General features: G+C 42.7%; 3 protein-coding genes across 7 annotated transcripts in view; 1 reads left to right on the top strand and 2 right to left on the bottom strand.

Moving 5' to 3' along the window:
- Positions 1 to 21,129: 21,129 nt before the first annotated feature.
- Positions 21,130 to 31,661, bottom strand: il17rel (interleukin 17 receptor E-like). Its single transcript, XM_068716757.1, has 18 exons — positions 31,359 to 31,661; positions 29,869 to 29,896; positions 29,047 to 29,196; positions 27,646 to 27,752; positions 27,065 to 27,179; positions 26,670 to 26,714; positions 26,134 to 26,273; positions 25,698 to 25,769; positions 25,537 to 25,591; positions 25,255 to 25,418; positions 24,575 to 24,619; positions 23,969 to 24,026; positions 23,706 to 23,851; positions 23,142 to 23,201; positions 22,999 to 23,056; positions 22,295 to 22,426; positions 21,649 to 21,705; positions 21,130 to 21,567 (listed from the first exon to the last, which is right to left on the bottom strand). The coding sequence occupies exons 1-18, from the start codon at positions 31,470 to 31,472 to the stop codon at positions 21,446 to 21,448; spliced, it is 1,668 nt and encodes a 555-aa protein (XP_068572858.1). The 5' UTR covers positions 31,473 to 31,661; the 3' UTR covers positions 21,130 to 21,445.
- A 4,983-nt stretch (positions 31,662 to 36,644) lies between these two features.
- On the top strand, positions 36,645 to 63,755 carry LOC137877155 (protein phosphatase 1H-like). Its single transcript, XM_068716877.1, has 10 exons — positions 36,645 to 37,187; positions 47,098 to 47,287; positions 48,666 to 49,037; positions 50,636 to 50,748; positions 51,128 to 51,212; positions 52,396 to 52,514; positions 54,782 to 54,845; positions 55,887 to 55,994; positions 59,541 to 59,692; positions 60,533 to 63,755. Exons 1-10 carry the CDS (start codon positions 36,952 to 36,954, stop codon positions 60,678 to 60,680), a joined length of 1,587 nt encoding a protein of 528 aa, XP_068572978.1. The 5' UTR covers positions 36,645 to 36,951; the 3' UTR covers positions 60,681 to 63,755.
- A 5,885-nt stretch (positions 63,756 to 69,640) lies between these two features.
- LOC137877152 (ubiquitin carboxyl-terminal hydrolase 15-like) overlaps positions 69,641 to 72,089 on the bottom strand; it is a 17,496-nt gene continuing 15,047 nt past the window's right edge. For all 5 annotated transcript variants that reach the window (XM_068716871.1, XM_068716872.1, XM_068716873.1 and 2 more), the window contains 3 exons: positions 71,716 to 71,819; positions 71,306 to 71,394; positions 69,641 to 70,298 (listed from right to left, as the gene is read on the bottom strand). In XM_068716871.1, the coding sequence (XP_068572972.1) occupies positions 69,918 to 70,298; positions 71,306 to 71,394; positions 71,716 to 71,819 (574 nt within the window). In that variant the 3' untranslated portion in view covers positions 69,641 to 69,917. The remainder of the gene's footprint in view (positions 70,299 to 71,305; positions 71,395 to 71,715; positions 71,820 to 72,089) is intronic.

Below are 72,089 nucleotides of genomic sequence, written 5' to 3'. Positions count from 1 at the left end.
ATGCATTTTGATGGAAACTGTGTGTGTCCCCATTTTAACATGCATGTGTGTGTGTGTGTGTGTGTGTGTGTGTGTGTGGGGCACCTCATGTGGAGGTTTGCCTCCCCTCCGGCTGCCTGGCAGCTCCGTGTGCTGAAACAGAGTTGGTGCCGGTGCCAAGTTCCACACTCCACCACACTCGCCTCACATGGCTCCCAGTAGCTCTCCTACCTCCAGTTTTGGTTATTTAAAAAGTATTTTCCTAAATTGTACTTGGCACATTGTGTGCGGAGAGAGGTCAACAGAGACTCTGCAAGCAGCTCTAACGGCAGTTTTAAAGACACACAGATATTAAAGGAGAAATTACTTTTTGACAACACAGTTACATTTTAATGATCCCCCTTATAATCTTGTTTTGGTAATTTATGGCACTGAAATAGGACCTACTGCTGTAGTTGGCATTAAAGTTGCTGAATGTAAGAAACATTTTAACATTAATAAATCTCTGCTGCAATAAAGGAATAGTTAGACATTTTTGGTAAATCATTTTTGTTCCCTTTTCTTAACGAGCTTCAGATGATAATGTAAATACTCATATCAGCACAATCAATGCAATGCTTCAGCCATGAGCATCGTAGCTTACCTTAGCATAAAGACATAAAAGTTGGGGAAATAGTTGTATTTTCTTGTATTTCTCTTGAAAGCAGGAAGCTTACGAGACCATGCAAAAATCACGGGATCACATAATACACAAAAATCAAAATTTCAGTCAGGCTTCAAGTAATGCGTTTGACTGCGGGGAAGATGTTTTCACTCTTCTCCCGAATGGCTTAGGCTCATCCTATCACCTGATACAGTACGTATGTATGTAAAATGCCTGCCTGTTTCTGAACAGTTTCCAAAGTTTCCTTCTCGGATGGTTCTATGTAACAAACCATCTGGCGGGTCAGGTTATTTGCTCTCTGAAATAGTGAGGAAGTCACCGCTCCTGGCCAAGAAGCAGTCTAGCTCATAAACCCCCGCAAAAACCACAAAATCTTTTTAACACTTCCTTTTTTTTGTAAGGATTAAACAAACACGACCTATCGTGTGAATTTGTGAGCCTTAATAAAGGTAGCGGTAGATGGATTTTGTTACGTTAGACTCTGTTTCCCACGTTTACAGTGCATATGCTAAACTTAGATAACCAGCTGCTGGCTGTCGCCTCAAATTTCAACAGATCGTCTCATCTAACTCTCAGCAAGAAAGCCAATGAGCGCATTACCCAAAACATCAAACTACTCCTTTAAAGATTGAGATAGATAGTTGTAAATGTTGCAACAACACAGGCGGTCTGAACTGTACTGTAATAACTGTGACTTGTATTTTACGGAGAACTGCAGGAGAAAAGAAAAGGGAACACACACGCTGAGTGTAAGACTATACACTCTCACCAGCCCCTCAAATGTTATTTTACACTTAGAAATGAAAATATGCTGTGATGATCATGCAAAGCTTTGGAGAATGCATGTGTGTGTGCTGGCTCTCATCCTACTGTGTGGTAAATATTTCTTCAGGAGGATCATACCAGCCTGTTCCCAGAACAGCCGCCCTGCCTTCAGCCAGAACTATTTGTTATCAATTCCACTCTTATGATCTTCTCATCTTCGTCCATTTGGCTCCCTGCTTACAGTCAGCAGCTGATGTCCCAGTGTGTCTGTCTGCGTCTGTCTGTGTGTGTTTGTGTGCGTGTGTGTGTGTGTGTGTGTGTGTGTGTGTGTGTGTGTGTTTGTGAATGAGCAAGAGAGAGTGTGTATGCCGAGCAGCATGTGACAGAAACTCCACACATGAGAAGAATCAGGTGACGCTAAGGTCAGATCAAAACAATAACAGACGTGAGTGCACGTGTGCGCGCCCCCCCCCCCCCCCCCCCCCCGCGCTCTTAAACACAACTCCTCGCCGCTCTCCTCTCGCAAACACACTCCTTCACACGCAGCTGTCAAAAGTCGGCCTCTTGCACGGTTCGCTGCCTTTGTTTTCTCAGAGAACAACCTCTTTCACCCTGATCACGTGCCAAAAACATTTTGAAGCCTCTATCCCAAATTATTCTGCGACATCAATTTTGAGAGTATCCATCATTATTTGAAGAGTTTGGGGAAAGTATTGTTGGCTTTCATAACCCGTTATTAGTTAAAAGGGAGATTATTTTACTTAAGTGCCCGTCACTAATAGGAAATACCTTAAATTTAATCCCAACCACATCTTGAGTGTTGTGAAGAAGGTCATAATGAACTTTAGATTAACCTCTTGTTCATTGATCATTAATTGACTTTCATGTCAAAACACATGCCACTTAAAATTTAGTTAGTATTTAGTGATTAACTAGGATTTCTTTCTTTTTTCAGATGTGCATTTACTCCGACTTATTTTATGCGTCAGATATTTAAAGCAGCATTACATGTATTTGTCGTTTTTCTGGACACCCGACAAATGTAAGTCAAATGTTCACTCACTCTGCTCGGCTATTTTCTTTGTTAACTCCTGAGGGAAATATCAGACTGATCTGATAATAGCAAAGTTTCAGACCGTCAAACCAAAACAATACGCTGACATCAAATGACGCGAAAACGCTCTGCGAGCTTCAGAGTCACATGATAATCCTCTCTGGGCTCTATCATTACAAGTGACCCCTTTCCCATTGGTCATGTGACACATCCTTTATATCTAAATACTGATTAAAACATTTTGTAAACAAACTCTTAGCTCCAAATTAGCACATAAGTGCCAGTCACATACAACGGTGAGTTCATCTGTCATATTTTCACAAAAGCTATCTCCTAATCGAGTGACTCTTACGTGGCTCTTTGTCCAAAAGCTTCAGTTTATCTGCCTTCCTAACCCCTGGTTGATTTGAAGAAATCACCCACTCCTAATAGGATTATGAGCCCAACCGCAGATCAGTCCTGAGAGGGTCGGATTGGCTTCGGCTTATCCCCAAACTAAGACAACGGCTACAGATGGCTCCTTTTGTTGCATTAGAGAAAGGTAGAAACACTGAACATATATACACTCATATTGTGTTCATCTCCTAGTTATTAAGAGCTTGTGTGTATTGGTCGACTTGGCCATTCATAAACGCAAACACAATGAAAACACAAAGAGTTGATGCCTAATGAAGTATCAACTTCATCTTCATCACTTTAGCTAATTTGTAGCGCCAAATGTTTCGGAGACAATAGCAGACAATAGCTGTTGGTTCATGCTACATAATATGCATATGTTCCTTTGTTCTTCACATTTGCATCAGTTGTTTTATAACAGGACACCTCATTTTATATGTGGAGAGTAGGAATATGTACATAACAAATACACATATTATGTAGGCAGCTCATAGTTACTGCATGATCTTCCATAAGTGTTGACAAAACAATCTTATCACAAGGTCAATTTACTTTTATTTCACTTTATTTCTCACCTTGCGGTGAGATTGTTTTGTCAACTATTGTTTCTAAAGTCAAGAGTGAATTTGAACTTGTACCTTGATAATCCCAGGAAACCATTTGTTCAAGAGAAAATAGATCTGTATATTGTTTAATTTCCTTTCAAAACAACCTATATCAGCATTTCCTGATCTGGCAGGTATCCCTATCAGCAGTGAATCAGTGTTATGTTACATCTATGGTTAAGGCTTCAGTTGGTAGCTTTAATTAACATAACTTTTTGTCATATTTGCTCAAAATGTCACTATACTGACAGTAGTAAATGAGACGGATGATTTATGAAATAAATCAGGTTCCTCTGCTTCCTTTCATTGCTCCTGATGGCATTGCAAGATTCCACCGCGCTCCAAGAAAAACAAACAATCATAGTCGAGGAGTCTCTACGGCTCTGGCAATAACAAATTGTAGCTGTGTCTCTGGCCGCAGGTTGGACGATGGGGAATCGGCGATGCAGTCAGCTGTGTTATCTATTGGCCAGTTAAGAGTAGGGAGTGAGGAATGAATGGCAATATGAAAAGGGCAACAAATAGTGTTTTTGAGTCACTGCAACCACAAAAGGGTCTTGAGCATGGAGACATAACTGGCCACCCAAAATATTATGCAGTGTGCTGCAGCAGAGTGCAAGATTAGCCTTGGACGGACGCTGAGATGCACATACACTCACTCGCTCACTCACAGATGCACGCACACATCCGAACGATCGCATGATCCTCACAGAGATAATACAACAGCTTTCTGAACAGGCACCTTTATGGTTAAGATTTGGTTGGATTTGACATGTTTAGGGAGGATGGTGTGTTGGTTTGAAATAACTTTTATGATTAAAGTTGCGGAACAACTGGACATAATCAAAAAGACACCAACATTTACTGTCGGTAGGAGACGGTGTGATATTTTGTTGACCTCTCTCTTACCTTCTTTGAACTTTGAGGCTCTGTAACAACGTCACAGTATTTCCTCCTTTGCTCCCGGACATACATTCATATGGCTGCCTGTGAGCATTGTCTCCTGTCATTTTGGGCATTTGCTGAAACAACTAATGTGGTTGTGTTGTCTCTTGTTGCTGAAGCCACAACATTTTTGCCCTTTTGGTCACCATGGGTTTGTAGTCTGCACTTGATTATCAGCCCCTCTGTGGCTGTGAAGGACATGGTGTTCTCTCTTTTATTATTCCATTGATGATTTTAATCAAAGATTCCTCTGCAGGGCTGCTTTTAATTCACAAGAGAATGTGTGTGTGTGTGTGTGTGTGTGTGTGTGTGTGTGTGTGTGTGTGTGTGTGTGTGTGTGTGTGTGTGTGTGTGTCATCCGACAGAAGACACTCGACTTCATTAAAAGTTGAGAAATCATAAGGTAATGAAACAAGACTTGCATCAATAACCACATAACTCCCATTGTGAGATGCATCCAAATTGCCTCTTTGTCTTCCCCTGCAAAGCTCAAACATACCTCTGCAGCACAACTCTTATTTCAAAGATTCACACACACTGAACTTCTATCTGAGGACAACTTCCCCTGCAGCTGATTTCCATACAAATCCAGACTCGCTTTAGCCTCACGGGAGGGAAAAAAAGGTTTAATTTCACCCTCCTTAGTAAGAATACCCATCCATATTCCTCTTATCTCACCCTCTGGGCACTGTGGAGAACATTCACATGCAGACTCCGTCTTGATCAAATCTCCTCAAATCCAGTTGACATGATGCAAGGTGAGCTGGAAAACAGTTGTAGCCTCAGTGACCTACAGAAACCTTTTAATAACTTCATTACTGGACTTTCCCTTGTATCCATTTAAATCCACTTAGAATGGAACTTGAGGCGGTTGTAAATGACTGGGTCTCTCTGTATGAGTTAAAAGAGAGACGGCTTTTGGAGCTGGAGGAGTGTAATGGGGGTCATCGGGGAGGTTGGCTGAATAAAGGAAGAAATCATTTGCATTTCTCCTCAAGTGACCCCAGGATAAGAAGTTGAAAAACACAGCAGAAAGAGTGGAAGAATTGACATGTTGACTACTATAGTCAAAATGAAAGATTATCAATTGATCTGCTCTGCTTGATTAAAATAAACAATACAAGGTTACTGCTAGGTAAAGCTTTTATTTTCCTCTCTAAATGTCATATTACATGAAGTGGGTTATTATGATGTTTTACTAAAGTTTAAATTTCATTTTCAGAAAAAAAAGATCTTTTCAAAAAGGCCATAGAATAGAAGTAGTTTTTTCTAATTGAACATCAATTTGGCTAAATTAATTTTCTCATCTAGATCCTACTGCTAATCTGCTACTGCTGTCTATAGCTTCCAGGCTTTATTCTAATCTTCACTCTTATAATGCAAGTGCTGACACTTAGCACTGCTCCCTCAACAACACCAACATCTGTCTGCTGTGTGCATTTTGTATTGTATTCTATGAATGAAACTAGAACACAGACAGAGAGAGGTTCTCCCAAAAACCATGATCTAATATAAATACTAAATATGGTTTGTCTCTCTGTACTTTGTTATAGCTCTGGTCTAGAGATGAAACGATGCGGAAATTTCATATCACAATTAGTGACCAAAATGATCACGTTTATTAGTATTGTTACGATGAGCAGAAAATGTGATGTACATAGTTAGATTATTATTATATTGTTATTATTAATATGCCCTCTCTCTCTCACACACACACACACACACACACACACACACACACACACACACAGTAATTTGAGTAATTGCAATGAGCCCAACTACTGACAGAAATACAGAAGAGTCTTGTACAATAGTCAATCTATTTTGTTGCATGTAGAAAAAAAAAAAGGTTTGAGATTGCCACAAAAAGACTCTGTTTCTTTAAGATATCCATGGATGTTCATACATGTATACATCCATGGTATATTTTCCCCCTAACTTATGTAATGTTTCCTCAGCCTCAGCCAAATATATACACTAGGCTTCACAGCTCTAAGCCTGTTACCCTGGGAATAATGTGAGAAAGTACGCAAATGTTTACTTGCCAGGAGGAAAAAAATCCATAATATATTTTAAGTTTCTGGCCATGTATATAGTGCTGTGTATTTGTGTTTATATGTGTATGTGTGCAACAGAGTGTAATACACCCCAAATACCTTGGCTGTATAAATGTGGGGGCAGCGCCACTTGGATTTGTATGGTAATGCTTTTGGCCCCAAGCCAAAGTGGACCCTGGAGTTGAGTTATTCCACAGCAGCACACACACACACACACACACACACACACACACACAGTGTTTACAGTGGCGTATTTGGACTGAGCTACTAATTGAAACATATTTCTTTTTCCATCCAAAGGAGTAAAGGGCATCCCTATTTTCCCACAGTGAAGGTGTGGTATGTGTACGTGTGTGTGTGTGTGTGTGTGTGTGTGTGTGTGTGTGTGTGTGTGTGTGTGTAGAAGGGGGTGGGGGGGGGGCTTGTGAATAGGCCCATAGAGTTTCTAACCACAGGCTGGCCATTACACCTAGTTACAGTCACCGCTGGATCGACAAGGAGACAGACAGTCTGCAACACTGACAGAACTCCACTGTGTGTGTGCATGCGTGTGTGTGTGTGTGTGTGTGTGTGTGTGTGTGTGCGTGTGCGTGTGTGTGTGTGTGTGTGTGTGTGCGTGTGCGTGTGTGTGTGTGTGTGTGTGTGTGTGTGTGTGTTATATCAGGTTGGGGTTCCCCTGAGTTGCCCCCTTCAGCACCACATGTTTAATAGAAAAGTTAAACTCTCCCGAACAGGGAACAAGACGCAGAAAGAGGGAAAGGCGAGCTTGTCTCTTTCAACAGAAAGAGTCCTCTGTAACCCGGAGCTCAGGAACTCGAGCCTGTCTCCCCGTCTGTTTGTCTGTCTCTCCGTCTGAGGCGCTGTCAGTGATGAAAGAGGTATTCAAATGATTTACAAAAAAGAAAAAGTAGCAACACGCCAATACAGTGTATAGAAAATATTCTTGTACAGGGCAGGCATTACAAATTTTAATTAAATTTGAGTAGAAAAATTATTTACAGAGTTGCCACTTTCAGGTGTTTCAACCAGGTACGGTCATAAACACATCTAAAGGTAAAAAGTGTTTATATGAAGAGCCTGTGTTGATAGCTTCCTCCTGGCTGCATCTCACTTCCCACCCAATCACTGTGGATTTGTTGCCTCCAATAAAACCTAAAATGTTAAGTCTGTGCATTGATCAGATTAGCATCTCACACTTTTGGACTATTGGTTTCTCCTAGAAGGCATCCATGCATTTGGTTGTGCACATGAAAAGTGCAAAGTATAGTTCCATGACAAAGAGAGCTTCGGAACAAAACTAAATTCCACTGTAAACGATTTTTATTGAAGCAAAAAGTATAATGTCTCACTTTCTGTCTCCGTCTCGATATTACTATTCTCTCTCCTGGTTTTTACAGCTCTCTCTCTCTCTCTCTCTCTCTCTCTCTCTCTCTCTCTCTCTCTCTCTCTCTCTCTCTATTTATACACAGTGTTACTGTTCCCTCTCTTGGCTCTTAAGAGTCTCCCGCTCTTGGACGCAGCCTTAAATGGAAAGTCTATACGTGCTGCCTGTTTGTGAAGGCCACAGAACTCTGTTCAACAGCTGAGCATTTATAATGGTTTGTTTATGTTCGAAAGGGCTTTCCACAGTAACCCACTGTCATGTGTGGAGCCTGGTTTGAACGGTAGGCAACAGTAGCAGACGAGTGGGCACACACGCACACACACACACACACAAGACACACACTGCTGTGCTTGAGAGCCTCGGCGATATGGATTTAATTAGTCTTATTATTCTAATCATAGGCTGTAAATGACAGGCCGTGCCACTGGGAGGGGAGGAGAGAGAAGGGAGGGTGGCAAAGAGGGGAAGAAATGAAGAGGAAAAATTGAGGGAGGGATGGCAAGACTGTTTCTGCGACTGATTGCTAAGATAGTAGGGTTATTATTTGGTTGTTGTAAATTCTATTCTAGAGTTATCCCATCAGCAAAAAAAGCTCAAACTTCATGAATTGGCTCACTGGTTGAAGCTCTCTATCTGGGCTCCTGTCACTGTTATTGGAAAGTGTGTGTTTCTGTTTGCATGCATGTTTAGCGCCACTTTATGCTCCGGCCCCACTTGTATGCGTTCCAAACTGCATTTACATGACGTGCGATTATCTGTATTAAAAAATGGGGATTTTTGATTGGCAGGTGTCGAGCGTCTTTGCACCTGTCTCTGGCATCACTAATGAAGTGTGTGTGTGCGCATGTTGGCCCCCCGGGGCGGGCTGCTTGATGGAGTGGTCCTCCATGACACACACACACACACACAATTGGGTGGAGGTGGATGGTGTGTGTGTGTGTGTGTGTGTGTGTGTGTGCGTGTTGGGTGGGTGGGTGGTGGGCTATATGAGGGACCTCCTCCATGCTCGTTAATTGCCCATACTCCATAACCTGCTGAGCTGCCATGGGGGAAGAGGAGGGTGAGGAGAGAAAGAGTATAGGGGGAGGGGCGACAGCAATGTCTGCCATCTGCTCTGACTTCTGACCCCCACCCCCACCCCCAACCACGGGTGCTCCACCCTCCTCTCCTCACTGCACATCCACCTCTCCCGGCTTTTTTAAGGTCCTCGGAGGATTGCTTCCTATATTCCACAGTATAAAGAAACCCTTGTGCGTGCGTGTGTGTGCATGCGGGCCACCGTCAATGAACAAGTGACCCGCCACTGCATTACCCCAACACACTTTACAACCACAAATGATGCACATGTGCCTGTATGGTTATCAGAAACACGCACACAATGCACTCATCAGTACAGACAAAGATACACCTAAAACACTCACATGCTCCTTACACAGCTTGTCTGTGTGTCTGTGCAGTTGCGGTGGTGACTCACGTACACAGAAGCACACATGCAAACACATGCTCGTCCTTTGAATCAGGGTATTCAGTGAATTAAAGACTGGAAAAATCACCGCCACCACGAAAATACACAGTGGGAGGAGAGAGAGGGGGAATGAGAAAGAGGGTAGGTGGAAAGAAAGAGAAACTGGTGGGGGAAGAGAAAGAAAGCAGGAAGGATAAAGGGAGGGTGAGACACAGAGACACAGAGAGACAGGATGCTCAGTAAGAGTGGTAACAAGCGTCTGGCTCTTTGTGTCTTGATGTATTGTTCCAGTAGCAGAAGGAGACAACCTGTCATGATTCGTGATTGACAACTGAATTGTGGATAAGCCTTAAAATAGGCTGCCCAGCTGTGTGAGGGTGCATATAAGTGTGTGAGTGTGTGTGTGTGTGTGTGTGTGTGTGTGTGTGTGTGTGTGTGTGTGCCCATGTATGTTCCATTACAGAGCAGAAATGCATCTATTATTGACATGTAGTTGTCACTGTGGTTTGGTTTGAAAATGCTGAATTATGTATTATGTATAGAATAGAAGAGAACAGAATTCATACGATCCATGATAGACCTTTAATATGGAGGGATGAGTCACGGCCACAGGATTATCCTAAAAGGATTCAATTTATTTGATGGTTAAATCTCTTATAGCTGTAGTCACTATTAAAATAAGTGACATACCATTACGCAGTGTTTACTTATGATGTCCCTGAAAGGGACATGACAAGCCATGGGCAATGCATTAATTTATTGTGGTTTCATCAAGGTAGGGTTTTTAGCCAGGCTAGCCACTGTTGGTCGGCCAACACTGTGGTATATTGACTGAAATAACTGTTGGATGGATTGCTTTGAAATTTGGTACAGAGATCTATGCTCCACTCAGGATGAATTGGAATAATTTTGATGATCCCTAAACATTTCATTTATTGCTATTATCAGGTCAAAATCTTAATTTGTCCAATGTTTCAATTTATGCCCAAATACCTGCAGAAATGATGACTCAGGTGTACTACGTGTTTAGTGATAATTAGCAAATGTTAGCATGCTAGCACGCTAAACTAAGATGATGAACATACCTTATAATGTACTAAAAATCAGCATTTCATTATTGTTGTGAGCAAGTTACAATGCTAGCTCTACATCATGGCAGAACAACATACATACAATGTGGGGGGGGGTTCAATGAGTTAATCGAGAGCAGCACAATGAAAAAGTAGAAAGGAAGCAAAAACGTGAGGCACAGCTGCTGTATAACATGTTCAGCTTTCCTGAAAATGCCACCTCAGCATCTCTTAGCTGAAGATGCTCGTGTGACCTCAGCTTCCAAAATGGCAATTACCAACAGTCCGTCAGTGCTCTGGCATTAATGGTCTAGCTCCGTGCCCCCCTGGGTATTGTAGTATAATTACAGGGCATTCACCCTCAGGGCCACTCTGATGTCCACGCCGAGAGCTTCCCCAGTAGACTAGAGGGTCACAGAAAATGATTCAAATGCAGGCAGAAATATCACAGGACTCACACATGCATACATCACAATGAATTGTACGAGATGTGCATCCCCTGGAGACGTACGCCTCGGAAAGGTCTGAGGGCCGATGGGGCCGAATCAGGCCCCTAAGGTGACAATAATAATAAAGGTTGAAGGGGGTAGCGGGGTGTGTGAGGTTGGGGGATCCAACCATATTTATTACAGCAGAATTTAATTCCCACAGGGCCCCTATATGTGAGGGGACACAGGCTGGGATATAGGCCAACCATATGGATATGCTGTGATGATGAAAGACATTGCTGTTGAGGTACACAATGTGCATCCCTCAAGCTAAACAATGCTGCGGTTGTGGCTCTCCCTTTTTTTTCATCATTTACTACATAAAAGGCCAACGAGTTCATCTGCCATTCCACCACTGCTGCAATAACTGTAGCATGCGGTGGCTGCCATGGCGCGCTGCCAGTACAGTATTGTATATCACTATACTAAGGGCTGGAATGTCAGCCGCAGCCCAAGCTGAGTCACTGGCTCGGTTTAATCTATAGGAGATCATCTGAAGGGAAATAAATGTTAAGTGAACCTTAAAGGATGGTTTCATGTTTTTTCAAGTGAGTCTATAAACAATAGTGACATGCTGATATGTGGATTGAAAGAGTTATTGCTTGATGCAATCATTGCTCCCGTCTGTACTTGCTGTGAAGAGATCTCTACCCAAGCCATTTCAAAATTGCACTTCTTAGTAGTTAACAGAGATATTGTTAGAATTGCATCATTCTGAATCTAAAGTGTTCAAGAGAACGCAAACAGATTTTTTAGATGATGCCAATATGAATCTTTAAGTGTTTAAAATGTCACATCAGCCAATATTTGTTAGCATCATACACATATGATAAACATCCATTATTTCATGAAGCCTTACATTTAAATACAGAACAGGTTTTACAGTTGAAAAAAAATGTCAGTGCTCTTTCATGGACAACTAAAACACTGTTACATCTTTTTACTTATCAGTCGACTTGTACGCAGATTTGGCAATAAATGGCAGCAAGGCATATGTACCAGTTTTAAAAAAATGAAATGTTATGAGAGATGCATGAAAAAAAAAATCCCATATGGAGGTTTCAGTGCATCTTTGGCATCGCCTTGGATTTTAAGAGTAGCAGTATATCAGTGTGATCCTCAATAGTTAATATGCCAGCCTCACTTAGATGGCCAGTATCTGAGCCATATGTGAATACCAGCACTGAATTCCTCCATGTGGTGTGTGATGTATAGTAGGTGGTGAGTGTGTTACAACAGCATGACACAATGTGTGTGTGTGTGTGTGTGTGTGTGTGTGTGTGTGTGTGTGTGTGTGTGTGTGTGTGTGTGTGTGTGTGTGTGTGTGTGTGTGTGTCTTTTTCCACCTAACTTCCCTTCTCCCAGTTGGTTTCTTTTCCACAGTGAACTCTTCTGTCCCACTCTGTTTTTTTCTTTGCTTTTTAATGTAACTTTTTCTTTCCCTGCCTTTGTCTCTCTTTTTCTCCCCTCTGTAATTAACTAGTATCCCTTCCTCTCCCTTTTTTGTACTTGTCTTTGTCAATTAACACACACACACACACACACACACACACACACACACACACATACACAAACACACTCATCTTTCTTTGATGGGATCCTGTATCTTGTATAGAATATGACTGTGGTCTGGTGCAGTGGCCCTGTTCTTATAAAAGCCATTGTGCATGGGGGGTTGGCAGATCCCTCTGAAGCCTTGCCAGCTCCTGTGCCAAACGCGCACGCACACACACACACACACACACACACACACACACACACACACACACACACACACACATCACTGATTATCAAGCAAAGCCCGACAAGTGGGGAGCTTATAGAACTGCAGGAAAAGGCCTGGCACTCATCCACCCACGGGCCCCTTACCCCCACCCCCACCCGCTCTGCTTAGCACACAGTGGGGGGTCATCACACACACACACACACACACACACACACACACACACACACTCCATCCTCCTCCTGCAGAAAAAACTGCCACTGTATTGTGTTTCCATGTTATTGTTCTTTGTCTTTGCTCTCACAGTGAAGACAGGAGCGTTGAGATTCGGCTGAGCTTTCACTCTGACAAAGACATCTCACCCGGATCAAAGTGTTTGAGGGCTGACACACAAAAAGACATACTCGAGTCATGTTGAATCACATACTTGTCTCTTTTGTTTCATTTCATAATCAAAACACAAAGAGATATAATAATATGATGACACAGAGGATGCAGATTAAAGGGTCAGTTCACCTAAATTAAAAAAACATATATATATATATATATATATATATATATATATATATATATATATATATATATATATATATATATATATATATATATATATATATATATATATATGTATTGTTAGTGTCTCTGGTTTACTGCCAGTTATTAGATTTAAAACACAGTATATGTCTTTGATACTTCATTAGTGGTGCTTGCAGTTTTTCTTTTTTTTTTAATGGCATTCTAGACAATTCTATATCAACATCTCTAGACTAGAGTTACCACTCTCATGTCTGAATGATAAATATGAAGCTACAACCAGCAGCTGGTTAGCTTAGCTTATCATAAAGACACAAACGCATTATATTTTATATATATATATATATATATATATATATATATATATATATATATATATATACATATACATATATATATATATATATATATATATATATATATATAGATAGATAGATAGATAGATAGATAGATAGATAGATAGATAGATAGATAGATAGATATGTTTAATCTATACAAAAACTGAGGTGTGAAAACATTAAACTGGTCACCTGGCAGTGTGAACTCTGCCTCAAGTCGTAGTGCTAAGCTAATTGACTATTAGCAATTGAGAGTTTTTTTCACAAACTGTCGAACTGTTCCTTTAAAGGTGTTTGTAATGAGTGCTAAACAAGAACAGGACGACATAATGTCTTGGCATTGGTCAGCCATATTTTTCCCCTGCATTTTGCCCTCTCTTTCTACAACAATGTTTGTGCTGAGTGAGCTCATTGTGTCCCCTCTGCTGCCTTTGCCATTGTTTTGTTGTCTTTATGGTACTGTACTGGTACTCTTGCCCACCTGCCCCTGTCACACACACACACACACACACACACACACACACACACACACACACACACACACACACACACAAACTGGAGCATGGAATCACCACAGCTGGCCAACCACTACATGGCTTGACCTCAACTACTGAAATGTCAAGGGTCACAGGTTGCCTTCCAACAGGGGTACTCACATGGCTTTAACGTGGCAACAAACACAACCTAGAGGAGGGGGTGGGAGTCGGCAGCAGGCCTGGCGTGTGCCGGGGTCGCGACAGGTCAGTGGTCAACGTAGCTGACAATGACCAGTGACTCCACTGCTGTCACTGGCTCAGGGCTATTTTTGCAGCCTTTAATAGCTGCACTATAGTGACCTGGCATTCATGATGCGATCCGCGCTGATTTGAAGCACAAGTCCTGTTGAATATAAGCGAGGCAACTGCCAATTAAAAGGCAGGAAGTCAATTCAAAGGTTTGCTTTGATTAGGGGATAGATATTCACTCGCTTTGAATTGAGACATTTACAGAGAGTCGAGGGACGGAAAGAATCGCCACCACTGCCGCAAAATGTTTATTTCCAGTGTAAACACTGAGCAAAGTGAGAGAGTGAGGGATGAAAAAGAGTTGCTAGTGTGAGAAAGAAAGGGAGGGATTTGGAGACCAGCGGAGGGGCGACAGAGAGATAGAAGCCCATGGAAAAGGCCTTGTTTGCCAGCTGGGAGAGGCATGAGATCATTGCCCCGTGCTACTCTGCGCCATTATCCCCCCTAAAGCCTGCACTCCTCCTCTCCGCCTCCCATTACACACACACACACACACACACCCCCAACACACACTTACTGTACACACTCATCTGACTGTTCTGTTTATTGATGACTCAAACTTGCCGTTTCTTTCCGGATACACAGTCAACACTGGAGCTCTGGCACCTCAGGGCCTAATGGACTGATCTCGACTGTTTACAGCTGTGCCCTTTCTAGAATGACTCACAAAGGAACAAAGAGGCCTCTGTGTGCGAAAAGAGCTTTTCCTATTCTCATCAACAGGACCTACCGACGCGCACCGTACCTTTCTTCGAAAGCCCTACTGTCTCTCCTCCTTCGACAAGCTTGTCGTCTTATCTACGGGCTACATGTCTGCTCGTCCTCTGTCTGACAACCCCTGTCTTTCATCCTTTTCATCTACAGGAGGTTCTTTACCTTGTCATCTGTCACCACTTGGACCTACAGCACCTCTTACCTTCCTGCTCCTCTGTATATTTATTCATCCTTTCATTTTTTCCGCACACAGTCTCCCACCCACCTGTACACAAATGTTTATGAATGCACAGCATGTATTTGTGTGAAGACATACTTTCCATCATTTTAAAAGCCAAAGTGACAGCAATTTACCCTCATCTTTCCATCCCCTCATCCATTTTCTTCTTTTCTTTTCTTTCCACCTTAAACCTTTCACCTTTGTCCCAGTTTTGCGACTCTCCTCTTACGTGTGTGTGTTTCCGGATGTATGTCTTTCCATACATACCTGTGGGCGTGAGTGCCTCTGTATGTGAATACTTGCCTATTTGACATCAACTTTCCACTCTCTACGGCTCTACAGGCCTGTATTTGTTTGTTGAGCGCAAAGCCCCCGCGTGAGCGCTGCGTCGGCGCTCACCGATTAGCCTGCCCGGGAACAACACCCCATCGGAATGTCTGGAATTATACACAACAAGGATTAGCTCATCCCTGTCTGTTGTCTCTGGCCTCGGAGTTTGCCATTCTTTCACCGTATGGGCTTAGAGACGGAGATGGACAGGCAGCTAGAGACAAAGACAGAAGCATGGTAGTGTTTTACCTGAAGGCCTAAATCATCATCCTATGTGCCAATGATAGCCTATTTATTTGTACTCACCTCATTTCTTGTTTTGAAGGAAATTCCACCAAAAACAGCTACTGGCACTGTACCTGGCATCTTTATCCTTGTGGATAACCAGCCATGCTTAGACAGCATGACATCATGTTCAGATAATTCCATCAAATCACAATAGAGTTTAATAATTATCTGCAATGCAGTTTCAACATATAGGCTGATCGTTTTGAATATGACTGTGAAATTCTCACTTTCGTCTGCATATTGTTGGAATAAATTCAAGATTTTCTATTTATATGCATGTAAAACCTCCAGGTGAACGTTTTCAATCCCCAAGAGGTTATCCAAAGGTATTCTGGGAATATAGTAAGGCACTAATTGAAGTAAAACAAGACCAAAAAAGAGAAAGTAATATGGGTACTTCAGATGAAGATTAACTACAGAATTTCATCACAAGAAACTACATTATTTTAAACAGCACTGACTGATGATATGTCACAGATTAGATTTGTATCTTCAGCATTAATGTTTGGCTGCATTTAACCCTCTTAATTGATCTGAGGTTTAATGCCTTGCTCAGGTGGACTTTAGGTGTATATATTCAGTAGCAGCTCTACTTCTCAGACAATACTTCATTGTGGCTGTTGTGTTTATTCAAACTTTGTCATTAGTCATTAATCATTGGCGTGACTTTTTACTTTTCACTGCTTTGCACCATGAACAGATACAATCCATGCCTTGTGTGTGTCTATTTCAAGTCAAGTGTTGGTGAACACCTCCATCTTGTGGCCACTGTAGAACGACATGTAGGGACTAATGGCCTTATAGGTCAGTGAAAAGTATGTGGCAATAAAATCAATTAGTCAGACCTCCAACACAACTCACAGGAAGCACATGAAGATTAGATAATAACTACATCATATTTTATCTTTGTTTTTCACAGTATAAAAAGTCCAAACTCTAGCAATTGTCAAGGGTTGAGTTTCCAGAGCACTGCAACATTTTTTGCTTGGCACAGTCATAAAATGAGTTATCGATCAGTTTGAGACACATCCATGGCCTGTGCTTCGTGTCAGAAAAAAATCAACTGTAACTGGAATTTGCAACTCTTTTATCTAGCCAGAAGGCAGCACAGGGCCCCGATACAAGATATAGAAGGTGGGCCGGCCTTTCAAAATCAGACCTAACATAACAAAATGTAATACTGACGGAAACAAGAGTGACGGAGCACTTTGGCACAGATAAATGGTGACGGCTCATCACGACACAGATGAAACTTGACACTTATTGGTGATGGCACACCATGACATATGAAACATCATCTTGGCAGCGTACCCGCACATTGACAACATTATTCATGTTTGCACATAAGCCTTTAAAATAATTACATCCCGTTGCAGAGCTCCAGGCTCGAGCACCTCCGGTACTGGGACCTATCTACATCACCAGGATGTCACGGTGGAAAATGAATGTGCTTTTATCGTGCTTCCTTATCAATACATGACGTTTACATGCCACTGTATTACATTGAGTAGTGTATTGTTTTACTTCACATATCTTGTATATATAAAGTAGCCTGCTGAGGGTAAATTGAATACATAATATGTCCATTCAATGATGGAATAACAGAGTACTGTACTTCAGATTCATTTTTATACACTTTTTATGCAACTTTCTAATACTACTACAATACATTTTAGAGCTAACTATTGTACTTTTCACCCCACTACATTTATTTTAAGCCTAAAGTTACCAGTTACCTTTGACATATGAATATACATGATATGCTTATATGATATGATGCAGTATTTGTAGTATAATCTCAATTGGCTCTACATTGATGATAGAAAAGGTTCAGGAGGAGGAGGTGGGCCTGAGCCTGGAGCTCTACAGCTAGACCCTTCTCCTTTCAATACAAAACACTAGTATGTAGGTTGATTATTAGTCAAATTAATAATAAATAACTTCTACTCACATCATAGGTGAACTCTCTGGGCTTTTTGCTGTGCCAAGTCGTCTATGGTACCCTTTAGATCCAGCTTGCAGGCACTGGCATTCTCAATCGATAGTGTGGCAAATCCAGATAAATGGGTCGGTCCCATTGAGCTCCTCAGCTAAGATTTAATGAATAAGCTTCAGTTTGGAAAAGGGTCGTTTAGCAAAAGACCCAGTCACTGGAATTGCTAAGAAGAGCAGTAATGACTTCCCCAAGTTGGCAGCGATGCAGTTTTTGTCTACGAACAACATCTTGGTTAGACACAATATGATGTTTGACATTTGTCAACCTTCTTCTTCCTTCTTCTGTGGCTCTGGCACCTTGTTCTCACCATCTCCACTTTTACCCAAACCATAATCTTTTCCTGAACCTAACCTCGGAGGTTTGTTGCATAAAGCATTTAGATGAATTAGGGTTGTGGTTAGCATTAGCCTTTTGTACTTCTGCATAGTTTTTATTATCTTTGGTTATCTTGATAGCAAATAATGTTAGGGAATCTGTTCTATAGGTAAATCATACAACATGTTCAGTCATTCATTTAAAAAAGCTTTCCTCTGGGAAAAACTGGCCTGAAGATGGCACTGTTTACCATGTATTTAAGTACACTGTAGATATGGTGTAAATTAAATCATTATTATTACAGTTAAGATAACTGTATTCTTAGATATTGTGTAGTTGTTTTTAAGGGGGTGGGGGGCATTATGAAGTTTGATTTAGGATTATTATCAAATATAAACATTTGTTCTGTAAAAGTTGTATCATTTTGATCAAACATGGACTTGTGCAACAAGTTCTCAAAATCATCTTAACATTTGTTTTTACTTATGTGGTAATAATGTTGTTTACCATTTTCATATTGATTATAAAGGGACATGTTCCTGATATATAGATACAAACATTATCTTGTAGACCTAGTATGACTGCCTGCACTGTGCTGTTGATTCCGGTGATGTAGCACCGGACTAAGTGAGATCATCGTTGGAAGTCAACCAAGTGATTTTGTGTTATTTCTATACCTGATGTTGCAAGCAGATCAGTTTACAGCTTCAGTCGGGTCTTTGTTTCCAAGCCCTAGACTGAAAGGGAAGCTGAAGGAAAACCTTACCTTACTCTTCTATGATAACTTGATGAAGTCAATTGTTCTGCTTTTATCAGTTAAGAGTTTCATACAAAATTGCATGCAGGTGGGGTAGCATCAGAGCAAAACCACCCACTGGTCCCTCAGGCCGGCTGCCAAGAACACACAATCATGTGCCTTTTGGGTTCCATCCCTGCAACAATGCTTTTGGAATGTGTTTTTCATCATTTTAAGTAGACTTAAAACATTAAAATGTGTCCACTTTTAAGCCAATTAAAATAAATGATTCAGTGTTTATTCACCAGTTCATTCCTGGCAATGTGGAGAGGACAGCATTTACAATTAACATTTAGAGAAGATAAATAATTGAATAAATACATGTGCAAACATATGGAGATCTTTTCTTTGGTATCTACTTATAGATGTAAACAGCGAGGTTTTCATCTGCATGTAATATCAGACATAAGTGGGGCAATTGTGTGAACTCCCCAAATGAGCAAGCAGTAATTATTTTTGGAACATTTACCAACACTTGGTTCAGGTCCAGGATCCTTTGAACATCATCTGATATGTGCTCTGGATTTTCTACCTTAGTCATCATGAATTGTAATGATTACGACAATCAGCTTACCGTCAAATTGCATTATTTCCTCAACATGACTAAGTTATGATAAATGATGACACATTGGTATATTAGCTCACGTATATTTTCCCTAAACAAACGTGGACATGTTTTATGATTCATGCAAGAAGATTAGATTTCTCTCTACTATGAGGAAGGATTTCTCGTGAATCCAGGTTTTGTGAAAAGGCATGATGAACATATTCTTCTGCGTAATGTTTTCAGCCCTGTGGTAAAGGATAATAATAGAGACCACTTTTCAATTTCCTACCTTCTGTCACGTGATCAGTTATAGATATATTCATCTCTTGTTTTAGTGACTCACCTTGTTTTACATGCTTGCTTACTTGGCATTTAAAACCAATCTAACAAGGAAATGTTTGCCAGCACACCCGAACGAAAAGACTGACCCATTTAGAGTTTTGCAGTGACAAGTTCCTTGTGTGTGAAATTCTGATCACAGGGTGGATTGTGCACTTGTACTTGAGTAAGTGTCTGCACATAGAGGCCTCTGTTCTCTTACTGGTACAGTGTCCTGTCCTGTTCTGAGCAAACTTCATCTGCCTATGTAAACCAAGCGCAAATACTTCCTGTACACAAAAAGATGAAGTGATCGAGCCATCAAGTCATTCCCAGGCAACCAGGGAAATCAAGCTAAAGCCATAGACTGGAATCAATAGAAAGAAATGTGCCATGACTTGAAAAAAAATTTCTTATCAATACTCCTAATAGAAGGTGCAACTGGAGCCCAACATTGGGCCTGATATTAGGACATGCCTGCTCTTTCATAGCTTAATCCTCGTGGTTGCTTTTTTAGCTCTGTTTTTGGTCTCTACCAACCCCTGAGAGAAATATCTGCCTCTTTAGCTGCTAAATGCTCCACTATGTTCACCACAGTGTGTCTGTTGTTTGGAGCTGCACAGGCTGTGTGCAGGTGATTTATTAGACCTTTTAGGCTGACAGAAGCTGCTGCTGGAAACAAGGTTGATGAGAGCGGTGAGAGTGAACCAAAAGAGTATAATTGCAGATTGTAAAACAAGAAACACGTGTTGAATAACGGTAAAACACTGCAGAATTGAGCAATATATCGGATCCTCAGTATAAGTGACTCCTTTCACTTTACCCTCACTCATGTGATGCAATATAACAATATGAATGACAGCAGCTTTAATATTTTTGTTACAACATTTTCTGTTAATATAATGCTTTATGAGCATAGATTAATTAAAATGTTTTTTTCTTATGATTAAAAAGGTTCATGGGGGCTAATTTACTTCATTATGTTAGCCGAATTATGTGAGTGTAAAGATGCAAATGAAGAGTGGCACTTAGAAGGAAACTCAGCAAAACAGCAGTGCTGGCTCGTCTTAACAAGCGTCCAAACAAAGTGCATGGTGTGGGAGCCTGGATAAAATAAGACAAACACGTTTCAATACAGCTCAACACAGTAGCAAATACCAGTTTGGTGAAGTGTTAAGTGTCAGAGGTGGGGATTAAACTCGCTGCTCCTGTTTGCGGTACCAAACAGGAGCAAATTGTCAAATTATGTAATGCTGTGACTGTTTGCTTCTGATACAACGACAATAAGACGTGTGGACATTATGGCCACAAGTTCATTATGAGAAAAATAGATTGAGCAGGTTTTCTTTCATATTTTGCTTTTTTTATTGAAAATATTAATTTAAATAATGACAAGAACAGACCATTTAGCTGCAAACTGAATGAATATTTTAACTTAAAAGAAATATGTACATTAACTTTCACCCAAACAGATAACACCTAACAACAGCCATTAACTATAACAAGCATACTAACCAGCAAAAAAACAGTAACATACATAACATTTGAAATATCTCTCCCAACATTGTACGCTGCATTCAACAGAGAACAGATTTGGTCTGTGTAACAACTTTACAGATTTTTGCTGCACATTACAAGTAATGCCTTTGACCGGAGCGCCGTTCTTTGGTCAGTCAGAGATTAAGTTGGCTTTCTCAGTGTTCCCACATTGTGGTGAATCGGTAATGAGGAACCCTCCATGGAGAGCAGGTTGTGTTTGCAATACAGGGACTACACAGTCAGAAACAGGATCTGTCAAAACACAGGCTTAGGTTCAGCTTTCAGGTTGAAAATGTACATGTTTTCTAGTCATCATTATTGTGATAACCTCACCTGTTGTCTTTTCAGAGAAGCAGCCTCTATTTATTTTTTGTTTCCTCCTCTGATAGACTAAAAAAAGAATACAGGATTAATCAGACGAGGAGGATGAGGAAATGTAACACAATGACAAATTCAGTGGCTTTATTCAAATGAGTTGTGCATGTTGCACTACCTGATACAGGGCACCCATGGTACTTGCAATTGTTTTTAGGTTACTATAAACTAATATATGTATATACATATATTAGTTTATAGTAACCTAAAAACAATTGCAACAATGTATATATATATACGTATATATATATATATATATATATATATATACGTATATATATACGTATATATATATATATATATATATGTATATATATATATATATATATATATATATATACGTATATATATACGTATGAATATATATATATATACAGTATATATATGGTACAGCACCACAAGTTCAAAGAAAAAGTACATCTATGCTTGTTTTAGTATGACATGTACTGTGAAATATTATTATCACCTTGTTTTTTGACATGATGTCTGACTTTAAAACTGTTTTTTATTTATATTAGAACACTATGAATAAGTGGTTAGTTCCCTTAAGCAGTCTGCAGCACTGAAGCCTTGAACAAGAGTGATGGAGTGATTTTCTACCTACCGGTTAACAGTACGTGGAGCGCCAAAGTGAAAATGATGATGCCAGAGAGGCAGACGGCAGCAGGTAAAATGACGCAAGTCAAGTCCCAAGAGGCTCGGCTGGAGACGACAGGTCTGTGGGGCCCGGTTTGATCTGTGATAAGATAATTCACAGTGTAAAGACTATTAGACTCATGGCACTCGGTTGATAGGATTTCTCTGTCAAAACAATTATCTGTTCCTCAGACATTTCAAAGATGATTCAACCAGCATGCATTGTTCTCTCGTCAGTTTCTCAATGTTTTAAGTTGTCAACTATGCGTAAAGAAATTGGAGCTGAAATGCATCAAAGATGGTCTTCTTCACTTTTTGCAGAGCCATTATGTTTATACAGAACAATTTCATCTATTAAATCACACAAAGTACACAATGCTAGTTACAGAGGATCCTTTTATTCCTCAAAATGTTGCCAAGACACCACTTGGGGCAAACTTCAGAGACACATATGTTTGTGATTACCCTACTGGAGATTGCGTGACAGTAAACTCTTACTGCTTCAATCCATGTTTATTAAAAAAGAGGTAGTGGAAACCATTTGCATTTTAAACTGCGCCTCAGGTTGTAAACATTTAAAGTGAAAGGAGGGAAAAGAAAAGAGTCGGAACAGACAAGACATGATGGAACCAGAAGAAGAAGAGAAGAAGGGAGCTGTAAAACTGTACTTACTGCATTGCTCAAGACAGTGAATGACTGTGGCAGCAAACTTCACATCGAGCCTCTTCACCTGTCCAAATACAAAATGTGTCAATGTCACTGTCTGTCTAAATGTGAGGGAACATGCAGATTACCTCAAAAATACACAAACATACCTGTAAACATGAGTTGCATTGTTCCCCTGCCAGGTTCAGGCCAACAGCTTTATGTTTCTCCTGAGAAAGAGAAAAAAGACATACAAAAAAAAACGTAGGAGTTTAGCTGTGCAGGTGTTGTGGAAGTTTTCACGGTTTCTGTTTTGCTTTTATTGGCTCTATTTTGTGGTATCAGCCATACTACTGTTCAGTCGTAATTCACTAGAGAGATGCTTGATTAATGAAGCATTACAAACACACACTGATAAGCGGCTTACCCGAAAACATGTTTTAACACATTTCATGTTGCTGATATATGTGTCAGATACCCTTTGATTGAGGATGTAATGACTTTGTATTGCTGTGATTACAATCTGTGTTTTAAAGCTACAAAAATCTCAAAGAAAACCTGTTGCTTTCCAGCAATAAAAAGTCAGGTACACAAGAAGCTGCCGCGCGATCTTCGCAAGCATGTTGTGACAGCTCCTTCATGGCGCATATGCTTCTGTGCCGCATGCAATGGGTCACTGAAAGGTTTGACAAGTATGAAAATGAGATCACTCATACGTTCTCTGTGACACCTACCACGTGCATGGTGTGGGTGTCGGCGATCTGGCACACAGTCAAGCCTTCAGACTTTGCACACAGCCCCACAGAAAACGTTGCAGTGATCTGTGACAACATCTTCACGTCTTCCTGGCCATGTTGTCTCATCACAACCACCTCCCATGCTGGAAATTATTATTAAATACAGCTGTCATTGCAGAGACCAATGCTACAATACCACATTACATAATGGCATTATGTTTATAATATATTGGAAATGTTGCTCTAAACAAAAAAAGTACCTTGGAATCTGGCATCACCAAAGGGGCACCTGGTCCAGGACTGATGGCCTGCAGTGAACTGAAGAACATAGTACAGTTTTATTTAATAGTGCTCCTCTTCCAACAGTTACATAAAGCTCATACACATAACTCCTTAGTTCTAAGATAGGAATCTAAAAATGAATCATGTACACATTATACCAAGCCCACATTAAATAGTTCCAATGAACTGTTTAACCACTGATGTAAATCTGTGTAAACTGCAGATAACAATAGCAGCAGTACTTCTGTTTTGTGGTTAGATTACCAGACTCTCACTGCTGAACTGAGCTACAAAAGATGAGGGTTTGAACGGAGCGTTTCCCTTTTTTTGTAGTACAGTAAATCTTGATCCTTTACTGTGGGGTGTACTATATGGAAATGAACAGGCGTAGCAGAGGAACTGCTAGGCAACTAGCATTATTCTCAAACAGATGCGTTTATCTATTTTCTTTCCCCTTTCGTAGCTCTGCCACTTTACAGCTTACCGTTAGCCAGTAACCTGAGTGGCCCACAGCATAGAACTAGAGCGTTGTACTGTACCAACAACAAACATGATTTATGTCAAAAGGAGAAAGTGATCATTACCTTCATGCACAGATCAGGGTGTGGATCCACTTTAATAAATGTAATCTGAGAAGAAAATATTTAGGAAATAGTTATTAATGAAATACACAGAGCAGCAGTCAGCTGGATTCAGCTGTCAGATGGGAGTCGCTCTGCGTCACTGCTGGCTATTTTTACATCAACAGGGAGTTCCTTTTTTTTCTGATGACAATGTCTGATCAAAACACAATCTCAGTTTCGTTTAAGGATTCACAGGTGTGCAGTCTCTACCTTCGTTCTTGCAACTGCGCTGTTTCTAGCAAGTTTTTGGATAAGCTTTATATGGGTCTGATTCAACAATTAAATGAGCATAAGCAAGAGGTTTGAATAAACTTACTCTTATTTTGAATCCCTTTAAAATAAACAGTTTAACATGCCTGGCCAAGTGCAATATTACACAGTTTTCTTGAATTTGTAAACACTTTCCTCTGACATCATGTGTGGGAGATGAGACAAATGTTACTGGCCCAAAAACAAAACTGCCGTTGTCATAACTTCTTCCCACTGGATAAAGAATGACACCTGCTCAGTCATTGAAGAAGACGTCAGCAGAATGATTTCATACTTTTGCTTATTGCATAAACACCAACTTCAAGTGTTTTGTGAACAGAAAGCTGGCAAGGTAAACACAACTTCGGCTTCAACACGTCAGGGACTTATACCTTTACTCTGCTAACATTCTGTGAGGCGTGAGGCAGATCCACACAGATGCCGTTCCCTCTTTTCTGACACAACGCAACCACAGCAGTCACGGGACAGACGGGCTCCCATGATAGCGTCTCCTCAAGCGGGTCAAAGTTAATTCCAAGCCACAGCTCCTCGAGACCTGCGGGCAGGAGAGATCTCAATCTTTCAGACTGATATTGTTATTAGCTGTGAAATGCTAAACCCCACGCTCACATTACTACGAATTTCTCGTGACTGAAAGCAATCAAGTGACTCACGGTGTTTGAACGGGCAGACCTGGACTCTCGAGGCATCCATCACAGCTGACCATCCCTGTGAGGAATGTATTAGCAAAAGTTAAAACCCTTTTCCTAAAAGTGATTACCAATAGAAACAGATCATAAATGCTTAAAATGAGGAGTGTTGGCAGAAATTTTACCTCAATGCAGAGGCAGGGCAAAGGTCGGGAGTAAGGGAGGTTGGCTCTCTTTACATGTTCCCCCTTCTTTATCTGGAAAGTAAACATGACATGTACTCTTCTTTCTTTGGCATGTGTGAGCATGGTTTTGTGTGTTCTGGGATTCCTGAGTCACATGATTGACTAGCCACATTTTTTTCACCGGCACAGTCTGATACAAGCAAGCTGTGAGAGTTCCCAAGAGGTTTAAAAGTGAAGGGGTTATTGCTTCTTGATATTAATTATGGATCAGAGAACAGCATTGCATTAGTTGAAAATTTGCAGAGAATTAACAGAAGTAGGTGAAAGGTTTTAAGTGACAAAGGGCACTCCGACACCCAAACATCATTTGAAGAGATCATGAGAGTGCTTATGTTTGAAAGGATGCTTCAGTTTCATGTGAAACAGCGGGACTAACCAGTGTGTAGGCTCCTGTGCCAACACAGATGAAATCCTTGTGGCAAAGGCGGAGGTGGTAGTCTTTATCTTCCAACATTTCTGACACACGGACACTCAGCTCCTTCCTCTGTGGGTTTACATCATATGATATCCTCCCAGCTGAACGAAACAGAGGTCAATGTTAGTGAGATAGTTTCGCATCTCACTAACATGGATACATGCGGGGGCCTAAATTAGGCTTCTAGTGTTGTTGGTACCACCTTAGGGGCTGCAACATCAATCTGAAAGGCCATACCATGAAGACAAAAAAATCTGTGACACAATAAGCTTTATTTTTTTATCTTTTCTCTGGTCTTTGATTTTCTTAATTACGTTAGAGCAGTTTGTCTAGAATTTATTCAAACAAAACAATCCCAGAGGAGAAAGTCACTCAAAGTTACAAGAGTCATAACTACATTTGGCTTTGTTTTAAAGGCTAAAAAGGCAAAATGTTGGAGTCCACTGGTTTATAAAGCTGTGCTAGATATAATGATGTAATGCCTAGTATGTACTCACTGATGCATTCTGGGACATGTCTGCGCAAATCTTCACTGATGCATTCTGTGGAGAAACGGAATAATGTTTAAACTACTAACAGTCATAGGTATAAACATTAGAGCAACGTGACATAACTCCTGCATGTGTAACGTTTACATAATATTCACCTACTACAGTTTTCTCTATTATTAATCATTAACCTTTAACATAACTGTATATCAGTCCTCCTCATGTCACCTGTTCCAATAAATTAAAAGGAAATACTTGGTAGGTTACACAACACCCATTATTGACTTAATGGTTGTACTATGTTACACATTCAATCCTCAGCTACTTTATTTTATTGTTTGTTAACCGCCGTGCTGCCACAAGCGCGAGTTTGGATAATTATGCAAACATGCACATGCTCTCACCTGGAGCGTCATAAGTGCCTGTCCAGGTTACCCCGCAGTAGCTCGGCACAGTTTTCACTGTTACTTGCACGTGTTGGCTTGGAGAAACGTCAGTGCAATCATTCTCAACTTCCACCTTCAGGAAAAAGGTAAGTAAAAACGCACAAGCTGTTACACGTCTGGCACGGTTCCAAAATTTCATCACGGAAACTGATGTTCCACGCGTTTGGAATAATATCAAACTAAAAAAAAAGTTGATTATGTGATTTGGAAACTTAGCAACTGTGTATTTCGTGTTTTGAGGGTTTGTAGCTTATATATGATATTGAAAAATAAACCACATATCAAAATATTTGCCATAAAGCTACGACTGATGTGTTTTGTCTTTATATGTCATTTTTCATGTGTGCTTAAGAATTTTAGATCTGAAACCTTCCAGATATCCAAATATTATATCCAAATATTTTCATGACACTGCTGTTTTTGGCAACGTAATTACCTACACGCATTTGCTTGCTTAACACTGGCAAGACATGAAAACGAACTCTAACATTGCATCACACTAATTATAACAAAATGTCTGTGACAACTGTTGACAGTACCTGCAGCCCAGAGAGTCGGTGTCGCGACTCTCTTCTGAAGCTGAAAATCTGGCAGCTGGCTATCATCCCCGCAGTGACAGTGCAGATGGACAAACCATGAATGGACTCTGGGGAGAAAAATATCTCGAAGTCAGAAGCCAGAAGAGGCCTTGAGCACACAGTTGTCAAACAGTAACCGGTAACCAGGCAGTTAGCCATTCAAAAACTATTCAAGCATTTCAGCGTGAGTTGGCATTACTTTAGGTGTCATACAGGAAGAACATTCGTCCTGACTCAATCAGGATCAAAGGGGTTTCCCCACTCCAGCCTGGCAAATCCATAAAAATTATTATAGTGTGCTGCAGCAGTGGAAAAGTGTGCACGTGTCTGATAGCATGTGAATTTTGACCCACACCTTATCAGATCAAGTCTGTGTGCAAAATCAGGAACAGAAAAACGTCAAGTGACATACTAATGATGCAAAAGCAGAAGTTTGATCATGGAAAGTAGATTGTTTTATAAATGAGACTTCCTTCACTGTTAATCTGCACCATCCCCAACCCTTTAAACAACAATAACCACCCCTAACCATGACCAGTCCCACTTTAGCTTGACTACACCCAAAGAGTTGCATTTGAAGCCTCCTCGTTGAGACAAAGTTGGATAATTTGAGTCACAACTTTTGGTGTGAGGGTCATTATAGAGAATATACAGAAATTCTAGAAAATAAAGCGTGTACAGCCACTGAGAGTTAAAGCATCGCACACATAGGTTAGGAGAGCAGTCACCTGCATCATGTGCTTAAGGGAGTAATGTACTGTGAGATGTTTCTGGGTTAAACACAATTACAGTTTTAGGTGTCTTTAACACATTTTAAGTTTAAGTTAAGTTATGCTGTTGTTAATACATTTTTTTGGTAAAACAATTATTGCACTCTGTGAAAAAAAAGCAATTAGTCACATCACTGTCAGTATTAAGTAGTAAGGTAGTTAAGGTGCCTTTAAACAATTCCAATTCCAAGAGGCCGCTATGTAAATATAAAGGGCTCATTCTAAGGTAACAAAAACACAAAGATTCTTAAGTTTCAGATGATAATACACCAATGAAAACATAGTTATGAGTATTATATTCCATTTGTGCGAATAGATTCCCCCGAAATCCTACAAACTGGACCTTTAATTCAAACAGCTTTAGAGTTACTGGGAGGCACATTTCTCCTCTTTATGTGCACTTTTTTAAACACTTATAACAAATAGGCAGATCACAGAATATGATGGGATCTTCATATTTTAAGGTAGTACTGAGTAGCTAAGTGCCTGCAGAAAGGTTAACTAGGTGGACAACTCAGCTGCAACTGAATGGCATTCCTGATAAAAGAATTTAGTAAATGTCGTGTGGATTTAAGTCGTCACATCAACATACCAGTAAGTGTGAATGCGGTCTTGATTCTGAGGTGCAGCGAGCACTTCTGCCTCCCCTCACAACGCATGACGGTGGACATGTTGATGTCGTGGAACACAGAGGAATGGTTCAGACCTTCAGCGGGGTTCTGACACGGAGGAGGAAACCAATCTACATGGAACAGGGCCAGAGAAAACAAAATACACATCACACATCATCTAACAGAGAACATACTGACACATACTTTACACCGATGCAATCATGTTGTCATTTTTGTTGCACCAAAAATTGCCCACATTTTCATTATGTTCCAGTAAGGTGTTTCTGCTGTCACCCATCCAATGAAGGGTGTGAAAATGTGTTTTTTCTTCCTTAACAAAACACACCGACATTTCCTCCATCATTGTTTTGTTGATGCGCAACATCGAGATTCCTCTTTAGCACTTCTTCAAATAAATTCTGTATAATTCAAAGGTTTAATTTGACATCCACATGCCTGTCATGGGTCCATTACGGTGCATTATTATTTTTCATTGCACGTCAACAAGTTATGGGAATAAAAGTTTCTCATACCCTCTGATAGGTAGGGCACTCTGCTTTCAGATCTTCAAAAATTATTTGTGTTTTTATAGGAGGCTTTAGTGTCACATGCTGTTCCTTGATGTAGATTTATAGACTATTTCAACCCCTGCCTTGAATTCAATTCCGAACACTGCATGCAATTTCTTTGGCAACTTCACGGTAAAAACACGATATTAAACGCTGTTCTATTGTGCAGAATCAAGTTCTGTGTGCATGCATGAGTGAAGATGTGATGTAGCAGCCGTGCATGTCTACACTCACTGTCAGGCCTGGTCTTGCACTGAAGGCCCTGCAAGGAGAGAGAATGAGAAAAAAAAAGTAAAAGTGAAACACCCTGTAACTCTTTTCTGTGAATCCTTTTGAATAGGAGCTCCATTAATATAGTAATTCTTAACAAAGAGAACAAAGGTAGCACCGCTCCAGAACAGGGAATTCCCGGACAATAAGGAGCTTTTCTACATCCTCATAGACCCTTCAGTTAAAACCCAACGTGTTTGTGTTTATGCTGCAGTTTGTTATGCTCCAACACGCAGACAAATACAAAGGGTAAAGGTAGCTATTAATCAATTACTCCACTTGTCTTTCGCTGCTTTAATTTGGCAGTTGCAACAAAAGTCTGTGCTGACTTTATATGAAGCTAAATTGCAGACAACGTTTATACAGTGATACAAACAATCACCAAGGTCGTCAAGTGCAATTTACTTTGTAGAATACATCCTTGTTTATTCATCAGCCAGGAAATATGTGGAAACTATTCCAGACACTCACATTCAAACTATTCCTGCACCCAGTGATGACTGACGGTGTTCAAGTATGCTTTCACTGGAATGACGTGTCGGTCATCACTGAATGCGTCTGGGTAATGCTAAATATGCAAATTGTTCTTTGTTGTCAGGAGGTATTGTTGTGTTATAAGACCAAGCAGTATCCCATAACAGTATATTTACATGACCTCATAGGTAATGATGTTTTTGAAATCCAGCACAATTCACATTGGAGGCACATCTGAATGAAAGTGTTGGGATATATGGGGCTTTGTTAGCTGCTAAAAGAAGACGTTAGGTCTGCTAAGTTCACTGAGAGAGAAGCAAACATTCTAGGGTAGAGAGGTAAGTGTTATCTACACACTCTCCACCCTGCAGCTGTTTTAGTTTCCTCCTTAGGCTTGAGTAAATGATAAGTTGAGTAATACAGTATGAGATTAAAAAAATACTGTAGCCTTAAAGGACTAGACACCAGCTCCTTTAACATGCGTGCGTTTAGTATAATATGCATGCTCACTTTTACCTGATAATATCCTAATAAACATTTTTCAGTGAGTCAATAGGTGACTCACACAGGAAGTTTTAATGTTGGGAAATAACTTTACAGCAGCACTTTCATCCTAAATAAACTGATGACACATGCACAGAGAGCCATCCGGGGTTTCCATATTCAGGGTTTACCTCAAAAGCCCTTTCACCTGAAACTGTGTAGAAGGGTTATTAATAGTAGTAGGGGGTTTACAGGTAGTCGTAGTAGCATAGTAGTAGTAGTAGTAATAGTAGTTGTAGTAAAAATTGTGATTGACATAGGTGTATTTCTCTCACCCAATTGAAATATCAAGCAGCAGCAACACAAGACTGTGGTACTAGCAGCACAATCAGCAGAAATCGTAGGAGGTAATAATAGAACACAACTATATTTGGAAGCTCAGAGACAATCGGCATACGTCTGTTTGTCGTTAATGTCCCAAAGGATGCAGTTTTTACCTGAGAACAACTGGTGCCACATTTCTCTATCCTCTCCAATCCCGTGCTGTCTGCTGCAGCTCCATTCAGACCCAAACAACAGTGAGACATCAGCAAGGCGACCCACAGGACCATTTTCACCAGCCAGTGCTAAGACACAGACTTCTTCTCTCCTACTGCTCTGCTTCTCTGGGTCTTTGGGTTATCTATAATCTTTTTTTCTCCTTTTTCCGGCCCGGGGGGGCTGAGTGGCAGGGTCAGGTGAGGCTTGGGCTATATGTGACAGGTAGGTAGATGCTGAGGAGGCTGTCCCATTTGTTTTGTCCTGAGTGTGACGATACCAGAGCCGAATGAGACACAAGCTGCTGTAAAAGCTGAATTTAAATGTTGCTGAGTGGAGGTGTGGCCTCTGGGTGGATACAAACTTTCCTCATTTGCTTCTTTAACATTTCCAATAAGGTTTATTGTCATATAAGCACTACATGTCCCTGTAACTTCTTCATTTTGTGTTTATAATTGGAACTTGTGACCCACTTTAAAATATTTAATTTGACTGGTATAACAATTTAAGTGGAAATACTGAATCCCTGTCACTGCCACACACACACACACACACACACACACACACACACAGACAAACTGTACCACCAGACAATCTGCATCTGCATTTACTGGAAGTGAGCAAAATTTCACAACTTACATTTTTTTTACTATTGCTTAAAGTCATACTGTGAAATTCTGTGATAGAAACTACCCGTTGCATCTTTTCCCTGAACGAAAAGCCTTTATATTTACTGTGAACACAACAATCCTGTTGTTGAATCTGGTTCAGGTGATGACTGAGACTCGGAGAATGAAACTTGATACAATCATTATGCTGCGTTCACCGTGTATAACCTTTTTGAAAACATAATTGCTTGTTTCGAGATTCGGAAGATAAATTGGGAAAGATGTGGCTACTTAAAAGTACTTGAGCAGGTCATGTTTCTGTTCAAAAATACTTTGACCCAAGGCATCAGTTGATCACTTGATATTTAACTCCCCCACAAAGAAAACTTCCTCTTCCTTCCTTTATGCTACTACTGCATGCCCTAACATGGAAAACATACTGCACGGTTGAAAGCAGCTGGAAGGACATTCTTAGTCTTTTAAAAAAAGAATAATCACTTCTTTTTTACACTTACATAATATAACCTTTTAATTCAATATGACAAACAGTTAACAGTCCAATTTTTACTCTTCTTTTAGTTTTCAACCAACTTCTGAGAGAAACATCTGTCTCTTTAGCAGGTTAATGCTCCACTATGTTAAACAGAGAGTTATTGACTGTGACTGCTGGTTGGTGTAGTGTAGTGTGGGTTTTCAGAACTTTTTGGGGTTAGGCCAAAAACAACACTGTGAGAGCCGTGAGAGTAAACCCAAACACTTTTACATAATAGTCATTTGACCCATTGTTATGACAAAAGAAAAAGATAATTATAGGTGCTATAAATCAATCAGTGACTTTAAAATACAGAAACATTTTAGTGGTATTTTTATACTGTGCATCACCTCTTTCTTTTCATCTCTTATAATTAAAACTATTGTATTTCCCTGTAATACTGAGTCAACAGGCAGATTGAAGCATGTCAAGCACCTACTTGTGATGCCAGGAGCCGCCTGTTCTGTTAAGGAGACAAAACAACTGTAAAGGATGTCTCCAAGCAACATGTGTACCTCCTACCATTCTATTGCTGGGAATGACACAGGGAAGAAATCACCCATGTGGCACTTCTAAGCACAAACAAATCACTCGCAGGTTATCTGATGGTCTTGATGGCAGCCAATGGCTGGTTAACAAAATGTGGCTTAACAGAGGTAGAAAGAGGCAAAAGTCTTTGTTGCATGTGTCAACAGCAACCCTGCAGCGCCACTGCATGCGCAATAGCTTCATATGTGTTTCACTGGCAGACACTGGACTTCTTTGAAACACAGTGTTGTGCAATAACATTTAAGCAAGACCATAAAAGCGTTCAGGACAAATGAGCTGATAACCACAACGCCAAAAACTGATTTTTATATTTCCACGACGTAAATGCAAAATACTTTCATTTCAAGGGCACCCGTAAAACAGGTTGCATATAATCATTATTCAGCTATGTTATAATTGTTGTTCCTATGACCATATAGAAGACAGAGGAGACACACCCATCACATGTCTTGCTTAAATCAAATCACACATAGACAATGTCAGGCAGGTGTAAACAACAGGCTATTAACTTGCATCTGGTCCTTAGCCTCGAGACACCTTTGAGCTTCCTCAACAAAAGTGTTGGGGAAGTCAAAGAATATGGGTATGACCAAGACCTGGAGCAAACATCAATTACAGAACTGTTGACATAAGACCATTTATTGTAGTATTTATTGTTACTATTTCACAGAAGAGCACTATAATATTGTTTGAAGCAGTTCCTGGATAAAGAAAAAGAAAGTCCTTTGGTACCTTGCACAGTCATCATTGGGTAATCAGTAGGTCAGACCTGTTCTACTTTTGTGTAATGGCTCTATCTACTGGGACTCAGTGTGTATTACAATACCTTCCTTTTTTTTCCACAGTCATGCCGCTTCCCATACATTAATATGGAAGCCCAAACCCTGCCACTGCGAGGAAAAAAATAAATTTCGACTTACTATCTCGAAATTTTGACTTACTAGCGCAACAGCTTGTGACAAAAACATCAGCCCATAACTTAAATCTAATTTAACAAGGATAGTCCTTAAAACAACAGTCCTCTCGGCACATTTCTATGGAAATATATATATATATTTCCATAGAAAGTTTTCTATTTCCATAGTATGTGCTATGAGAAAGTGTCAGCTAGGCCTACTATTGTATATATCTATGTCCTGAATTGTTTATTGTAAATGCCATCTGAAATACAGGCCAGTGGAAATTAGATTTAATTTATGGGCTGATGTTTTTGTTGCCCCATGTCTATACAGCCTTATAGCCACGTCTTACACTACTGTGAAAGGGACACTGAAAGTCATAACTTTTGGTAATTCATTAATAAACTCTCAAGGAAAATTGTATAGCTTGGGTCATCCAGTCTGCAGTTTTTATTGTAAGTCATAAAAAAGGGATTCCTCCACTGGAATAATCCATCATGTTTACGGTGGTAAATGTTAATAATTTGTCCATTAACAGATTTCTTTTGATGCTCTGCAGCTCTTTCTCTAAATGTGAGTGGTCAAACAGTACATTGGAGGAGTCCTCCTACCAAATTAAAGAGCAAGTTATGCTGAAGAATATTGTTGAAGTAAGGAAATACAAAATATAATAACATTCCTTACAAGTTATAAACCTTCTGTAAGTAGTTGGTAAATAAACCACCTACTTATTTATGAAGTATAGGCTTATGATAAATTGGCACCAGCATTCATATGTTGATTTTTTCAAAACGTGATAGCCCTCAAAACAATGAATAATATTATTATTAATAATAATATTTACTGTATTACTGTAATTTTACTGTACCAATTAAGAGATATTTCATAGTAAAAGTCATACATTTGAACCGAGAAAACGTCTAATAACTGTACAGTAAAAATTTATGATTTTCAGGGTAGAGTCAACGATATCCTCAACACATACATATCAGTCATTGTCTGGAATTATTGAGAAAACTTATTTTTATAGCACCTCAAATATTCAGTTTAGACGTTTTCTCGGTTCAAATGTATGACTTTTACTTTTAAATATTTTCTAATTGGTACAGTATAAATGTCAGATTTTCTGCATGGGTAGAGTCAGAGATGTCTTCAACACATGCATATCAGTCATTGTCTGGAATTATTGAGAAAACTTTTTTTATTACACTTCAAATATTCAGTTATTATATATTTTCTCTGTACAAATGTATGACATTTACTTTGAAATATCTCTTAATTTGTACAGTAAAAAGTCGGATTTTCTGTATGGGTGGAGTCAACGATGCCTTGATTACATATACATCAGTCATTGTATGGAATTATAGAGACAAATATGTTTGTAGCACCTCAAATATTGTGATATTAGCCTTTTTTTGTCCTGAACATATATGCATTAGTCATTGTGGGGAATTATTGAGAAAAACATTATAGCACCTTAAAAATTTCACAAATTTGCTATTTGAAGATATAAATTCAGTTCAGAGTTTTTGCGTAGTAAAATATCTTAATTGACTGTTAGTCAGGTATTATTAATTTTAATATCTTTCCAGCAACCCGCAAATCAAATAAAGACACGGAATGAAGACACTTCAAGCACAATTTAGGTGTATTTTCCCTTTAACTCACGAGATGCAGGTAACATTTTTTGTACTTAATGTGAATATAATTAATTGAATCTTATTTCCATTATGCAATATGTATACTTTGTTGGCATCTTATTTTGAAAACCGGATGTTCGTCTGTAGAAAACCAGAAGTTGTCTCACGTTAATCTCTCCGCTAACTTTGCAAAGCTCCCGATCTGTGCCGTTTGAATGCGTTTACCGTGAATTTCAGCACATAGGCGCACTAAAAGTTAAGTGTCTGTTGAGTTGACCACGGAGATCTGAGCGTCTGCTGACTTGACCGCAGTGATACTAAAGAGTGTAGGCTGCAGGAAACGCGCTCGGGTTGCTTAACTCAAGAGAAGGGACTTTAGAAAAATAAGGCAGAACTCCTTTTTTCTTATGATCATCATAATAATTTATTTCATGATGCAAGCGTCCATTTTGACGTGTTACATTGCAATATATCATATTTTTGTTTAGGACAATCTACAATACAAGGGCGGGGTTTCTACAGCCCGTGTAATGACTGTAGGGCTGAATTACCTTTAACCTGCTGTCAGCCTCTGTAAGCTGCTCATCCTGCACTGCAAAAAATTACAGTCATTGAGCCTACCGGACGTTAAAGTCTTGTTTTGTATGAATACATTAGAACGCGTTCTAATCATTTCCATTTGTTTCCAGTAGAGAGGTGTAACATAACCTATACTGTTTACAAAATAGAGCTATATTAATAATGACTCATCGCATCAAATATTGTTAACGATTACAATTGCCATAGAGTAGCAAAAAAAAAGAAAAGTTATCCCACACCACTGGATATTTTATATTCTATTTTTGTACCACTATTATTTATATTATACTATATTACTTTATTCTTTTTTTTAAATAAATGTATTAGTGGGCTTTATAAAAACGTGGAGCCCAAACATGGAATTAACATTTTGCAGTGTGCATCCATGGTTGCGTCACATGACCCGTTAATCTTCAATGTATTTCCGCGTTCACGACGGCCGAGCTGCTACCAATGACTCTCCATGGGTGTGCAGGGCTTTACCTAATGCATCATAGCTCTTTTCATCATCCTCTCCTCCGGCTGCGGCTGCTGTCTCCGCTCCGAATGAATGAAGCTTTAACCGCCTGAGGTCCTCCTCCTCCTCCTCCTCCTCCTCCTCCTCTTCCTCCTCTCCTCCGCCGCCCTCTTATTCTCCATCAAACCTGCCGTCGACCAGCGCGGCCGAGCTGGGGGGGAATCCGGGGAAAGGGAGCCGCGGCGCCGCGCACCGGCAGACGGACACCCAGCCGCGACGCGCCACCAACATGCTCACCCGGGTCAAGTCCGCGGTGGCCGGGTTCATGGGCGGAATCATGGCCGGGGGCAGCTCCGGCGGAGGGGGCAACGCTGGTTCCGAGCTGCCGCTGAAATTCCCATATATGCGACCCGAGTTCCTCGGGCTGTCCCAGGATGAGATCGAGTGTTCCGCGGACCACATAGCTCGGCCCATCCTCATCCTGAAGGAGACGAGGAGATTACCGTGGGCCACCGGATACGCTGAGTAAGTAACTACCGTTAAATATGCTGATGCCTTTAAAGTGTCATCATCACATTTGATATAAAGCATATGTGCGTTAAGTCTTGTGGAGGCCTCAGTGCTTTTGCAGGTATCCATCACAACAGACCTGCACCTGTTGTGACCCACATCCATCCCCAGCATTGTTTTGGATCCACCCAGCATCTCTTTGCTCTCCGACCTTTGTATGCCATTTCAAAGTGCGTGCTGTTAGTCATGGATAAACGGCATTCATCCATCCTGAGAGCCCAAGCTGGTTTTCACGTGCAAGAGGATGATGCATCCACTTCTGTACCAGCAGCATCTGGGTATTAGTGTCTACATGGGTGCTCTATTTACGGCCAGCTGCACTGTCGGTGTGTTAGATTGCTTGTTAATAGGCTCTAGATAGATACCGTGGTACACCAGTTCAAAAAAGATGCAGCCTCATATTCTGTCCTTTTTTTGCATATTATGCTCGTCATTGCTGCCCCGTCAGCACCCACCCACTGTAGTATAGCAGAGAACCACCAGTGTACTGGTAATTATGTGTAATCAGGTCACATTCCTCCATATAATCTGATATAAAAGCATGGATCCAAGATATTATTCCATGACAGTCCATAAGCTCTTTAGTTTGTTATTGGAACAATGACGCTTGACCGTTGTTACATTCAGGAAAGCGTTATCAGTGTGAGGTTTGTTGAGTGGTAATGGCCAACTCCAGTACATGGATAAATTACAAGTTCACTCCCCTTGATATTTACTGTAACTGGAAGTTCATTCGTACCGCTGTTGACTTAATGATAAGTGTTGTGAGTGGTATTGTGTGATTGAATTAATTCAACCCACAGCTGGATAACCCCCGTCTGGACTCTCCACCCTGATACCAGTAATGACTGTGGATAGCGTTTCACAATAGTGTTTACCAAGGGACAAGTGGGAGGAATAGCTAATTAATCAGTTATCACTTAGCTCCTGAATGAAATAAAGAGTAGATAAAGATAAGAACGGGGTGCGACTTAATGTTAATTGTTCTTAGAGGCCTATCTGTGAATTTATAACAGCTTCCCTTTGAGCAGTTTATCTATTCAACAGTTCTTTTGCTACAAAAAAAGTTTGTTCCCATTCTGTTTGTCTCTTATCGACATTTATTATATATATATATATATATATATATATATATATATATATATATATATATATATATGAGTCCCTCCTTCTCTTTTCTCCCACTGGATTATGTTAGAATAATACTGAAAGTGTTTGTTAATCTGGCCTTTAGTCACATCTTACTTTTTTTCTCTCTTTAACATTCACACACACACACTCTGATAGTCTGATAGTCAAGAGTGTCTCTTTGGGACCGGTGTCATTAATGAGTTCAGCTCGTACCGCCATTCATCTGTAATTAAATCCTTCTGTGTTGTCATTACAGCAGCCATTTTGGCTCTCGCCTCTCCTAACTCTCACACCTCACACTCTCTTTTCTGCTCATAATCTAAACAGCAGAACTCTGCTAAGTTTTCTTTTTTTGCTTTTCTTTTTGGAATGAAGCAAAATCCAAGACAATTGAAAGTGACATATTCAAATTGTTTTGTTGAAGTGCTCATAATTGAGTTTGCTAAACCACCCTTAGAACTGCGACTGTCCAATACATACACTGAAAAATAAAGACATTTTTAGCGTACATTTTACACCATTATCACAACTTCATATTGACGACGAACCCATCCATTCTTCTTGCATTCCATTCAAACGCTCCCATTTTGCCGTTGTGTTTTCTTATCGCTGATATTCAGGTGGTGGTGCAATCCTGACCAAAACCTTTTTGAAAGATTGTTTCATGCATTGTACTCGTAGCTCTTTCGCTGTTTTTTGTTCCTTTGACATTCCGAGTTAAACGGAGGCAAAGCTATATGAACCACTGTGCTTCACCAAATAATTATCTCATCCTTGGGGCCATTGTCTGGCCCAGAATCTGTTGCAGAGGGTCGAGAAACAAAGAGGGCATTAGATGTCTGACAATGGGGGGGGGGGGGGGGGGGATTAGGTTTTGTTCCTAATGGGAAGAAAGCTAATTGTTCCGAATGAACCGTGATTGGCAGGGAAATGAAAAATAAACTATTAGTCTTCCTGCAAATGGTGAATTGAGGTTAAATTAGATGCAAGGGCACTTTCAATCACACACACACACACACACACACACACACACACACACACACCAAAATGGCATCAGCTGCTCTTACCATGAAATGGAGTAACACAGAACGATCCATTATTGATTGGACCCATTCAACATTGTAGTCCTGAAGGATGAGGACTGTTTTGCAAAAAAGTTTTTAGGGTTCAAAAGTTCCTAAAAACATGCTTTTTAAGCAAGTAGAACCAATAGGACATGATCACACACACACACACACACACACACACACACACACACACACACACACACACACACACACACACACACACACACACACAAAGTTCATCACATTACTGTGATTGTTGACAGCTGATTCGATGAAGCAGACAAAGCCTTCCCGGACTTGTCCATCATGAGCTCCAAAGTGATCGATGCGTCAGAGTGTTTTATGTCCGTCATAACTCAGAGGGCATTTTGGAGGGTGCAGCAGAAATATATTAGATTTGAAAGCAGAGCTGCATAATCACAGCGAAGACCAGCTCTCTGGACATGATGGCTCTTGTGCTATGCATGGTGACTGACACTTTATAACCAAAGCAGTGCCAGTTTTATTCAATAAAATATGCCGTTCTATTTCATCCTTACTGACCGCCAGAGGCAGTGTTTAACACTGGATATCTTCTGTCTCGCGCATGCGCAGGTCGAGTCTTTATATCAACAACGTCACCTGTGACCTCGGATGACCCCCGTCGTCTATAAGTTCCGGTGTCATCCTGAGATCAGTCCTTTTTCATCTTCTCGCTACGCAGGCTAGCTACCATGGTAGTAGAAGCTTAAAGCGAAAATTAACTGTCTATGATCAAGACAGATCTTTGTCGCGGTAGCCTTGTGACCACCGGTCGGAGTTGCGGATCTTCGCCCTCCAGAGGCTGCGACAAGCTGTCCCTCTTAAGAGGGAACGGCGTGTTTCGCCGTTCGGCCGCGGACTCAGTCTGATACGGGCCACCTAAATCACGAAGACAACAATCGGTGAGATCGATTAACATTGTTTCTATAACCATTGTTCGTTTTTTCCACGGTTGGCAGAGCGCTTCCGCTCTAGCTAATCCAACGGCGGCGTGCTAGTGTGAGCGTAGAATTACGCCGTCGGGCCGCCCTTCACAGTTAACGGAGCGCCCTCGCTCCGGCTAACTTGGTGCTAACTAGACTACGGTAATACTCGGAGGGTGTCCATTGTTTTTGTAAACATCACGGCTATCGAAGTTAGCAGAGTGCTCTCGCTCAGGCTAACTGGTGGGACACCAATAGTTACAGCAACTGCCCAAGTGAAGAGAGTGTCCTCGCTCCCCTCTCACTATAAAGACTGTTTTTTCTTTGGCCTGTTTCCACAGTGGCAGAGTGCTCTCGCTCAGGCTAACTGGTGGGACACCAATATCTGCAACAACTGTCCAAGTGAAGAGAGTGTCCTCGCTCCCCTCTCACTATAAGGACAGTTTTTTCTTTGGCCTGTTTCCACAGTGGCAGAGTGCTCTCGCTCAGGCTAACTGGTGGGACACCAATATCTGTGACGACTGTCCTAGTGGAGAGTGTCCTCACTCCCCTCTCACTGATTGTCCCCTGCCTGTTCTCATCAGCAGAGCGCTCCCGCTCAAAACTGACTTAGCAGCCCACACCAACTAGTGGAACAAGGGTTCCTCCAGAATTGCGGCCATGTTTAACTCTCCCGGCTGTAGGACCTGTATGGCTCCTCTTCAGCCGGAGGACGGCCATGACCTCTGCCCCTCTTGCCTTGGCCTCGAGCATCTGAGTGAGGGCCTCTCGGAGAACTCGTGCATGAACTGTGGCATCATGCCTCGAGTAGTAAGGGCTGCTAGGCTCGCCGAGGTGGAACACCTGATGGATGAGAACGACCTCCCCCTGTCAGGACAGCTGAATCCAGCCCAACCTACCCATTCCAAACGCCGGGCCACAGAAGCTGCAGGGGCTCCCTCCAAGAGGGCTAAGCCCAGCAGGCTGTCTTCTAGAGTGGATCTGCTGACTGCTGAGCTTGCTCAAATGAAGTCGCTTCTCCTGACCCTCCACCCTAGTGCAGGGGGGTCTGAAGCACCAGATCTATCCACGGCTGAGCTTGGTCCAGAAGAGGACGTTATCTCACTGGCAGCGTCAGCCAATCTCTTTACTGAGTAAAGTGAAGGGCGGCCCTCCCATGCTTCGGGGCCTGGCTCCCGTTCTTCAGCTCAGAGTTCTTCAGAGGGAGCAGTCGATAGCACCATGGGGTCTACCATTCGCATGGCACTGGCACTCCTGCAGTTAGATACACAGCAGCCGGAACCTCCGTCTGCGAGTGCTTTCTTCAGGGGCGTTCCCGCCCCCACCACCTTCTCTGTTCCTCCCTCCGAAGAATATCTGAGGGAGCTGCATGCATGCTGGAGAGACACTGGGACTCTGTCCCGTCTTACATCGGATGGACGAACCCTGGCTGCCATGCAGGATGCAGCAAAATTTGGCTTTGCCCGTATGCCAGCCGTTGAGCCGACTATTGCGGCCCTCATAGTCTCCCCTGAGGCCCGATGCCAGGTGCCCTCGACCCCAATGTCAGGTCACGGATGACCTGCTATCCAGGGCTTATGACACAGCGGCACGCATGGGCCGCATCGGCAACTCCCTCTCCCACCTCATGCTTGCCCTCTCAGCTTCTCTGCAGCAAGCTACTCTCGACGCTTCCGCCACCAGCCTCAGTGATGCTTCACTGCAGGCGTTTGCGCTCATGTCAAGGGAACTTGGACGTCTGATGTCCACCCTGGTCCAGACTTGCCGCCAGGTTTGGCTAGCGCAGTCTCCCCTGTCGGAGACATGTAGGAGAACCCTCCGTACTGTCCCAGTAGAACCTGGTGAGCTGTTTGGGGCATCTGCTATACAGGCGCTTCAGCGGACCGTTGAAGCTAGCCAGACCAGGCAACAGTTCTCTGGCCTTCGCAGAGACATGCCCGCACCCCGCAGACCTAGGGGTCCCACTTCGGCCCCCCGAGGCCGTGCTCAGCCCCCAGCTCACACCAGTAGCCATCACAGGCCTCAGCATCCCGCTGGGAGGCCAGCTCGCTACCCAGACAACCCTACTTATGTCCCCCCCAGACAACCTCCGAACTTGCGGACTAACAGTCGCCCCCCCAGAGCCTACAGAGGCAGGGGGGCCAGGAGATGATGTCTCTGGGCCGGCCGGCGTTTTTTTCTCTCAGCAGCAGATCAGCTACTGGGCAGCTCATGCTTCAGACCCCTGGGTGGTGTCCACCCTAACCCAGGGGTACAAGCTTCAATTCCGACGCCGGCCCCCAGCCTCCAGCATGGTCAAAATGACCAGCATCACCGACCCGGCAAAATCCCTAGCCCTTTACCAGGAGTTAGCCGCGCTCCTGGCCAAGGGTGCAATCGAGAGGGTGGACCCCCTGTCACAACCCGGGGGGTTCTACTCAACTTACTTTCTCGTAAAAAAGAAAGGCGGCGGACTGCGCCCAGTCCTAGATCTGAGGGGACTCAACAAGTTCCTAAAGGTATTACCATTTCACATGCTGAGCACAGCAGACGTCCTTCGGGCTGTTTCCAGGGGAGAGTGGTTCACGTCTGTCGACCTGAAGGATGCCTATTTCCACGTTCCCATTGTACCTCACCACAGGCAGTTTCTGCGTTTCGCCTTTCAAGGCCGTCACTTCCAGTTCAGGGTGCTCCCATTCGGACTCTCCCTCTCCCCACGGGTGTTCACAAGGTGCGTTGCTGCTGCCCTTTCCCCCCTGCAATCACAGGGCATGAAAATATTGCCGTACTTGGACGATTGGCTGATCTGTGCACCATCCCGTCTTCAGGCAGCACAGGACACTGCTCGCCTCCTCTCTCACGTGGCCCGGTGGGGCCTCAAGGTGAACAGGGAAAAGAGCTCCCTGACCCCTTCCCAGAGCATAACCTTCATTGGTGTGGCTCTGGATGCAGCCACTATGAGGGCCTGCCCGTCACCCCAGCGGGTGGACGACATCCTCCAGTCTCTCCTCCTTCCGAGGGGGCAGGCGGTTGCCCTACATTCTCTTTCTCCGCCTGTTGGGCAGACTGACCGCTGCCTCAGCTGTCGTTCCCTTAGGCTTGCAGTCACTGCGCCCCCTGCAGAGATGGCTGAACAGCCTTCACTTGGACGCCAAGTGGCACAGGCACAGGGCAATAGTAATGGGAAAACAGTGCCTACTCGCTCTATCCCCATGGAGGGAGAGAGCATATCTTACAAACGGTGTCCCCATGGGCTCGGTCCCATTCCGCCGAGAGGTGGTCACAACAGATGCCTGCCTCTCAGGATGGGGTGCAGTGTGGCAGAACAGGACTGCTCGAGGGCAGTGGTCTGCTCAAGACCGCATGGAACATGTCAATGTTCTAGAGCTACGGGCTGTGCACCTAGCGCTCAAACATTTTCTGCCAAGCTTGAGGGGAAAGCATGTGCTTGTCCGGTCGGACAACACCTCTGCTGTGTTCTACATAAACCATCAAGGGGGTACCAGATCCCTAGAGTTACTATGGGTATCCCGTGCCCTTCTGACTTGGGCTGCCCCTCGCCTTACCAGCCTTCGGGCAATGTACCTGCCGGGAGAGCGGAACCAGGTTGCAGATTTCCTGTCCCGTCACAAGCCTCCAGCGGGGGAGTGGCGGCTTCATCCAGACGTGGTACAGAACATCTGAGGTCTCTTCGGCAGAGCAGGGGTGGATCTCTTTGCCTCAGAGACGTCGACCCACTGTCCCCACTGGTTCTCCCTGACAGAGAGGACCAGTCCTCTGGGTCAGGATGTCCTGGCTCACACGTGGCCAGAAGTGCTTCTTTATGCCTTTCCACCGTTCCCTCTGATTTTGCCAACGCTTCTAAGAGTTCTTCACCAGGGCCACAGACTCTTGCTAGTGGCCCCCCTGTGGCCAGCCAGGACTTGGTTCTCCCTACTGCCCAGACTCTGCTGCAGGACACCCTAGCGCCTCCCCGACAGGAGGGACCTCCTGTCGCAACTTGGAGGCCAGATTTGGCATCCCAATCCCAGCCGCCTCCAACTATGGGTCTGGCCGCTGGAGGGCCCGACCGGCTGCTGACTGGCTGCATAGAACCAGTCAGAAGAACTATCATGAATGCCAGAGCACCATCTACCCGTCTGCAGTACGAAAACAGGTGGAGGCTGTTTTCTGAATGGTGTGCAGTGCGGAACAAGGACCCAGTACAGTGCCCGTGCCTGCTGTACTTGAGTTTCTGCAGTCCCTCCTAGATAAGGGCCGGCCTCCCTCTACCCTGAGGGTATACGTGGCGGCTATTTCGTGGCAACATGCTATGGTCAACAATGACACAGTGGGGAGCCACAGACTGGTGTCCCTCTTCCTAAGAGGGGCTCTGCGATTGCGTCCCCCGAACGCCCCAAGGGCCCCTGCATGGGACCTACATTTGGTGTTGGACACCCTATGCTTGCGCCTTTTGAACCCCTGGCACAGGCGGAGCTGAGATGGCTGGTGACCAAAACGTTTTTTCTCCTTGCCATCACTTCAGCTAAACGTGTAGGCGAGCTGCATGCCCTGTCGGTGAGTGAATCTTGTCTGAAGTGGAACTCGGATGGCTCGGGGGTTACTTTGTGGCCGAATGCAGCGTTTCTCCCAAAGGTGCTTACACGCTCGCATATCAACCAGCCTATCCAGCTTGCACAGTTTGACCCCTCATCAGGAGAGGAGAAGTCAAGGCTGCTGTGCCCAGTGCGGGCCCTCAGAGCTTATGTGGAAGCCACCGTGTGCATACGGCGGTCAGAGCAGCTCTTTGTCTGTTATGGTGGGCCTAAGAAGGGCTGTGCTCTTTCAAAACAGCACCTGTCCCACTGGATAGTGGAGGCCATTGCCTATGCATACAAGGCGAGCGACCGTGCTCTCCCATCCGGAGTGAAGGGTCACTCGGAATCCCGTGAGCTTGCGAGAAGATTTCGTAGGACTGATCTCAGGATGACACCGGAACTTATAGACGACGGGGGTCATCCGAGGTCACAGGTGACTTTGTTGATATAAAGACTCGACCTGTGTATGCGCGAGACAGAAGATATCCAGTGTTAAACACTGCCTCTGGCGGTCATCCAGGATTCATAGAACCGTAGTTACGTTCGTAACCCTCGTTTGATACACTGATCAGACCATATCGCTGTACACATTTTTAAAAGGGCTCCCTGGTTAATGGATTTTTTCTGCACTCCACTAAAGCAAAATGGCTTCACTTGAACCAGATTGAAAATACAAAAGCCTTTATTGATTTGGTATCCTCCCATTTAACCACTGCATAATCTGCAGTGGAACTGGACAGCTAGAAGGCTTTCAAAGACAATATCTCTCTCTTTCTCTTTGCTTAAATGGGTGTTAGCCAAACAGGCATGTAGAAAAACATCAAATAATGAGGCAATGAAAAATTGGAACGGCAAAAGCCAAATCTAAAATACATATTCACTTTTGCAAAAATGTCTCTGTGCTTGTTTTCGCTGCTTCTCCTGTCACTATCTTTCTATTTCTATCGGAGCTTAAAAAGCATATGAGGCAAAGAACCACACATTGATGCTGCCTAGTAGCAGAAAACATATCCAAACGTCTGTGTCTATAAATAGGCATGCCAATTTTTCAACTCGCACACATTCACAGCACCCTCCAGAGACGTCTGTCTGACTCGCCTGCCTCGCTGGAGCTGTCTCCACGATCTTTATTTTCTCACCATGTATTGCTATCTGCCACATTACTGTAGCTATTAGCTGTTATTCAGCAGGCAAAGATAAGGGCTGCAATTTAGGTGTTTATGTTAACCCCCCAAAAAAATGAATGTAGATTTTTTTTTACTAGTTATTTTGTATGAATGTAACTTTTAAAATGTACAGAAAATATAATTTAACATCTATATTCAAAATCCTGGCCTCGGCCCTGCTCATGTGTGTATTTCTGTTAGCTTCTTGTACTGTTTGTGAACCACAAAAAAAAGAAGCAAAGCAGTACTTAAAATTTTTTTGTCAAATGCTGAAATGTGTGAAAAGAGCAAATGAGACAGATCACTTCTATGCAAACCACACAGTTACTGTGTGGCTGTCCTCAAACATTACTGTGGGGTTTGTCGCTCTCTCAGTGGTCTACCTGGTTAAATAAGGGACATGTAAAGATGAATAAGGCAAAGCACACACACACACGCACAGCTTTCAGCACGTATGTATAGTCACACACACACACACACACACACACACACACACACACACACACACACACACACACACACACACACACACACACACACACACACAGACCCAGAAGCGACTGTCCCGATGCATCAGGACACTCCCGACAGAGGGGTACCACAAACAAGCTTTCCTGTTTGATCTTCATCAGGAAACATGAAACACACAAAAGCCAGCTGCTTCGCTGGGCGCACAGATAGAAACCTCCGGCTGCAGGCTGGAGACTAATTGATGTGATCCTGCATTGAGCCATGATAACCATGAGAGACCACAGTGCTGTTTCATCCAACAAAAAGCATCTGATGTCGGCTTTCATTCAACCGCCTGTTCCAGACCACAGCTGTCAGACCAGGCATCGCAGCAAGTGGCGCATCTGTTGCTCACAGCAAAATTGAATCTGGGGAAAAAAATGAATGCCGAAAGTACTTTGCCAAATGGGGATTTTGATATTAGGACCTCTGCATGTCTGACGAACAGCCTATAAAATATGAGTCGACCTGTATCATGCCTTTTGTCTCAGGGTGATTAATGCTGGTAAGAGTGCACTGAATGAGGACCAGGCCTCCTGCGAGGTGGTCGTAGCGAGAAGGCGGCCGATGAGCTACTGCCCTCCCTCCACGCCCAGCAAGACCCCCACGGCCAAGAGACGCAACTCCCTGCCCAACGGAGAGGGCCTGGGACTCCGTGTGGAGCACAGCAAGCTGGGAGAGGTAAGGAGACACAAATGCACTCAGTGTTTCAGCATATGCACAAAGGGTAAACAGCGTACATACATGACGCACTTATAAACGGTTTTGATCACATGCACACACAGGGAGCGGTGACCTAACTAGTGGAGCTACTCAGTAGTGAACAGTTCACTTCAAGTACTGTATATGTGGAGCTGTTTATGTGTCATTCAGAGTTCCCGTTGTGTTTAGTTGTGGCATGATGCGTCTAGAATGATGCATCTGTGGCTGCAACTAACCATCATTTCAATCATTGAATAATCTTCAGGTTCATATGTTAATAAACCGATTTGGTCATTTATGACTTTGGCAATAAAGTATCAGAAAATGTGGCATCTAAATCTCAATGATATTCAATTTCCAATCGCATGTTCCCATCAGGACGATGTGTAAGAACTTTGGTGATCTCTTAACTTTTCATCAAGGCTTCATCTCGCAATATCCTTTTGCCCAATACTGTGGTTGATGACCAAATAATGGCAAAACTAAAAAGGAGTTGTATAAGATTTATGAATAAGTAAGTAAATTGTCATTTTAACCAAATAAACATAAAAAAAATGAACTGCTTTGGACTTTAATTTAAATTTGATATATTTTTGTTCAGTTGAGACAGATGGTCGTTCATTTATTTTTGGGAGTTCAGTTACAACTCCCAAAAGTTTGCATCCAAAGTCATTTGTTTTCCAGGGTTACACCGCGTGCGCCGCATGGGATTCAAAATGTCCAGACTCCCATCGTAATTGTGAAATAATTTAAGTCCTGATACAGTTTTAATGATGGGAGGGGGGGGGGGGGGGGCAGAAAATACCAAGCAGAGTGTGTGATGGCACAGACATGACAGAGGTGTGAGGGGAAGGCTCGTTCTGTTTCTGCCTACGATGATGAGGAGCTTTGACCTCTGCAGCTTCCAAACATGGTTGGACAGGATGAGTCATGATGTTTTCTCCTGGATCTGTCCTCACCCAGCAGCATTAGTCATTAAGCTGTATATTTTTTTTCTTTTTCAAATGTCACTTTATTTCTTTAAATCACATTGTTGTAGCCAGAGTATGGTATGATGAGATGGAGGAGGAGCAAAGCATTTTTAATATGTTTTAAAAGCTGCTCTTTAACTGAAACCCCACCGGTGAATTATAATTCTGAATGCTGAACTTCCTCTAGAATTTAAGAAAGTGTGGTTGGGTTACTGATTAGTGGGTGTAAAGATATGCATCTTTGAGCTAAAAAGAATTATAATCCTTTTATCATTTTATCATGTGATTATATTTCATTCAGCTGTTAATTTGCTCTGTCACTGTGTGCTGTTGAACTTTCCACTTGATAATAAATGAATATACATATTTCGTAAATGTGTCTTCAGGACAGTGAAGGACTGGTGTTCCACTACTGGGCCTTGTTCGACGGCCACGCCGGCTCGGGCGCAGCAGTCGTCTCCTCCCGCCTGCTGCAGCACCACATCGCCTGCCAGCTCCAGGCCGCCATCGAGATCCTACGCAACCTGGCCTCCTTCCCCCCGACCGTCCTGGGCGAGGAGCCCGACAGCAACCCCTACCTCCAGGGGAACACCCCGGGCCCTCACAGAGCCCTGACCCGGGCCGCCTCCCTGCGCGGGGCCGCAGGTGCACCGACTTCCCCGTGCAACACTCCGCCTCCGCCTCGCTTCTTTACTGAGAAGAAGATCCAGCATGAGAGTCTGGTGGTAGGAGCCATAGAGAACGCCTTTAAAGAGATGGTGAGAGTCTGGTGCTAGGTCATTTGTGAATTTCTGAAATACAGTTATACCACAATAAATTCACAAGATTCACAAATCCTGATATTTTAAATTAATTATGATTTTATGGATGGGAAACAAAAGGAATATTTTCACCACATTTTCCTTTTTTTCATATTTGAAGGGAAATATTAGCATTGGACTGCATGACCTGTCAAACTGTATATTTTTGCAGAAGCAACAGACATACTGTGTGTATGCAGTAAATGTTTGCATGAACACTCAGCAAATATGGAAATGTAGCTACTGAAGGAGCCAACGCATGCAAATACAGTCAGATAAACAAAAGCTGGTATCAGTTGCTGAATTAGTCTTTGCTGTCATAATATCACACACTGATTTTCTGACCTGAGGCCAGAAAGGCACACATATTCACCAACACACAGACGGTTTACAGAGATGCTCATAAAGATAGTTTCCCCACCACAACCTTTTAGTGTCTCTATTTACAGTTCATTTAGACATATGGCGTCAGAGAGCTGGCTCCCGGCTAAACGCACATGTACGCACTGCGGATTTCTGTAGTTCAAGGGCAGCATCTGACTAAATGTGTAATTTGCTTTTTCACAAGGCATTTTTATTGGAGAATTCCTAAATTAACAGCTACAAGCCAATCAACTTTTTTTCTTATCCAAAAGGGAAGAGATTCTTCTGTAACATTCAGTTGTGTGTTTCTTTGTTATTTTTCCTTCACTGTTTCTTTTCAATTGCTTTGTGGCGACGTATCTGAAGCCAAAGTCTATGCAGTATTACCACTAGATGGCAGTGGAAAACAGTCCACGCTGTTCAAGCTGGACCCTGCGGTACCCAGATTAAAAAGATCACTCTGAAAGCTCCTCTCCGATCAACCCACCACCACCCTGTCTGCTCGAGGGAAGAAAAAAAAGAAGCTCTCTTACATTTGACTTGACATCCTTTTGTAGGAGACTTTCACTGCGTCATTTATAGCCGTAGTCTTCGTAGGAAGATGTCAACCTTCAGGGAAAAGAGAGTTCTGTCTGCAGGATTTCTGCAAGATTGGAATGCAAAAAAAAAGAAGAAATTACAGACAAAAACTGAAAACACAAGTTAATGAGCATTATGAAATGTGGGGGGTCAGTATGAAGCCTCTTGAACCTTGACATGTTCAGGCAATATAGAAACCCTCTCCCATATCACAGTCTACATTATTCATGTGCGACCACTTGTTTACTGATGCGCGGTCAACATGAGGTTCAGGTTAAAGCGATCAATAGTCTACAACGATGCTTACACATCGAGTGTCTTTCTAAAAAAAAAGTTGATCTGATTTCCTCAGACTTGGTTCTTGCTCAGTGTCTGTTCCTGATCATTTTCTTCACGGCCTCACAGTCGTATTTATGAATGTTATTTAACAGATGAAGGCAGAGTCTATGTATTTAAACCGTCCCTCTGCCTGTGTGGGCTGCATTCCCAATGTGGATTTTTTTAAACTTTTAATGTGTGGTTAGATGTGAGAGGTTTTTAAAGCCCCCCCCCCCCAATTGTGCTTCTTAAGTGAATCTTCATTAAAGATTGACGACCGTCTCTCGCTTTCCCAGGATGCCCAGATTGAGAGGGAAAAGCAAATCCATAACATCACAGGAGGATGTACGGCTCTCACGGTGGTTTACCTGCTTGGAAAACTATACATTGGGAATGCAGGCGACAGCAGGTGTGTATGCTTATCTTATGTCCACTACATGAAAGAGCCTCTAAATCAGGCACTGATAATTACACCGCAGTACAGGAACCCAAAAACATGTGATGTCAGTGCATTGTGACGCCCTTCCCGCTGTTTTGGACGCTCTCGTGGCCCAACCTCAGCGGGGAAATTGGCTGACACTAGAGGGTAGTCAGCTGTTCCATGTGTCCTCTGTCTCTCCCTTCTCACAGCTCACCTTCTTTTGCTGCTACTCCTCCGCAGCACACGTGCTACACATCCATGCGTCGCAGTCGTGGCTTATTTCCACACCCCAAAATATATGTTCGCTTGAAGTAAATCTTCAAGGTTGCCTGTACATTACCTCTCCCAACTTTTTCTGTGTCTGCAGGGCCATCATTATTAGAAACAACGAGATCATTCCCATGTCGACAGAGTTCACGCCAGAATCAGAACGACAGCGACTCCAGTTCCTGGTGAGAATACTCGGTGCCACAAAGAGTGTTTGTGTGTCTGCTGTACGACACCTCGTCTTTAGTGTCGTCTTTCATCTAAAGTGTGATCTGAATTGTGACAAATATATAAAAAAGGTACAAAAAGCCAATGGGATTCTTCCATTGGATTCTGGATCATTGCAGAAAATAAGCTCCGTGGCAAACAAATGTTTATGATACTTACAAGTTTTGGAAGATGAGCACCACTGATGTGACTTTTGAAGCGTAAATGCAATCGCCATAAGTATAAAGCTAACTTTGGACTACAAAAACCAAACCACGGTCGCCGCTGAGCTTCCAATTTGTAATTTTATTTTGCACAACAAACCAAACAACCTCTGTAGTTTCAATTGGCCACTTGTTAGCAACCACCGTTTTTAAATATGAGTGGTATATCTAATGATGTATTTTATATCGAACAAAACTTGAAAAATTTCTCGAGCTTGTTTTAACCACAAACCTAGATCTAACCAAAAAAATAAATTTAAAAAACCCATGACTTTGAGTCGAGGGAACCGGAAGTGCAAAAACGCTGTCTCGTTTCCTGGACTGCAGCGCTCCATTGTTGGCCACAGTCTCACACCGTGAGTTCACACAACAAAGCAACACAATCAGCGAGGCAGCTGAAGTTCATCCATTTCCTAAAGAGCTGTGCAACAGGGAAGATCAAGCAATGTGAGCACAGCTGAGAATAGCTGGCCTTGATTGACCTTTTTATAGCCAGTGGCAGTAAGCAGCGACGCTTCCATGATTCCTTTTGGTTTCATGAATAAATTTCAATGATGATGTTTGGATGAACTCTCGTTTCTGTAGCAAAATCTACGTACAGTATTATATATTAAGAAAGAGTGAAATCAATCTAACAACATGTATGTAAAGTAAATAAGAAATTGCATCAGGTCTGTGTGGTCATTTACATACCTAAAAACCTTTCAACTGTAAAACATCCACCTCTATATAATTCTTTAATAACCAAATGTAAGGCATTTTAATGTTATGTAGGACAAAGGAGGCCAGTATATCATAAGACATTTTCAACTCTCTAAGATCATATTATCAGCCTTAAAGTGACAAAAAGGCAAAGTGATAAAAGGTGGCTTTCATCGTTTGATCTGCACACATTTAGCTGCTTGATTGACTTGAAGACCATCGTTGTGTCCTCCAGGGTTTCATGCAGCCTCACCTGTTAGGAAATGAGTTCACGCACCTGGAATTTCCCCGGAGAGTTCAGAGGAAGGAGGTGGGCAAGAGGATGCTCTACAGAGATTTCACCATGAACGGATGGTAAGTCTCCCTCTTTTGTTTATTATCTGTCTTACACTCTAGTTTTTTCACCGAGCAGATGAAGCACATCAAGATGGCGGACCCCTGCATCCTCAAAATGTGTGCTTTAAGATGAACGACCCGCCTCAAACCTCCCAAATTATGCTGGGAAATGAAAACTGCTAGTGTTGTGGCATGGCAAACAGACATCTCCAGCTGCACCCGCCTATAACAATAATCAGAAAAATATTCCATTAGCTGTTAGTGCTGTGATCTCAATCTCCGCTTCTCTCTCTTCTCCCTCCTTTACTGCTGCTCACACCCTCCCATACAGCCAGAGCCGAAGAGACCAGCAGAGAGCTAATGAGGGAGCAGCCTAACTTGATGTGATATAACGATACAGCAGAGATGGATGTAGGTGCAGTGTTCTGTGGGCTGGCAGGGCACCATGCTGTTTGACTGTGGCTTCAGAGGACGGTAATGAGATGTGCTTTTACCGCTACTCTCTCTCTCACACTCACTGGTGCATAGAGCCACATACAGTGCCGTGTGTGTTGTGATGTATATTTTACCACCATACCGCCCCTAAGGAGCAGATATGTGCCAGCCAGGATGGGCCACTGTGTGGACTACTGTTCATGTTTCCCTTCACATCCAAGCAAGGAAGTAGTTTGGAGTCTTTTTTTTTTTCTTTCTTCGATTTAGTTCATATCTCAGACGGACTAGGTATCGTCACAGCCTGGATCTAAAACTTTTAAGCATGAGGCACACCGGGCCCAGGTGTGTCCAATGCCACTGATTACTCCCCAATCAGGTCTGCAGCCCTGGAGCCCTTTAGATAGGAAGGAACCAAACAGAGGGGCCATCACAGTAGAGCTTGAACATTTTCAATTAGCCAGGGTCACAAACCAAGGCAGCTGGAGAATACTTTTGTAGGATTTGAGATTTATAATTATTCTACCTTTGGCTACTGGGGCTTAGCAGAAACATCTGAGATGCCCCTGAGCAAGGCAGTATTCAGGTTCATCAGCTCGAAGCGATGGCTTGAAATCACTTGTTTTGTCATACGCACACGTCTAAAACCCGAGGATGTTAAGATACAAAATGGAGAAAAGCAGCAAAACCCCACATTTGAGCAGCTGGAAACCACTAAAGGGTGGCATTTATGATGAAGAACTTAATGTGAGTAACTCCAAAATACTGAGAAGGATGGTTCTCATGTAGAGACATCCTGGATAAATCAGAGCAGCGTGTGACTCACTGTTCAATCTGAGGTGTTCAGTTTGACGAGCGAGGATCTGACACAAAAGGCTCAGAGGCCAGACAGAGCGTTGCATTTGGGACGGGGAAAAGTACACATTTCACTTTTGAGACAGGCAAATGGGCAGAGAGAGAGAGAGACGGAGCAAACCGTGGTCTGACGCAAAGCCGTTTGAAGTTGTTGATATTCTCCGTTGAACTGGTGACACCAAGTCTAATCTAGCTAGTTTAAGTACATCAGCGTCAGCCGCAGAGTCTTTCAGTCCGACATCAAAGCTCCGTTTTCTTAAGTGCGTTTTCAGATCTTCTGCTTCCGTTTGTGCACTTCTGAACTCATTTCTGTGTTGGTCGCTCGTGTAGCCGAACACCCCCTTCCCCTCACTTTTCTCTCGCTAAATTTTTCAGCAGTGAAAACACTTGTTATAGCGCTCTAGAGGGAGTCGAACCCAACAATGGGGATGGTGGTGGCTTGGTTTTCCCACCTACAGTATGTGTTCATTGACAAGAAATTGAGTAAGAACAAATGGTGGAAACATAAGGAAATTTGTTTCATGCAAAACTGACAAGCACAAGACATTAAAACTTCACCATATTGCCCCATCAAGATCAGTTCATTCATCATGAATGGGCCCCACTCTGCCTGTGCCAACAGTTTTTGTTTTTTTTAATAATTTCTAATATAAATGTAAAAATAACCCTAATGATGTCATCAAGGTATTGTTTGGAGCTTGTCCCATACTAGGGATTAAATGTCAGGATATCTTGGCACCCGCCGCACCAATTTTGACCGCTTTTCAGAAGATTGACTCCAGCAAGTCCCACTATTTAATGCACCTTTAATTCTGCAAGACATCTCGGCTAGAAAGCATCAGTCCCACTGTAGTTAGTTACATCTGGATGGATATTGATGCACCTGAGGGAGACGGTCTGCTCACTCACTCCATTATGTACCTCTCGAGTGTGAATGTGTCAGACATGAAGAACAGATTCAACTCTCGGTTTTGTTCTGCTTTTCTTCTCAAACACAGGGCGTACAAGACCATTGGGGATGAAGATCTCAAGTTTCCACTAATATATGGGGAAGGGAAAAAGGTAAGTGTGTGTGTGTGTTGGGGTCTACTCCAAGTTCTGTACATCTACTCTGGAATTCAGAACTGCAGAGAAAATCACTCACTCTAACATTGTCAACCTGATACACACACACACGCACTCACACACACTGCATGCCTGCTGGCCACCCAGAGAGTGGGCGAACACTCTGCCTCTGATGTGCAAGCACCACACTGTGCGTGCGTGTGTGTCAATGTACACCCTCACTAGAAGAGACAGTCCATCTGTTTCACTCCAGTAGCTACATCTAAGACAGACAGACAGACAGACAGACAGACAGACAGACAGACAGACAGACAGACAGACAGACAGACAGACAGACAGACAGACAGACAGACAGACAGACAGACAGACAGACAGACAGACAGACGACACCACCACCACCACTCGGGAGATGACAGTCGTCTCTCTGAGAAGTGAAGTTAATCCCCACTTGGACTGCAGGGAATGAGGAGAAGAGGAAGAAGACCCAAAATGAAAGCAATCCACCAAATAAATGGCACAAAACGCTTCGAATTTCCCGTCATGTCAATTTGTTTCATTATTTCAATCAATTTGGTTTGATGCGAAGCAAGACAAAACTAAAGGACTACGGCATCCGACGACCACACAGCTCCAGTGTTGTCTGATGAATGGCTGTTGACAGAACGAGTTTTCATACAGCGATGAAAGAGAATTTGATTATTAGAATAGAAATCAAAAGGAATATCCTCATGCATACAACACTTCTGAACAGTCACATATTGTGATATTTGTTTAATCCTCCACCCAATATGTTTACATTTAATGCACCAAAATGTAAAGCTATATTGCAACACGCCGTACTGTGAGCCGCCCACATGTTTTGTAAATTCTGCCTTGGAGCTAACAGGTCATCGTGGTTTCTGTCAGTCAATATGGGAACATCTATACATTTATTAATGGCTAACAGCTGATTTTCTGACAGAAATGCTTTGTAAAAAAAAAATTAAAAAAATAGAAGTGTAAGAAAGCGTAACTGAACCAGTCTGTTTTTTTTTACAGGCACGAGTGTTGGCCACCATCGGCGTGACACGTGGGCTTGGTGACCATGACCTCAAAGTTCATGACTCCAACATCTACATCAAACCGTTCCTTTCCTGTTGCCCTGAGGTAAGAGCTAACTCTGAAAATAGCCTGCTGACAAAAACTCGGTCATTGATGACTTCAAAATGTGCTCAAAAGGCCAACTGAAATTAAATTGTGTTGTGTTCAAAAAAACTAAAAAGGGAGACATTTATACATTTCTGTTTCATCGGCTAGATGGCTAATTAGCTGTTCAGCGGCCGCACATTAAAGAGCATGTAAACGCTGTACCTGCAAATGCAGGTTGTCGTTTGTTCCATTTCGATGGATAAACCTGTTTGTTACTTTTCTCTTATGGGACATATTTATGCTGCTTGTAACTTTTTGCCGTTTTGTTTTTAAGTCTGTTATTTGTGCTTTTACGTGTGACACTTTTATGCTTAAACAGGACTAATTGGAAACAACATTTTAAATCGCGATGGGACAATCCTCATCTCTCATCTTCAACCGCTTATCCGGGATCGGGTCGCGGGGGCAACAGCTCCAGCAGGGGACCCCAAACTTCCCTTTCCCGGGCCACATCAGCCAGCTCTGACTGGGGGATCCCGAGGCGCTCCCAGGCCAGTTTGGAGATATAGTTCCTCCACCTGGTCCTGGGCCTCCCTCTGGGTCTCCTCCCAGCTGGTCGTGCCTGGAACACCTCCCTAGGGAGGCACCCAGGTGGCATCCTTACCAGATGCCCGAACCACCTCAACTGGCTCCTTTCCACGAAGCCGTCCGACTGAAGAAAGAAGCCTTCCGGGATATGTTATCCCAGAGGACTCCTGAGGCAGTTGCAAGGTACCGACGGACCCGAAGGGCTACAGCCGCTGCCGTGAAGGAGGCAAAGCAGCGGGTGTGGGAGGAGTTCGGAGTAGCCATGGAGAAGGACTTTCGGTCAGCACCAAGGTGTTTCTGGAAAACCATCCGGAACCTCAGGAGGGGGAAACGGGGAAACATCCAAGCTGTATTCAGTAAGGATGAGACTCTGTTGACTTCAACTGAGGGGGTAATCGGGCGGTGGAAGGAGCACTTTGAGGAAGTCCTGAATCCGACTAATACGCCCTCTATGGTAGAGGCAGAGCTGGAGGAGCATCATCAATTTCCCTGGTGGAAGTCACTGAGGTAGTCAAACAACTCCACAGTGGCAAAGCCCCAGATGAGATCCGTCCAGAAATGCTGAAGGCACTGGGTGAGGAGGGGCTGTCTTGGATGACACGTCTCTTCAACATTGTGTGGAGGTCTGGGACGGTGCCTAGGGAGTGGCAGACCGGGGTGGTGGTTCCCCTGTTCAAAAAGGGGGACCAGAGGGTGTGTGCCAATTACCGCGGTATCACACTACTTAGCCTCCCTGGTAAAGTCTACTCCAAGGTGCTGGAAAGGAGGGTTCGGCCGATAGTCGAACCTCGGATTGAAAAGGAACAATGCGGATTCCGTCCTGGCCGTGGAACAACAGACCAGCTCTTCACTCTCGCAAGGATCCTGGAGGGGGCTTGGGAATACGCCCATCTGGTCTACATGTGTTTTGTGGACCTGGAGAAGGTGTATGACCAGGTCCCCCGGGAGATACTGTGGGAGGTGCTGCGGGAGTGTGGGGTGAGGGGGCCACTTCTGGGGGCCATCCAATCCCTGTACGCCCAAAGCGAGAGCTGTGTCCGGGTCCTCGGCAGTAAGTCGGACTCGTTTCCAGTGAGGGTTGGCCTCCGCCAGGGCTGCGCTTTGTCACCAATCCTGTTTGTGGTATTCATGGACAGGATATCGAGGCGTAGTCGTGGGGAGGAGGGTTTACAGTTTGGTCAGCTGAGGATTGCATCGCTGCTGTTTGCAGACGTTGTGGTCCTGATGTCTTCATCGGGCTGTGACCTCCAGCACTCACTGGATCGGTTCGCAGCCGAGTGTGAAGCGGTTGGGATGAGGATCAACACCTCTAACTCTGAGGCCATGGTACTCAGCAGGAAACCGGTGGATTGCCCACTCCGGGTAGGGAATGAGTCCTTACCCCAAGTGAAGGAGTTCAAGTACCTCGGGGTCTTGTTTGCGAGTGAGGGAACAATGGAACGTGAGATTGGCCGGAGAATCGGAGCAGCTGGGGCGGTATTGCAGTCGCTCTACTGCACCGTTGTGACGAAAAGAGAGCTGAGTCGCAAGGCAAAGCTCTCTATCTACCGGGCAATCTTCGTTTCTACCCTAACCTATGGTCATGTGGACTGGTTCATGACCGAAAGAATTAAATCGCGGGTACAAGCGGCCGAAATGGGTTTCCTCAGGAGGGTGGCTGGCATCTCCCTTAGAGATAGGGTGAGAAGTTTGGTCATCCGTGAGGGACTCGGAGTAGAGCCGCTGCTCCTTTGCGTGGAAAGGAGCCAGTTGAGGTGGTTCGGGCATCTGGGACAATCCTGGATAATTAATAAAAAATTAAATACAGAATGAAGTCACTGAACAAAAGTGACACCATGCTAGCCTCAACACGCAGCAATAATCTACTTTATAATGCATTAAACATGGAGACGTGACTCACTCTTCTCTTGTAACAAAAAATATTTTCTTAATTAAAGGCTACATTTTTTATAAGGTTACCAACCTGTTATTAGGCCCAACGCAGCAGTTATTTATATACTTCATGCATGGAGACATCTGCCGAGTTAGACACCATGATATACTGATCTACAGGTGGCTGTAACAAGCCAAGAAACACAAAATATGTGGCAACAAAGGCAGCGATAAGAATGCCATCTGACCGCCAACAGTTATAGATTGTGGCAGCAGGTCGAAAGTACAAAAAAAAGAAGTGCTTCCAGTCCCATTTGGGCAGAACTTAATGAACTTTTCTTGCAGTTGGCCTGTTTTTTTCTAATGGAGCTGGTTACAATCTCAACTAACCAACTTCTTAACGACCCTAATCAGATGTTGCAGATGTTTGTCCTCCATTCGTCCTAGTTCTTGCCAGACCCATTCCTTATCTTGTTTTGACTCATGACATGTGTCCTATGCGAGAGGATAAGTCAAACACATGACTTGCCCTGCGTTTATCCCTGTCGTATCTGCCCTACAGTCACAGCTGTGTCCCTGTCTGAAAAGGGTCCTCTGCTGTGGGGAGAACTTAAGCTCACCTGTCTGGCTGTCTGGCTCTGGTTTCAAAGCTCTTTCATCTCCTGATGTGTTGCAGTTTGTCTTATAGAGTTTTACATTTCCCCTCCCAGAGCTCCCTGCTTGATCTTTAATTCATTAATAGCTGGGGTTCATACCAGGTTCACATGGAAGACTAAACTCTCAGCGCTCTGTGTCTCCGGCTTTCTCTTTCACCCCTCAGCTGAGTCTTTCAAGTGGTTTCTGGAGATGCACTCGGTGAATGAAAACCGCCCTGAATTCAGTATGTCGTAAAAAACGCCACGCGTTGAGTAGTGTCAGGGCTGGGTCAGTATGGATTTCAGTATGGCTTGAGAAACTTGAGCTCCTTTTCGCTGAGTGTACTTGATCTCGCGAGCCACTTAAAAGGAATCTTTCACTTTGGTATAACATTGTTTCGGTTTCAGATCAGACAACCATTCATTTCATGGCTACTTTTTAATGAACTCTTCATGTTTTGGCACGCAGGTGAAGGTATATAACCTGATTCAGTATGAGCACGGGGCTGACGATGTTCTGGTGATGGGAACCGACGGCCTCTGGGACGTCCTCTCCAACCAGGAAGTAGCTGAAGCCATCACCACATTCCTGGCCAACTGTGATCCCGATGACCTGCACAGGTCTGCTGCTTGTTTCTTTTTTCCTCTCTCTTAGTTTCTTTATTTGTCAGTCTTTGTTTTTGTCACAGTTAGCAACGCAGAGAAACTAGAACTGAACCCAAATGCAGAAAAGTAAGAGGCAAAGTGATTTCTATGATTAATTGATGTAAAACACTTACCGAGTTCAAAAGCAGTTGGTCTGGCAGGCAGGTAACAGGAAGTAAATCCACAAGACTTGAAGAAGGAAATAAAGTTGGAGCACAAAGCACTAAGAACAAACTAACACTAGGGGGAAAAAAAGACTGAACGCTACACAGTGGGTGCACTGACAAAAGACAGGGAGGGAACAGAGAAAGGAGGGTGATGAGACACAGGTGGAACTAATCAGGGCAATCACACGGGCGGGAAACACACACTGGCAGGAAGTGAATGTATTTCAAAGGAAAGACGAGGTGAAAAATAAAATGAATGTAAAGAAACAAAACATAACCTCAGAGCAGGGCTGATTATGAGACTTTCTGTTTACTGCTTTAGTTCTCCAGTAAATGTCAAGTATTTCTGTCTGCATTATGACACCATACTGTTGAACAGTTTTATTTAACAGGCACCGGTTCCCTCTCAAGAATAAATTACATCCTTGGCCACGAACCAGTTGCTCTCATACTTTTCACGCGTTTTAATATAATAAACATTTTTTAATTCTCACCAGAGAATTTTCATCTTGTGAAGTCTAAAGATGTTGCTTTGAGGCAAAACGGAGACTAATACATAATGGGATGGTATAATGACTAACTAGTGTAACAAATCGGTCCAACATACTGAGGATCACAGGCTTTATTGTGGTTTTTCTCTGTTGTCCAGGTATACCATGGCAGCACAAGATTTGGTGATGCGAGCGCGTGGCGTGCTGAGAGACCGAGGCTGGAGGATCACCAGCGAGCGTCTGGGCTCCGGAGACGACATCTCTGCCTTCATCATACCGCTCATGTACGGCAACCGTCAGCCCTGAGTAGCCCCGACAGAGAGGCTGCGGTTCAGCGGCTTCCGAAACCAACCGGATCGATGTGAACTGAGAATCCCCGTTCGGTTTCCTCTGTGCCATTTGCACTTTTTCTTCCTTAGACTAAGGATATCCTAATGTTTGGATGTTTAGATTTGTCGGTGTTTCATATCTCTATAGGAGTTCAGAATTGGTCAGCCACCTAATCTGGCTGCTCTGGGGACCACTACAGTGAGCTCTGCTTTGTTAGTCTATTTTTTTTAAAGTCAGAAAAACGTGGTAATTTCAAGAAATAATTTGAATGAAAAATAGCGACCGGCCCTGAACTTCTGCAGAGATGTGAAAGCGGCAATAGATGAATGTTCTTCCAAAACGAATCAAGGACTTCTTTCCTTTCTGTCCTTCTTACTTCTCTTGCAGTGCTTTACATGTCCCCTCTTCTTACCACTCTTTTAGTCCTCCCCTCTTCTCCCATACTGTACAGTCAACTTGTTTATAAAAAGCAAACCTCCTTTTTTCTCGTGACCCTGGCCCGAGCTGACGGGTCAGCTGCATTTTCTGTTTTGCCACAGTGTGGCTTCGAAGGAACTCACTTGCTGAAGAACTGCTTCCACATTTTCTTTTTAGATCACAGACTGAATTGCAGCGATGAGATTTTGGCTCGACCCAATTCGAGCATAAATCTTTTGTGGCTTTCAGTTGGTGTGAGTCCAGGAAGCCTGAAATCTTTTGTCACGTGGAAAGTCGGGGGTGGGGTCGGAGGGTGAACATCATGTTCTTTAAGAATGCGGACAGAGAGAAAAAGGGACGAGGACCTGAAGTTGACCACCTCACAGTAGCAAGGCAAATCAGAGTGGGAGCTCTGTATGAATGACAGCGGGGACACAGTGTAATATGGTTTATCAACAAAGTCTCATTTGAAAATTGGCATCATTTAAACATCTGCACGGAAAAAGATGTTCACTTGTACAAGTCATTTCATCTGATATGGAGTCTTAAAATGTAAAAATGTTCCTAAAAATGAATCTGTTGGTCTTCAGTGACTTTTAGTTGCAGTTAGTTGGTGAATAGCAGTCATTGTTATGGTGTTTTAACTTGGTTGTATGTTATTATTTTTGTTAAAAAAAAACATGTTAGTTCATGAAACATGTATGTTTCAGCATTAGGGTAACACACTTGCTTCTGTGCTGAGAGTTAGATGAGAAGCTTGATACCGCTCACATATCGTTAGCTTATCTTAGCTAAAGGCTGGAAGCAGGGGGAGCTAACTTACCTCTTTCCAAAGGTAGAAAAAGTTCTCTAAAACCTCAAAATGAACACATTGCACCACATATTTTGTATGAATTCAACAAAGGAGATATTACATGTTTGCTTGTGAGCTTCACAGATGCTGGTAGACACCGTTAGACGGAGCCAGGCTAGCTGTTTCCTGTCTAGCTAAGCTAACTGTCTCCTGGTTGCAGCTTCGTATTTAATGTACAAATGTGAGAGTGGTATCAATTTTTCTCATCTAATGAATAAGCTGTCCCAAAATGTCAACCTTAAACCTTTTTATTTAATATTGTGTTATTACTTTAGTTTTTCAAAAAGCGACAACCTCACAAGACTAAACATTAGATGAGACGACTTGTACGTCAAGATGCTCGCACTTTAGACTGACCCACATCATTAATCAAGCAGCCATTACATGTGAAATGATGAAGGGGGCAAATATTCCCTGCAGCAGGGAGGATTTAATTAAATTCATAATTGTTTAAAAAAATATATATATATATCACGAAATACAATCAAAGTCAATCTGAACAAAAGTTTGACGGAGAAAGAAACTGAAACTTTTTGTTTGCTTTAACATTTTTTGCATGTTTCATGCGCTTTACGTGCTCGATACACAACCCATTTGTCTTCAGTGGGACAGGTTTGGCAGTAACGGTGTATTGAGTTTGGATGTTGTGATTTTGTCAGTGCATACAGTGACATGTTAGGCCTGGGAATATGAGCGATGGTGCAATGGTTTACACTGCTGTTTTTATATGGACTGAATTTGTTTTTCTGTAATGTATCAAAGCGTTAGTGATAATGTCATTTGTTTGTAGACATGCATAGACCATGCTTATAATTCTAAGGTTGTTGTTACTTAAGAGTTATTAGCATCCCAGACATTTAGCATAAGAGCTAAGGGTATGATTCGTATTGAGAGACGGGAATGAAATGTGAAACAAACATGGTAATTGCCAGACACAGAACTTCATTTTTCATTTTGAACTTTTCTAATCATGTTGGCTGGACTTACAGAAGAAAAAGCGACCATGAAGAGTTCCGCTTGTCTGAAAAAAGGGTCGCAACCTCAGACACGTATGTGTATTTTTTCTTCCCTACATTATTATTCTGCATTCATACAGGCTACACTGCTCAGCCAGCCACACTGGGTTGAGATGCAGTGCAGGAAGTCTGGTGGAAGGAGAAACTATAAACTTCAGGATCAATAAATACAAGTCATCATTTTTGAAAAGTTTGATTCCAGTCTGAGAAAGAAATACCAGCATAAAATGAAAAACTTCTAAAAGAAAGTCCTTGACTGACAAAAATGAACAGTGATAGTTTAGATTTTATTATTTTTAGAACTGATTTTACTTTCGGCTCGACTGTAGTGGGAGAATCTGTCTCCTTATTTCATCAAATCGGGCGGACAGGCGATTGACTGAATCCAAAGATAATTTGGAAATCCTGCACTGCCAGGATGAGGAAGCCAATTACTAAAAGGAATAATTTGACATTTTGGGACACAAACTTCCTGGCTTTCTGGTGAAAAGTATTTCCCAAAATGTCGCATTTTTGTTTTACGTCATATGATATGTGCCATTGTGTAGCATGGGCTGTTTATCACCTTGGCTTTTTTGCTGTTGACAATTCCCGACATTCCTCCAAGCAGCAGTCATTTACGTCTGAAATTCATACGGTGCATTTTTCCTCCTGTACATTCCATGAAAGAAATATTTAATTTAAGAATTCTGTCTTGTAATATGTCATCATATAAGCTATTTGACAGATACCAAGTTTTTTTAAACTTGTTCTGTATTTAATTTATTGAATGTCTTTTTGTTTTATATGTTGAGTCAAATCTGTCCTGCCGCCAACTAAGCATTGTCTTTCCCAGTTGTGGAAATGTCTTGAACTGCAAACATGTCGAGACGTCAGAATGGGGAATCAGAATATGTGTTGAATGTTCATTCTCATACCCGTCATTAAGCCTTGTTCTCGTAGATGAATGTCAAAGAATGAATAGATTTGATTTTTTCATCCCACTGTGCCACCCAACTGCTGCACATCAACTCAGGTTCAATTATCATGAGTGGGTAAAGTGGACAAGCTGTTAAGAGTGCTTTTCTAAAGGCGGGGAGTCCTCCAGGGCGGTTTATTGGTTCCACTACATTTGTAAATACGTGAGAGAGGAAGTTCTTGAAAGTTTACTTTGTCCCTTCAGCTCGACTGTAGGTTTCCCTTTTTGAAGTTGCTGTATTGTGCAAGTAGTCACTGCTGTTGTGGTTTTTTTCTACCTTTTAGACGATAAAGTTTGTAATGGGGAAAATGAGAAAAGCTGGAAGTTTTGTTTTTTCTGTAGCAAAGAGGAAGTTTGAAGCCCATGGGGAAACATTTTTAAGTGACCGTTGTGCTAGCCTCAACCTCCCCGTATGTGAATGTGAAATGTACATTTTGTAAAACAAAAAGATAACTTATGAAGTCAAAAAGAAATATTTTTAATGTTTCCTTGTGCAAAAAAAAGAGCAATGTTTACCTTCAGTGTTTCTTTTCCAGAAATGAAAAAAAGAAAATAAATGTTACAGATAAATGTAAAAAAAACAAATGTAGTTTGCGTCATAAAAAAAAAAGGAAGAATTTAATGTCAAGTAAACTCAATATGCAAGCACTCCTCTCCGCTTGTAGGCAAAAAAAAATGTAAAAGACCAAATCAATCGGAAGGAGCAAGAAACTAAAGAGGCGACGCGTAGAAGAGCTCATCAATATTATTGTTGTTTCTGTTCAACGGGCCTCCAAAAGAGTAGTTTCGACTTTGTGAGTCGTCAGCAGAGGGATTCATTAGTGGAACCACACAGTGCTCACTGAAACTCAAAACATTTTACAGCACAGAACAGGGTCGATTCATACAGCATCATGTGGACTCACTGAATGAGCACAATAATACAAACGCAACTCTTACTCTGATGAGGTTAACCCGGTTAAACGCCTCGATTCTATAGTGTATTGCATCTTCATTAATCACAGCAGACATGGAAGAGAAACAGATGAATGTCCTCATTATTTGGGTGGTATTCGTATTAACTGGTACAACTTAAATTAATTAGGTTTATTTACTTCTAAGGCCACTTAAAGGTTGATAACAGGCCTCCTAAGGGACCTTACAAAGGAGATTGGTGAGGAAAGAGGGGCCAGTTTATGTTTTAACTTTAATAGTATTTTTTTTGTTAATATTTTCTTTCGAAAAAGTGCTACACCTTCCCCACATTATATAATAGTAATACAACACTATTGACTGGCTTAATTCAGTTTGCCAGTAATAACTAAAAGTGCACAAAGAATAAGATGGTATAATGACATGCCAAGTCTCCCCCCCCAAAAAAAAAAATACCTATGTGATACATGCCATTAAAATCACTTTATTCCATGTATTATGTAAAACCAGAGATATTTTAGCCTTGCCAACACATCTGTCCCCCTCCTGATTATTTTAACAGTTTCACAGGACACGTGATTATTTTGAAGGCACATTCGTCACCGTTCACTTTATTCTGTTTAACAAACAGGGCAGTAAGCTCTGCCATTCGCGTTGATTCGGTTCGACTCCTCCGTCGCAAGTCACCAGCGCCGGCAAGGCAGTAGATTGCGCAGTCATCTCCACATGGGGTAATATAACTACCCGACCAACAGCACAAACTACTACCTCAACCAGCGCTTGGCCCCCGGTGCTCTCAGCCTTTTTTTTCCTTTTGTCCTCTTCGCTCCATTTTCAATCGGAATCCCCGTTCAGTCAGTGTCGCTGTGCGTAAAAGCGCACGGGGGGAAAATGGCGTGCGCACAAAAACGTGGCCGCAATAAAGCGAGACAAAAAACCGCACCCAAAGAAAGAAAAAAGAAAAGAAAAAAAGCACCTCCTGTACCTTTCACATATTTCATGCACCCGCTGCTCTCCTCAGATGACCTCGGTGAAAACGGGATATGGCAGGTAAAGGGCGACGGGGCTCTCCTACCAACAAAAATGTAGTGATTGTGGTATTAATATTGCTTTTACATAATGGCATTAAAAAGTAAAAATCTAGCATAACGTGATTGAGCCAAGCGAAGAAAACAATGTATGATCGGCACAGTTCGGCTACGCAACAATGCTGCAGACATCAAAACAATAAATCACGCTTGCAAAGATCACCATAAACATATCACAATGTCTAGCAATTTTAACTAACGCTACAACACATGTCATTGTTTACTATTGAAAACAAATTAATTAATTTATTAAAGTATTTCTTTTGCATTCGAGATAGACAGAAAGTCACAATAAACGCATATCGTTGTATAAATATTACCGAGATTTTGTTGGATGTGATAAACTGCACACAAAAAAAATTCCACATCGTCTCCTGTGCTTCACCTTGCAGCTTGCACCGCAGCAGACTGTTTTATAATCTATTGTTGTCCGTTTCTGCCTCTGCGTCGCGAGGAAAAAGTTGTCCCGCAATCAATAACCGCTCGGTTCAAAACACGAACGCGTGTTCAAGTCCACATCGGGGCGACACGCGATTTTCTTTTGCCTTTTTCTTCCCCGAAAATGCCGCATGTCAGGTAGATGTGGGAAATGAGTGGATTTGGTCGGCGCGGCGTGGATAAAATTCGCGGGGAACGTCAGGACGGGTGTAGGCACGAGCGGAGATCAGAGAAAACGCAGAGGTCTCACTCTGACGTTTTTTTTTTTTTATCCAAAACTCCCAAACGGAAGAGGGAAACGCGATGAGCGTGCCATCAGCTGGTTGAGCTTATTTTTCCCCAGCCAATCAACAGTGTCTGCTAAATGAAATCAATAAAAAAAACATATTGAAGCAGTCATATGTGAACTGACTAAAATATATACTCTAATTAAAAATAAACATTTATTTTCTCTGCTCCATATCAGCATTTAGGTTTCGGTTATAACGACCTCTTTGAACTCAGTAGGTTGGTTTCTGTTTTCTCCTCGCGAGCGATCCTCTGTCCCGCACACAGCCCTTCTCTTCCTCCTCCTCATTGGTTAGGAGGATGAGCCGCTGCTCCGGGGAACCTCCCAGCTGTGAGCGGGCAGAGAACCCGTCAGAACCCGGAGAGAACACCGTGTTCCTCCTCCACAGATCAGCCTGCAGCTGCTGCACACACTGGGGCAGGGGAAGAGCGAGAGAGCGAGAGAGAGGCTTTGTTTTAATTCCTTCTCAGGGGGGTGAAAAGCAGCGTAATGTCCCTGTAAAGCAAGAATTAAATGATCATAAAAAGTATCTTTTGGGATTTCCCTTGAACTTTGCTACTGATTATGTGAGAACTAACATGTGTACTTTTAAATTATTCATGAATACACAGTAAAACACTCCAGAGACAGAGTCTACCCATAAAACGAGACACGCGCACCGCAGGCCGAGGCACTGCAGTGCAACAGAATTAAGAACCAGGGCCGGAGGGAAGCTTTACACAACTTTATTGAAGATTGTGTATGAATACACATGCACATTTCAAATGTAAACCCAAGTGAACTCAAGTGCAGCCAAACCTGGAACCCCCTCATTATGTCATCATGCAAGGATGTCTGGATTAATTTTTACAAAAAAAAGTCCCAAAACAGAACAATCCTTTTTTTCCCCTTTTTCTTTTTAAATATTCCCTCCCTGACAAGAGCACAGGTGAGACCTGGCAAACTATTGTACGCATGGACTCGAGAGCCCCCCCCCCCCCATGACATTTCAGGTCTTGCCAAGGTTTTAAATATATTGTCCGTTTATTATTAAATGCTTACATATAAATAAATAAACTTTATCAAATGTGCACTCACAGAGTGAACTCTTATGTACAGTATTGTATAAGCCTATAGTAGCAATCGCATCTCACTCAGTCAGGATGATGGAGGGGGGTGAGTCGCCCCAAAAGGCAAGGCAGCGCTGAGGCGATGAATCGCAGAGATGATGCTCATAAAGGCATGGTACACGTCTAATATTCGGCGGCAACAGCAGGTACGCTGATGCAAGTTACAATGGAGGAACAGGTAGAAAAAGGAAAGAAAAAAACAGAGCACTCCACCATGGAGAATAGTTTCATCACAAGTCACACTGATGGAGGGATATCCTGCATTTCCACTGTATCGTGATCCCAAAAGCTGATGGGGCCTTTTGGGCAGACTCACCCTATTTTTCAGTCTTGTCCCCCTCCCATCCTCCTTCCCTCCCTAAAAGCTCAGGACCACAAAGAAGCACCCCCCCCCCCCCCCCCCCCTTTGAAAACGGACTCATTCAGCAGTACCCATGAATTCATACAGCTAATACCAAAGGCGAACAACCCTTTACCATCACATTCAACCAAACCAAGAAAGGGAGCCATGGGAAAAAAACAACAACAAAAAAAAAAAGGCATCAACCACATACATCTGGTCAGTGTTCATACCATTCAGCATACATTCTGGCCCTCTTGTGGGGAGATGACGTGGCTGCGATGTAACGAGCAGACAAAATGAGACGGACATTCGAGCACGCATGTGTGTGTGTGTGTGCGTGTGCGTGTGCGTGTGCGTGTGCGCGTGTGCGTGTGTGTGTGTGTGTGTGTGTGTGTAGTGGGGGGGGGCATAAAAGAGGGTGCGAGGTGTGATTGGTAATGTGCAAATAAAAGGCGACCGGTCTGAGATTAAGAGTTAAGGCCGAGGTGATCTGAAACAAGAGAGGATCCATCCGATGTCAGCGAAATCACCGATGTTCCTAATCTCACAGTGCCTCGAAGATGAAGAGCAGAGAGAGGGAGAGATGAAGAGCAGAGGGAGAGATGAAGAGCAGAGAGAGAGCGAGAGAGAGCGCAGAGTCATGGTAAAGCCTTCAACACCACCTATGAATAACTGAAAGATGAGATTTGTGGCGTAGGACTTAAGAGTCATCCAGCTAACTTTGAAAGTTAGCTGGATGACTTCTAAATCCTGCTTCATTTTAGGTTTCAAGAAACAAATGATCAACAGAGGAGACCAGAGAGAGAGAGATAGCAAAAAGCAGGGCCTTAAATCGCTAAAGTTCATGCCGATACACTAATAATCTGTCTAAAAAATGCAAGATCACAGCAGTAGCAGCAGCAGCAGCATAACGCTAAGACAGTTTGGCTGTTCGACACTTTATAAAAACCAGCTATGAGCGGAACTTCTCTACATGAAGTCTAGACTGTCTCACTGCTGGCTCACTGAAAGCAGCTTCCTATGTTACGTGAGGAAACCCTCTGAGAGACGTCATGGTACAGTTGCAGTATGTCTGGCAATAATACATGAAAAAAAAAAAAGGTGGATAGTTGGTGATTGTGCAAGTTCAAAATGTGTCAGCGCATCATGAAAACCCGATATGATTCAGTGTTTAAAATATTTACAAGGTCTAAATGATAATAAAATGACAAATAAAATGATATTCCAATAATGAATTGCTCTCAAAAAAAAAAAATATATATATATATATATATATATATATATATATATATATATAGAAAAAAAACAAGAAAGGAACACAAAAAGCAAGGGGGGGATTAGCCTCTAAATCCGTCCCCAATGTCGTTCAGTGACTCTTTTCAGAGAGCAGGTGAGCAGATCCTAAATGAATGGACGTGGCGACACGCACGCACGCACGCACGCACGCACGCACGCTAAATGAATGGACGTGGCGACACGCACGCACGCACGCACGCACGCACGCACGCACGCACGCACGCACGCACGCACGCACGCACGCACGCACGCACGCACGCACGCACAGTGTTCCAACCACAGAGGAGGGCCCTGATTTCTTAAGAGTCGCGTACCGCGGCAGCCTCCTGACCTAACAGCCGGCACCCCCGCAGTGGCTCAGCCTGTCGAGCGGCTGAGTCTGAGGCCGCTGGACGGGACCGGTGGCGCCCGCTGCCATGCTGTGTGTACATATGGCTTTGGATGGAAAGATCCTTGTCTCTCTCTCTCTTAATGTGTTTGCGTCCTTGCTTGCCTCAGTTGGTTTTCATGGTGACATCTCGATTGGGCGCCTCCTCCTCCTCCTGATTTCCCTGCTCGTTGTCGTTCTTCCTGCGCCGGTTCTCGTTCAGGTCCTCCTCGTCACTCTGAGCGGCAGCGGAGGCGGAGGCGGAGGCTCTGGCGGAGGAAGAGGCACCTTGAGCGGACGAGGGGCCGTTTCTCTCCTGCCTCTCCTCGCCTTCGTTCTCCTCCTCTTCTCCTCCTTCCTCCTCCTCCTCCTCCTCCTCCTCCTCCTCCTCTTCCTCCTCTTCCTCCTCTTCCTCCTCTTCCTCCTCTTCCTCACGGTCGAGAGCGAAGTAGCCGGTGCCTTTCACCGTGTCCTGGCGCTGGTAGAACAGCACATAGCCGGCTTTGGACTGAGAGAAAAACAACGACGAACAACATTAGCTAGCCACAAAAAAAAAAAAACTCACTACTGTGACTTTGTTTTTATGTAGAATTCCCTTTTTAACTTCTATGTTCTACTTCTAATACCATGACTGTGGTTGCTAATGAGTCAACACAATGCTGCATTAATTACAGCCTACCAAGACAAACCTACTGTAGGAACACCACTTAAATTGAATCGGTTCAACAAATGATGACAAATCCGTCCGTTGAGGAAAAGCTAAAGGATTAGAGCCAAAATATGAGACTAATAGAGACAGTCAGCTTTGGTGTCTTCATTGTTTTTACATTGAATCTCAAAGCAGTATATACCAGTAATAACTATTTATTTACCTAGATCAGCCAATAGCAATTCATGTTTATTTAATTCAACAATCACATGAATGTGAGCGTCTGTTAAACATGCCCACGCATATATATTTTTTACTATTTTCCTCCTCGACTGTACAGACCCTTAACGCATTTTCCGGCGGTGGTTGTTACCTCCAAGTCATTAAAAAGCATCAGCTGTGATTGTGCTGTGAACCTGACAAACTAATTAAGTTAGAAACTGTGTGTCTAGTGGATTTGTCAGTGGGTAGTGAGGTGGAAAAGCCTTTACAAACCCCCCCCCCCCCTCCTCCTGTCAACACATCTTAATGAGACTTCACATTGTGTAATTGTGGTGTCTCCCATCTGAAATACAGAGTTGTTTAAATGTACCAATTACTGTATATCAGGAACTGTCCAAGAGCAGTATGTGCAACAAAATACACACAGAAAAAAAGATTCAGTTCCTTATTAGTGCTTTTCTTTTTTGGGAGCATCAGCACAGTCGGATGTCTTTGAGGAATCCACAATTTAATAATTAATCCCAATTAGTGACAACACAAGAACAGCATCACTTTGGTGAGATGAACCATCCTAGGTCGTGTCCAGCAAAACTGCCTTTGATGAATAAACATACAGCGGCACTGCTGCCAATGAGGACACTCACCACGATTTGATCGTCGTTGGCGGGAGACGCGCTGCTGTCATCGAAGTTGTACCACTTCTCGTCATCTTTGTTCTTGGCGTACGCCGTGTCTGAGCAGCACGGGATTAAAAGACAAGGACATAGTATTACACAGCTTTTACGCTTACCATGCTGTGGTAAGCGTAACGGTGCTCATACCATTTGTATTCTAAAAACACTTTGGCAATGCAAACTCGACAGAATTTAGATCAAGCAGCCTTCAAAGCAGACTTGTAGTGAACACTAGTTATGACTGATGGTTGCATCAAGCTTGCTAGCCTGCTGCAATCCCTGGGTTTCAGGCACGTGATGAATAATATATTTGCACAGTGTTTTTCTTGATAATGCTGCAAAGTGTCGGGGTGCATAAAGGAGCACGTGGTGCATCTTACAGTGGCCTCCACCCATCCCGCCATAGTGGTTGGACACAGCAATGAGGTCGTAGCGACAGGGCCCGGCGTTGGGGTTGATCAGGAACTCGGACATGTCCAGGTCTCTGCAGGAAACACATCACATGGTGTACTATAAGTGGTCACGTGCCATGAATGCATTAGTGAAAATAAAGTCTTTGATGCACAGTATACTTAAGGTTTCATACCACAACACTATAAAAGTCTGTTCTCGAAAGGTAGCAACTTTCTGAGGTATTTCCGGGTACTGTGAAGAATTTAAAGTTTAAAAGCAATGTTAGTGTGTTTAATAATCACTCCTAGTGGTGGATATAATGTTATAACATGTTTGTTTGGAAAAGTGTTAAATCACAAAA

The sequence above is a fragment of the Cebidichthys violaceus genome, unplaced genomic scaffold (assembly GCF_023349555.1).
Source record: "Cebidichthys violaceus isolate CVI_PGR_0920_01 unplaced genomic scaffold, fCebVio1.0.p SCAF_21, whole genome shotgun sequence".
Lineage (NCBI taxonomy): Eukaryota > Metazoa > Chordata > Actinopteri > Perciformes > Stichaeidae > Cebidichthys > Cebidichthys violaceus.
The sequence above is the reverse complement of the archived record's forward strand: the minus strand, read 5'-3'. Positions and strand labels throughout refer to the sequence as shown.

Bases quoted from the DNA above. Each gene is read 5' to 3' on its own strand.
- LOC137877155 (XM_068716877.1), top strand. From the start codon at position 36,952: ATGCTCACCCGGGTCAAGTCCGCGGTGGCCGGGTTCATGGGCGGAATC. The intron at 49,038-50,635 runs GTGAGAGTCTGG...TCGCTTTCCCAG, and splicing joins AGAACGCCTTTAAAGAGATG to GATGCCCAGATTGAGAGGGA. The intron at 55,995-59,540 runs GTAAGAGCTAAC...TTTGGCACGCAG, and splicing joins TCCTTTCCTGTTGCCCTGAG to GTGAAGGTATATAACCTGAT.
- il17rel (XM_068716757.1), bottom strand. From the start codon at position 31,472: ATGGTCCTGTGGGTCGCCTTGCTGATGTCTCACTGTTGTTTGGGTCTG. The intron at 27,180-27,645 runs GTACTGTCAACA...TTTTTCCTGAAG, and splicing joins ACCGACTCTCTGGGCTGCAG to GTGGAAGTTGAGAATGATTG. The intron at 23,202-23,705 runs GTAGGTGTCACA...TCTCTTTCTCAG, and splicing joins ACACCCACACCATGCACGTG to GAGAAACATAAAGCTGTTGG.